The following is a 60,948-nucleotide window of genomic DNA, read 5'->3' on the forward strand; positions in this document are numbered from 1 at the left end:
CTCTTTCTCTCTCCCTCTGTCACTGTCTCTTTCCTCTCTCTATCACTGTACCTTTCAAATAAAGATTACAAAATATTTTTAAAGGAGGCTTGGGCAATGACATATTCGGAGTGCTATCCAATTTGGGTGTGTTAACATGTCACCAACAGACATGTATAAGAATGCTTTGTTGCAACCCTGTTTGTCCCAGTCGCCAACATTGGAAAACTGCAAACACACGTCAGGGCTATGTGGACCCAGACAGACCCTGCATGAAGACACAGAGGGCCCCAGAGTCACTCTCTTCCTGCCAGCCTCTGCCCACTCTCCTTCTTTCTCACTGCTTATCAGCAGTTCCCTGGAGCATCTGAGTCATTTCTGGGCACAACACCTTCTCAGGGACCCAGTGTGTCTTTACCATCTTAGGGGTGACGTGGAAACAAGGGAAATCACTCAACCAGCCAAATGCTATGAGGAATGCACAACCCTCAACGTGATAAAGACTTCTAGGAAAATCCCAGTGCTGACTCCTGCTACTGGCAGAAGACAAGACCAAGACAATGAGTCCTTTCTTGCTGCTTCTCCTCAGCTCTGACCAGAGCACTTACGTCACTGCATGACAGGCATCCAGGCTAGACAAGGGGAGACTGCATTTCCAGGTGACATAGTCGCATATCTGGGCAATGCCAACCAGAAACCTGTTGGAACGAATCAACAAGTTGAACAAGACAGTGGACAGAAAATCAACACACAATCAAGTGCAGCATAGCTGCATTCCAGGCCTTAAGGGATCACAGGTACAATGGTGGTCCCATAAGATTATAACGAAACCAGCAGATTCCTATCTCCTGTGACGTGGTAGTCAGCACCCCATCCTAGTGCACCATGTTATCCAAGTGTGCATGGCGCTGCTGGTGGAAATGCCAGCTGTACACAGTGGAGCACCTGCCATCATGTACAATACTCACCACTTGGTCATGAAAATAGGGATTATGTTCCGGCTTGTGTTTACCACACTATACATTTTAAATTTATTTTTATTTTTAATTTATTTAATATATTAATTTATGTTTAGTTTATTTAATATATTTAGTTTATTTTTATTGAAAAGGCAGATCAGATTATGGTGAAAAGGAGATACAGAGAGAAAGATCTTCCATCTGTTGGTTCATTCCCCAAATGGCTGCAATGGTCAGAGCTGAGCTGAGTCAAAACCAGGAGCTAGAAGCTTCTTCCAGGTCTCCCTCATGGATGCAGGGTCCCAAGGCTTTGAGTTGTCATTGACTGCTTCCCCAGACCACAAGCAGGGAGCTGGAAGGGAAGTGAAGCATCCAGGACATGACCTGTAAGTGATCCTGGCACTTGCAAGGTGAGGATTTAGCCATTGAGCCATCATGCCAGGCCCCATACTACACTTTTTGTCATTACTTTGGTCTATTCCTTCTGTTTACAGGGCAAAAGGTTCCCTGAAGAACAGTAGGTCATACGCCCCAGGGCCACCTCCCATAGCTCAAGATCAGTGCGTCACCGACACGTGCTCTCTGGATTTGCGTCAGAGCATGCTGTGCTTTTGTATGAAGACAAGATCACTAACCCTGCACAATCTCAGAAAGTGTCTTCATCATTATGCATGACTGAGTATCTATCCACCAGCAATGGATAATCTGAAACAGAAGTAAGAATTCAGTTTGTAAGAGCATAAAACAATTGAGAATAAATTTAACAGAAGATGGGCAAGCTTGGAAAAATGTAACAAAATATACTTGAAAGAAATGAAAAATCTAAATAAGTGGAGAGATTTTTTTTAAAGAATTATTTATTTATATTGGAAAGACAGATCAGATTTATGGACAGAGAGAGAGATCCTCCAGCTATTGGTTCACTCCCCAAAAGGCCAAAAGGGGTGGAGCTGAGCCGATCTGAAGCCAGCACCTTCTTCTGGGTCTCTCACCGGAGTGCAGGGTCCCAAGGCTTTAGGCCATTCTCTACTGCTTTCCCAGGCCACAAGCAGGGAGCTGGATGGGAAGCAGGACTGTTGGGATTAGAACTGGCACCCATATGGGATCCTGGCACGTTCAAGGTGAGGACTTTAGCTGCTAGGCCACTGCGCCAGGCCCAGAAAGTCACCAATCTTAGCCAGGGATTTGTATCAGGACACATAAGGGACCTTACAGCTCACATAAATAATGAGAAGTCAAACCTAAAAATGGACCAAGGGCTTAAGTAGAAGCTTTTTCCAAGGGAAGTATTCAAATGGGCAATAAACAAGAAAAATGTTCATTAATCCATGGAAATGCAAAATTATAAAATTACAAGATGCCTCTCCACACCCATGAGACTGGCTGGAAAAGCGAAAAAGATAATATTAGGTGCTGGAGAGGAAGTGGAACGTCAGAGAGCCCCACATTATGACTGGGAGTGTAAAATGATGCAAGAATTCTGGGAAATGGTTTGGTGGCCGGTCAAAAACTTAGATAGAATTACCACACAATCCAGCAATTGCACTTCAAGACAATTACCTAAGAGACAGTAATATGTACATTCACACAAAAACGTGTACCAAATGTTGACCGTATTATCCACAAGAGCCTGGAGGTAGAAACAAGATACATATTTATTAACTGATGAGTGAGTAAATGAAGCACAGTATACCCATCTAACGGAACAGTATTCACCAGGAAAAGGGAATGTCATTCTAACACAGGCCACAACACAAATGAGTGTTGAAAGCATTACACTAAGCGGAGAAAGCCAACCTTAGAGAATACACACTATGTAACTTTCTGTGACGTGCCCAGATTAGGCAAATGTGTAGACTTAAGGTAGGGTGGTGATTGTCTGGGGTGGCAGAGGGAGGTCATTATTTCTCAATGAATGTTTGCTGATAGCAGACAGTGAATCTTTGACTCATAAATGTCATGGTTAGAAATCTATTCTGAGGAAGTCACTGCCTGCAGACTCAAAGATGTAGCCTGTGTCGGGTGCAGGAACCAGAAACCACATTGATGGTTATGAATAGTCCTTGAGTTACTACAGGAACCCAAGACCTTGCCAAATCACTGAAAGATGTGGAGAAACGCCCTGTGACTCCTGGAGTGATTGTGGTGATGTCATCATCCAACAGGCCATTCCTGGGAAGCTGCTGACACTGTGCCAACCAGAAACCTTGGAGCTGCTATCCCCCTGGACTGATGCCAGATGCCAGAGCTTACTGATGCCCCACTAGCAGCTCTCAACACCCAGGAGCTGGCATCTGGGCACTGAGACCCAGTGCCAGAAAATCTCAGAGCCCTTGCAACCCTTACGAAGAAGGTGTCTGCCATCTTACTTTTGTCTTCAAGATCCTGTACAATGCGTGCTGTGGTTTGGGTGTCTGGTTTGAACTTGGCCTTTATGGATTTCTGTGTTGGGAATTTGACCTTAAGGGTGATGTTATTAAAGGGTGATAGACCTCTAAACGAGTTCTCAGAGATATCTCTTTAGATCTTACAAGAGAGAAGTTCCAGAAGAACCACCTGGCCACTCTAGCCTCGTGTCTGGCCACATGTTCTCTCCCTCTTGCTCCTGCCATTGTGCTCCCACCTCCCATGAGGTCCACACAAAGCTGTACAGATGCTGGTGCCATGCCCTGAACCCCCAAACACCAATCCAAAGAAGTCTCTTGCTTTGATAAAACAGTCCAGCTTCATGTTTGGATGTAGTCATGGAAACTGGATTAATCCAATTCATATTCTGTTCACAACCCAATCGATCTCCAAACCCTAGCTGCAAGAGAGCCTTGGAAATGTGCTTTCACCATTTCAGCCAATGTGATCCTGGAGAGCACAAAGAAAGGGGCCGAAATGAATGGCAAGTGAGTCAACCTGCCAGAGCAGCAATGGCTATGGGCAGATCACTGTTTGCAGCAGGAAAAGTAGGAGACAGCCTAGGACACAATGCAAGGGGATTGAGTGCAGTACATCTATTTAAGAAGATTCTAGATGACCAATACATACAAGGGTATTTCAAAAAGTGCTTGGGAAATGGAATTAAAAGATAAGCTTCTTATAGTGAAATCCATGCATAATTTTTGCATAATTTCCATTTCCCTACTGGTGAGCAATAGAAATACACCTGACTTGAAAAATGCTAGGTTCTGAAAGAAGGCAGACAGTAAAATGGTACTTATAGTTACCATAGCTGAATAATCTTTCACCTTCAAGTGCTGGCATCCCACATGGGAGCCGGTTTGTATCCTGGCTGCTCCACTTCTGATACAGCTCCCTGCTTATGGAGTGGAAAGGCAGCAGAGGATGACTCAAGTCCTTAAGATTCTGTACATGGGAGAGCTGGAGGAAGCTCCTGGCTCCTGGCTTTGGATCAGCTCAGCTCCAGCTATTGAGGAGTTGCAACCATTTGGGGAGTGAACCAGCAGATGAAAGATCTCTGTCTCCACTTCTCTCTTCGTAAGTCTGCCTTTCCAACAAAAATAATAAATTTTTATATGATATTTACAGGGCTTGGCATTGTGAATTAAGTTGCAGCTTGGGATACTGGAATCCCATATGAGAGCAGTGGTCAGAGTTCCCTGGTGCTCTGCTTCCAATCCAGCTCCCTTTTGATGTACCTGAAAGGGTAGTGGAAGATGGCCTAAACGCTTAGGCCCTGCCACTCACATGGGAGACCTGGATGGAGTGTCAGGCTCCTGGCTTCAGCCTGGTCCAATCTCTGACTGTTGCAACCATTTGGGGAACAAATCGGTGAGGGGAAGACCTTTTTCTTTCTTGGTTTCTCCTTCTCTGTCTGTCCGACGCTGCCTTTTAATTAGGTACATAAATTTAGAAAAAAAATCAGTGCTTCCAGGTAAGATGCAGAAGTGACAGCTGTCTTGTTTGCTGCCTGACACAGGATGGGCGAATGGTGAACATTTCTGGCTGATCAAGGGGTTCCATGTTTGAGCAATTAAGTCCACATGTACATGAGCTTCTATAGTCATGGATGCTGAAATGTGACATAGCAACTCTAGAATGCAAACACCGTGACATTAGCACTTGGTCTCACAGTTGCTGTGCTTCTGAGTGACTTTAACTTTGCTCCTTGGGCTCCTCTGTGTTTCACAAGCACTGAGCAATGAGCACGCATCAGTATTAATTAAGCAGCAGTCACAGATGTTTGCTTAGTTTCCCTCCTCCCTCAGGGCCTGGCGTGCAGTGGGGCCTGGAGTGGTCGCCAAGCACACTTGGTCATGGTGTGGGTGGGTGAGTCTGCCACCCCTAGCTGCCGAGGCCTTCCTGGGTCTTCCTCCAACAGCCCCAGTGGTCAGCTTGAGCTTCTGGAATCAGCCCAACCCTGACTTCTCTCATCTAAAACAGGCTAGGTGCCAGCCCAGAGAACCAGAGGGAAGCCCATGCTCAAATGTCTGCAAGACCAAATGCGGGATGTGGTCCAGCCCCTCCGGTCCCTCATCAGTCCCCAGGGCCATGATCACTTTAGAGGAGGGCAGGCTGGGCCCTGACATCAATGCTGCCAGCAGCACTCTGCCAGGCAGAGGTCACCTGAGGATGGTGGGGAGAATGGCTTGTCTTCCAGGGCCTCACTTGGAGTCTCTCAGAAGGGCAGCTGATATCGCATGCATATCCATAGCTGTTAAGATGGGTACAGGGACTAGCCTACGTATGGGTTTGGTCCCACAAATGCCCTGCCACTAGCAGTCTTGCTTGCCCTCATGTCAAGTACTCCAAAGCTCAACCACATTGCTTACCACCCCTTCCCTGTGTTCTCCAGGCTCTTTTCTCTCTGCCCTTCAATATGAAACACACCTCTTTGCCACATCTGCCCAACTCCTATTCCTACTGCAAAACCCAGACTGCCACTGCCTCCAGGCAGCCTGCCCTAATCTATTACTCGTAGAGTCCTTCTCCCGGCTGGGTTCCCTCAGGCACCAAATCGGGCAGTATGACAATCCCAAACGTGGGTTAGGACAGTTGGCATACAGAGCACCTTTGAACTTCATTGCCTCTTCCACAAGCTGAGAGTTCCTAGACAGCAAGAACTATCCTGGCCCTCAGTGCACACTTGTTCAATGAATTGTTCAACAGGTAGATCCATCTCTAAAGGACTCCGCTGCTGTCACTGACTCTGCATGGATCTCTGGGTCATTGTGCCATCACCGGGTCTCAGTATTCTCAGCTGTAAAACAGAAAGGCTGAATCAAACAATTTCTCTTGCCACAAGCCTTGACATGTCCTGGACCTTGATGACGCAGTCAGTTAACTTTGCTAAGGATGAAGTTGGGACACAGAAATTGGGCAGCCATAAGGTAATCCGGCATCTGACTGAGCGAGTCAGATCTTCATGTCATCATCACCAAGTTTCCTGAGAACTTGGCACAGCTGGCTGTTCTGACACAGCACCATCTCAGGAAGGAGCACCCGTGGCTCCGGAAATGGCCAGCGCCAAGGCCCTGAGCTGTAGAAAAGGCAGGCAGGCCAGCATGGCTGCAGCTGGGTAAGCAGGGCACAACTGGGCAGCAGGTGGCCATGCACGAGGCTGGTCACCATCACGGATGCACCTATCAGCTCTCTCCACCTGCCTCTCACTCCTCCGCCACTGCCGCTGCCACTCCTTAGGAAGCCACAGGGTTAATGCAATCTGAGACTACAGATTGCACAAGGGGCAATTTACATAATTTGAAAAAAAAAACTTAGGATAAAAAAAAAAAAGACCCAGCCTGTCAGGTCTTGTTTAGAAAGCGGAACACTTTGAAAATATTGGCACAGCAAAGGGTTGCATCCCTAAGACGGTTCTTGGCAGGAAGCATGATGCTGATGCAAGGTGACAGCAGTCGGGTTTCTAGGACAGAAAGGCAAGGAGTGCAAATTGCTCTTCTGGCACAGGGCAGGGTGGGATCAACCAGCCCAGAGTGAAGGTCAAGGGACTGCCTGGAGGGGGTGCTGATGGGTCCCCCATCGGTTAATTTCTCTGGAATTCATTAACAGAAGAGAGACCCTTGGTGACTCCACTGTCAGACACAACTGTCGAGACAGCAGATCCTGGAAGCATGTGCAGTTCTTTTTGGTCCAACCTTGTGGACCCAACACATGAGAAACTGAGGCCCAGAGATGAAACATGAAGCACCATTTGATAAACATCTTGAGTCAAAAACATCGCTGATCCCACCCAGATGGCTGGGGACTGAGAGAGCAGGCTGTGGCACCTCTGCGCCTTTACTGTGGATTTGTGTCCCCAAGGTGTGGTCTGGGACTGCCCGCTCAAGCTCTCTGAGCCTCTTCTTCCTCAGTAAGATGACCACTGCAATTCTGATAGCCCCCCATGGCTGCCCCGCAGGTCTGACCATTCGGTCTGCTGGTGGTACAAATGTGCATGCGCAGGGCAGCTGACCCACCCAAACTTCCAAACCCATCTCTCCCTTCTGCAAGGGAAAAGCATGACTGAGCAGTAAAACTGATAGCTGAGAGCCATGCTGGCAGTTGAGATCAACAGACAGCCTGTGAGTCTTCAGCCGCCTTACAGTCACCAAGCACTGGGCTGTTCCCTGACCAAAGAACAGGTGCTGCTGCTACCTTAGCAGAGAGCATGAAGCTCAGACATGAAGACAGCCAGGCACAAAAATCTACCTGCGGCTGTCTCCATCTCTATGACATCTGGAATGGCCAAGACACAGCAGAACAGAGACCAGATCAGTGGTTGCCAGGGCCAAAGAGCAGAGGGAGAGGCTTGCCAGCCAAGGGGCACAGAGCCCTTGGAGGTGCTGCATTCTGACTTGGGGCCAACACAAGTCTGTGTTCGTCCACTCACGCATTGTAGGACATGGATGAGTTGCACTGAACGTAGTATTGGATGAGCAAATTGCATGCAGGTGTAACTTCGTAAATCTTTAAAAAAAAAAACAACTTAACAGAAAGCCACAAAGCTTCCCTTCAGATCAGACAAGGAGAACTGCCTTGATCAAGAACTTGTGTCTCATAGGTGAGATGCCAAGCCTCAGGAAAGAGCCTGATTGGCTACGTTTGGGTCCTGGCCTCCTCCACTCTTTACTAGGATTGGGTAGAGCTGCTTGACTGACAATTGCACCAAGCCTGGAGGAAAGAACAGTTACCCAGAGGCTTTACTATGGGCTAGCTGGGCCTGCAGAGCTGCATCCATGGTGGCCACCCGCAGAGGGATGAGTCTGTTGTCCCTCAGGCTGAGCCCCGCCCCTCCTGGAGTGAGGCCAGACCTGGGACAAGGGGTGTGGTGAGGGCAGCCCCTGCTCCTCGAAGTGAAGCTCAACCTTCCGAGTAAGAGGGCCCAGCCGTGTTGCTCCAGGCGTGGGTTCAGACCGCCGCCAGTCATCCAGCAGGCAGAGAAACTGTGGTCTGTTTGGCCAAACACACGTTCACTTCAGTGGGATCCGCCGGGCCACTGCCCTAGAGCATCATCTCTTCCCTGCAAAAAGGGGTTTGCCTCTCATTGACTGAGCTGGGTGTGTCAGACAGACACAGCTGTGACTCAGCCTGTAAGGAGAGGCTGCAGGGAGCGTGGAGGAGTGGGACGCTCCGTCCCCTGTTGCCTGCAGCCCCATGTGGCCGCAGAAGCCAGGACAGGCTCCCAGGCCCAGCTTTAACTCCCCTAGCATGAATAGTCTAGCCCCCTACCTTTGCTGCACAGCTCATGTGCTATGTGACTTTTGGATCACTTCTCTGAACCTTGTGTTTCCCAGAGAAAAGATTCTTCTAGCACTTTCTCTGACCTTTGGATAGCTGGGTAGTGAATGTTCCAGTGTTCCATGAACAGGGTTGAGAGGCAAATAGGAATTAGCTGGATGGTGTCACAATTACTGCTTTTGGCAGGGTGGTGGGGTGTTTGACTGGGCCCACTCTGCATGGGGGTCTACACGCTTAGGACTAGCATGTGGTTCTCATTCACATGGCTCTGTTTGCAATATTACTTTATCTTTTATCTCTCTCTTTTCTACTTTGCCAGAATTTATTTTGGAGCATTCCCATTTGCATGTAAGCACAATTCTAAGTATAAAATAAGTTATTCTTTGCTTTTCAAAAGCATTCATCTTCAGTTCCATAAGTGATGCATGAAAGCATTTCTCCACTTAAAAGATTCTCATGGGGCAGGAGTTGAAATCTCACATGGGCTCCAGTTCCAGCTCTTGCTGCTCCACTTCCCTTCCAGCTCCCTGCTTGTGGCCTGGGAAAGCAGTCGAGGACAGTTCAAAGCCTTGGGAACCTGCACCTGTGTGGGAGACCTGGAAGAAGCTCCTGGCTCCTGGCTGCAGCTCAGCTTAGATCTGGCCGTTGCGGCCAGCTATAGAGTGAACCAGTGAATGGAACTCTCTGTCTTCCCGTCTCTTTTTGTAATTCTGCTTTTCAAATAAATAAATAAATCTTTGAAAAAAAGTAATTTAAAAAGTAATAAAAAATAAGTAATAAAAAAAAAAAAGTTCTCACCTTCCAGGCAACCCTGAGGGCCCATTTGCACATGTGCAAATGTTTCATTTAGAAGTTTCTGGGTTTTTGTATTTGCATCAGAGAATGCATTTGCTCAGTTTCCAAATGGTCTCAATGGTTGGACTAGGTCAGGTCAGCAGTCAAACACTTCATCTAGCTCTCCTGTGTGGGTGGCAATACTGCAATTTCTTGAACCATCACTACTGCATCCCAGGGTTTGTACAAACAGGAAGCAGAAGTCAGCGGAAGTCTCATGTGGATGTTGGTTCGAGTCCCGGCTACTCACTCCACTTCTGAACCAGGTCCCTGCTAATGCGCCTGGAAAAGCAGCTGAAGGTGGCCCACACGCTTGGGTCCCTGAACCCGTGGGAGACTCAGAGGTTGCTCCTGGATCTTGGCTTCCACCTGGCTATGGCCTGGCCATCACAGCCATTTGGGGAGTGAATCAGCGATGGAAGACCTCTCTCTCTCATCGTCACTCTTTTAAATCAATAAAAATAAATCTTTAGAAAAAATAAAAAGCTTTGGAGTAGGCACTGTTGTTACTACCCCCATGTTACAGAGCAGAAAACTGAGGTTTGCGGACCTGCTAGGACTCAAGAGCTTAGAAGAGAGTCACTGTCGAGCTGAACTTGAACCCTGGTCGACGACTGAGTGCCAAACCCACAAGCTTATAGCTCAGCCACTTACTGTTAGGAAAGAAGGAAGGAACAGGGCTTCCTGGGCCCTCCTTGCAGGCACAAAGTCCCTCTTCTCACGGGACAGCTCGGGATCACCTGTCATTACCAATGCCGGTTGCCCTGGGAGGTTGTACAGAGTGGGCAGGGCTTTCCACCATCATTCTCTCTCCAACTCTGGGCACTCCTCAACCTTAGCATCTCTCTCCTGGGTCTTTGGGAGTTATTAGATAGACAACAATTTTCTGAGCACAAGGTGTCAAGTAAACGGCAATCTGTTCTGCCCAAACCCTAAAATTCCCCATTCTTTACCCAGGGTGGCAGGGAGGAGTGTGCCATTGCCAGAGGGGAGAACAGAGACCAGAGGCCGGAAGAGGGAATGGAGAGTGGGCAGCTGCGACCACAAGGGTGGAGGCATTGAGAGGAGCAACTGGAAGGTTCCACAGCCCAGCAGAGCAACCGTGGCTGACCACAGCTTAAGTAAATTGTCCTGCAAATAGTTCACAGGGAGGGTTTTGAATGTGTCTTACACAAGCGAATACGAATATTGGACACTTGGTGACGGATGCTGGAGCTATTACTCTGCTCTGATCCTCCCACGCCGCGTGTGCACATGGAAATGTCAGACCCGGCCCTAAAGATGGGCGAGCACTTCCTGGAAAAAGGAATGAAGCCATTCACTGTGGAGGACCGCAGCAGAATTGACTCCCTGGGCGTGGCTAGGGCCAACCCCTCTCTCCCTGGCTCCTCCTCTGAGCCCACCAGACAGAAGTGGGTTGAAGGCAATGTTGAGTTCCCTTCCGCAGAGGAGCTGACTGAGGTTGGAGGCCACTGTGGCCAGCACAAGGGGCCAGGGTCAGAGCCTGTAGTACTCCCCTCTTGAAAGGCAAGGGATGGTATTTGCAGGTGGTGGGGGTTGCAGCAGAGTCCAGTCTTGGGTCCTGAAGTGAATGCTCAGGCTTGGCTGTGAGGATGGTCTGGCGGCAGCAGCCTGCCCATGGCACTCAGCTATGCACACTTGCTCGTTGCACACCTGCTCCTCCGCTGGCCACGAGGCCACCCATGCAAGTCACCTGCTCCCAGGAGGCTCCTGCAAGTCCCGGGCAAATCTCTCTCCACTTGTCACTGGCACTCCCAGTGCCAGCAGCTGACCCTTGGCAGCCAAAAAGTGAAGAGGAAGGGAAGATGGTGTTACTGTGGTCATAGCTGGTGTGAATACGGGGTGTGGGGGTGGGGCTGCAGGGTGAGCCAGGCAGGACCTCCTGCGCCCCCAGAAGTAGGTACTGTGACACCTACTCTTACAGAGCCAGGTACAGGTGCATTGGGTAGGGGGACCAATGACCATGACCCCTGTACCACATGGGAGACCAGGGCCACCCCTGGGGCTCACAGAGTGGAGGAGCATGGGCTGCTTTCAGTAGGGGCTGCTGAGGAGGACATGAAGATCAGCTCAGTCTGTCTGTAAAACGGACACATGGAGAGAGGTCGTCTGTCCTTTGTGCCCACAACCTGGGACGTCCTATCTTGGACAGTCCCCCTCATATTCCACCCTTCCATAAAAGGCCTGGAGCTCCGGCTTGTCCAGCTGCTGCCCCCAATCCCTGTCGCCTCAGCCACACCTCCAGGGAGGCCTCCTCATCCAGACACTGCTCATTCCTTAGTCACCAGGCAGTAGTAGGACTGAAGCCTCTAAATGTCTGACCAGGGCCAGCCCACTACTCCCCACCCTCCTGCTCCTGCTGTGGCCTGGGGCTCCTTGGACCTGACCCAGAGCCCAGCAGGCTGTGTGGCTCCAGGAAGCATCTGCAACCTCTCTGATCCTCACTCCTCCTTCTTCTCCCTTCCTTCCTTCCCTTTTCCTTCACTTCTCTTGAGCCACAGTTGCTGAGCCTGCCCCATGCACCATACACAGCAGGCTGGGCTGTGGACACAGCCCTCTTGAGCCACTGCTTGCAGGGAACTGTGGGACTGAACATGACCCAGTACCCTGAGGACCCTTGGGGATGGGTAGAGTAGAATGTCCTTTGACTCATGGAGGAGTCAGCGCAGCCATTGGGGTCACCAGGGGCTGAAACCCAGGCCCCTGGGCTTGGCAGGGCTCTGGCCTCTGGCTGCTACCTTCTCAGATGTCAGTTTCAAAATGATTGGAGGAGAAAGTGGGGCTCAGAGGCGGGGGGACTGACCCTAACCCTGCTACGACATGGGGTTGTTCAAGCACCTGTGTCACCCATGTGGTCCGGATTCGATAGAACATGGGACAGGAAGGAAGTGGAGCTGCTTGAGGGACAATCTTATGGGCATTCTTCTCACTGCCTGAACATATTGAGCACCAACTGTTGTCAGGCATGACCTGGCTGGGTCCTTACCACATCCTGGGCTATGGGCACTGTGATCATCTATCCTGCCAGTGTGGAAGCCAGAATGGAAGCCCCGGGGCAGTGTGGGAGGTGACCAGGCTCAGCCTGCGGGAGGTAGAAGTCGCCATGACGACGCTGACCTGGCCCATCCTGCAGACGCTCCTTGTGCGACAGGCAGCGAGCCAGTGCTGGGACCTCGCTCTCCTAATTGTGGACCTGCCCTTCCTTCCCTTGGAGCTTTTGTCCACTGCGAGGAATGGGTGGTGCAACATCTATGCCACAGGTGACTTCGGGGCCCATAGTGCTCAAGGGTTTGTGTGCTAAGACTCTAGGTGAAGCCCTGCTGACCGGGGCAAACAAATATTCATTATGACCATGTAGAGGCATTCCCTGGATGTGCATTGCAGAGGGGACCAAGGCCAGTTTGAGAGTCCCAATCCATCATTGCAGGTGGAACTGGGGTCACCCACAGGCCTGCATTTCCCCAGGGATGCCTTCCTTGCCACTCAAGGTGGGAAAGCTTAGGGGGCTGGGCACCAGGGTGGTGACCCAGGAGCCAGGTTCAAGGGGTCAGAGGCCGAGCCCCTGAAAGATTGGCTTTGCTCCTTTGTGGCACACGGTGGCCCTTCAGGTGGCTGGCTGGAGGGAGTCAGGTATGGGTCAGTAGACAGATGACAAATGTGACCAGGGGTTATCTGAGAGTTGCTGCGTGGTGGGGGGAGCTGTGAGTGTGTCTGCATGCATGTTCATCCTGGCATTCCTGTGTGTGTCCATCTGAGTTCCTAATCTCCCCGGAAGGTGGCTAGTGATGTTTGTGAGCTGGGTATGTCGGGATGCTTGCTCACTGTGGGTGTGAGACTCTACGTAGCTCTCCGTGGGTTTTTGAACATTGGGCATCTCTGACTCCAACCTGTGCCCACTGGGTCTACGTGCCCAGGTGTGTCCTCTGTTTGCCAGAGGGAGCTGTGTCCTCAGGACCGTGCTTCCAGTTGTGTCTGTGATTCTGAGATTGAGAGAGAGAGAGAGAGAGAGAGAGAGAGAGAGAGAGAGAGAGAGAGAGAGAGAGAGAGAGAGAGAGAGAGAGAGAGAGAGAGACTTCTTTCTCACCTGACTGTGGATCCAGGTGTCCACGCGGGTTTCAGTCTAGAAGCTCTCCACGTGTTTGCGGTTCAGTGCGCCCTCGTCCACACTCTCCTGGCCCTGCGCTCCGGCTGGTCCGCCAGGGGGCGCCCCGCTCCCTCCCTCGGGCTCCTGTCCCGCCTGCCCTCATGGGCCAAAACCTCGGCCACCGGAGGCCCTGCCCTGCCCGCCTCCTCCCCCGCGTGGCCCGCCCCCGACCCGCCCCAGAGCAGACTATAAAATTAGCGCCCCGCGCAGCCTCCGCACAGCCAGCGGGTCGCACTTGGAGGGTTCCCTTACCTGTCTGAGGAGCTGCGGACACCGCTGCCCTTGACCATGGCTGAGGGTGAGTTCAGGGTCCACGCTGTCTCTGGGATCCCGGGCAAGAAGCAGGTCAGGATCCAGCCAGGACCCTAACAGGTGGGCTGGGCTGGGCTGGGAGGTGCCTAGTGGGGCTCTCAGTTTTTCCATTTGCCAGAGGTAAAAAGGAACCCGCCTCTGTGGCAAATGGAATGTGGTGGCCAGTTGTAAATTGTAAGGCCCTGTCCCGATGGGTGCTGTCGCTGGTCCCCAGCCCCTGTGACTAGGCAGGGCCATGTTGTGTGCCAAGTGCTAGCCCAGGGCCTCACGGCTTTTAGCTTCAGTTAATTCCTGCCAGCCAAAAGGGGTGTGCCCGCTGGGCCTGCTGGTGAGGGAGCCACGCCAGGCTCATACCATGGCCCCTGGGGGCAAGAGAAAGGCTGAGGTCCCTCTGTTACCGGAAACTTGGCCTCAAACAGAACTTCGACCTTCCAAAGTTTTCATTTTTTCCTGCTGTAAAATATGACCACGTGCATGCCAGTCCTGGTGCTTCCAGGAGGGCCCAGGACTGGAGAGGGAACTCAGCTTCCTACCTGCCCCCCAAAACACATACACAGGTGCACACCATGGCCACCCTGTCCTAGGTCCAAGGGGGCGATTCTACAGCAAAAGATGTGGCTGCATGGGGCTGCTGGACCTGGATTCCCACCTGGCTGTCGTCTGAGGGCAGCCTCAGAGCGCTGCAACCTCTAGGATAGGGTGTGTGTGGGGGGGGGGGGACCCTGCTCGTAGCCACACCCCCCTCTGGGACCCTGCTTTCCCCAGCAACCCACCCATCACAACCTCTCACCTAGGTGGGTCTTCTCATTCCTAGCCCCCAGGTGAGAATCTGTGGAGCTGGGGGTACCCTAGGGATGCAGAGTTCCCCCCCGCCAGGGCTCCATTGTCACGGGGTGGTGGGGGGTGGGCACCTTCAGCGGGGATCTCACTGGCCTGGTGAAATCTGAGGAGTGCTTGACTCTAGACCCCTGTCTTACGCACCTGCGGGGCTGGCATGTCTTCAGCAGACAGAGAAGGTATCTTTGGTGGATCTCCAGGCCAGCAGCGCCAGCCACCACCTCAGTCTCCCCAGGGACAGAGATGACCTCCTCCCTGCTTGGGCTTCCTGACTGTCAAGTTTACAGAAACTGTAGCCCCTGGCAGGAAGTTTAGCCCTGGTGGCCAGCTGAGGCCTTTCCTGCTGTGCCTAAACAGGGTGGACTTTCCTCAGACCCCATACTGCTGGCGTGACTGCCCTCAGGCTTCAGGGGGGTGGGGCTGGGACAGCAGGACCAGTCCTGAGCTGCCACCTGGTTTAGAGTGGCCACATGCGGGGGGCGTTACGCCCATGGTGCCTCCGCACAGGACTGAGGGTCACAGCGGCACCCATGGACCCTGAGTTCCAGTCAGGATCAGTGGCTTATACGCCCTTGGCCATCACTGGGCCATTCTGCAGTAGGAGATCTGGCACACTATTTCCCTGGCAGGACCAGTCCTCCACTGTGGAGCCACGTGCTCTCCTATGTATGTCCCCCACCCCCAAGGTCTTGCCAATCTTGATCTTGAGCTTGGGAAGGTTCATGAGGTTTGTGCTTTCCTCAGACACACCCTCACCATCACCAAGCCCCCCTGCCCTGATCCAAGCCCTGGTCACTGTCCTGGTCCCAGCCCCACTCCAAGCCCTGACCCTAGCCCGTCCCGGCCCCAGCCCCTGCCCTGGTCCCTGTCCTGGCCCCGGCCCCAACCCCTATCCCAGCCCCTGCCCCAGTCTCTGCCCCACCCCAGTCCCAGACCCAATCCCTGTCCTGGCCCTGCCCCCTGCCCTAGTCCTTGTCCTGGCCTCAATTCTCAGCTCCCTCTCAGAAGGTAGCTAGTACTTGTCAAATTCCACTGAGGGCTGTGCTGGCCTGTGGGGCGGTATCCTACAGATTGCCCACCACACCTCACGACAGCCCTTTGAGGCTTTGGAGAAGGTGGTACAGAGAGGGAGGGGCACTTGTTCAGGGTCACATGGCAGAATTTGAGCTGTTGGCATTTCAAACTTTTACTAAAGAGAATGTTAAACCTACATGAAGTCTGGTTGAGTGAGAACGGGGCTGGAGGCGGGAAGTGTGGGGAGGGCAAGGGACTGGCTCCCAGGAGGGCAAAGCCCCCATGCCTAGGGAGCCCCAAGGGGTGCATTGCACTGAGAGACGCCAGCATGGTTCATGCCTCTCTGCAGAGCTGATCCTGCAAAGATGCGACTTGGAGCTGGAGACCAATGGCCATGACCACCACACAGCTGACCTGTGCCAGGACAAACTGGTGATACGGCGGGGCCAGCCCTTCCGGCTGACGCTGCACTTCGAGGGCCGTGGCTACGAGGCCAGCGTGGACAACCTCACCTTCAGCGCTGTGACTGGTGGGTACCAGTGTTGCCCCTCGACCCTGCCATCGTTTCACGGTCCCCTGGTAAAGAACAGGAAAGATGAACTTCCCCTGGGGGAGTCCCTGCTGTGCTTGGTTCCATTCTACTGATGAATAAACAGAGGCCCAGAACGTGGGATGATACCACCACAAGCTGTGTGGTCTTACAAACAGGACTGAACTCCTCCTGGTCCCGAGGGTGGAGTCAGCCTGTGTCCCATCCCAAGCCCAGTTCAGATTCTGCCCGTTCTTAGCCACATCAGAATAACTCTGCAGCCAATGGCTTCCCCAAATTCATGCCACCCAGCCAGTGCTCCAGGGTTGGGCCCAGGTCAGGACTGCCGGGCCGTAGAGAAAGCTGAAACCCCTGGCTGCATGGGTAACTCTGGATCCCAGCAGTTCCTTCTCCCTCAGGCTCAGAGGCTGTGCAGACAGGCCTGGGCTCCACGGCAGGCTGCTTGCTGTGTATCGCTAGGCAAGTCACGCAGCTTTTCTGAGCCTGAGCTCCAGAACAGCACTCACGTGTGAAGAGCCTGGCCTGTGAGCAGCAGGAGCCTGTCTCCTGGTGTTCCAGGGGCTGCAGGCCCCGGTGAAGGGACAGTGGGAGGCAGCCAGCCCCTGCCCAGGTGCCTCGTCCCCATTGTCCTGTCATTAGATGCTTGTGGGGAAGTGACCTGGCATGCCCAATGGGCTGATCTGGCCACTGGTGGGGCCCAGTCCCTGGAGGTCGGTGGGCAGCCACCAGGACTGCATTTTCCTGAGGCTCTGGGGGCAGAGAGCATAGTTGGCAGCAGTTGCACCCCCTAGCTGTTCCTATCACCAGGCCAATCCCCTTCCTATCCGCCCCACCTCTCCTGGCAGAGACACCCCTCACCCACCCAGGGCCCCCACAAGTACCCTGGCACCCTTAGGGTCTCTGTGGTGGTTAAGGGCTGATGGTGGGGTACACTGAGAGAAGTCTGGCTGGAAATGGTGAAAACCACAACTATGAAGTACCTAATGTATACATCCTGCATCCTTCCAGCCTGGAAGCACAAGGGTTCCCCTCCCTCCATTTTGCAGGCAGGGAAACAGGCTCTGAAGTGTCGAGTCTGACTCCCAGGCGAGTGAGTTAGGGACACAGCAGGGTGCAGACCCCAACCCCAGAACGGAGGCTTCTCATCACTCTGACCCTACCTCACGTGCATTTACCTGCCAGGCCTCAGTTTGTTGCTCTGCAAAATGGAGTTCGGATGAACCCCAGCTGGAGTGGTCCCTGCCTTCTGTTCTTATCCCAGAATGTCCCTTCTTTTTGTTTCGTTTCTCTGTGTCTCTGGGCAGCTTAGTCTGAGGTCACCAGGGTTTCCCCTAATCTCTGTTCTCTTGTCTCTGTAATCTTATCTCAAACTACAGCCAACCCAGTCCAGTCACTTCCACAGGCTTCCTTGTATGAGCAACCCAGACCACCTCCCAGGGAAGCCTGTGGGACAATGCCAGGAAGCCAGCACCCCCCCCCATCCCCGCCCCCAGGCCTGGCTTGGGTCTCTGCTCTTGCAACATTCCTGCTTGAGATCGTCCTGTCCTGCTTCTTCAGGGAAACAGACTTAGGACACAGAAAATTGGTCAAGGTCACCAGGCCAATGGAGCGTGTAGCCTGACCCCAGACTTCCCCAGATACCCCCTGTCCTCAAGGCGACAGGCTCAGCTACAGAGGGTGGACCTCACAAACAGACACCAGCTTTGTTCTGGCTCTGCCCCCTCCAAGAGGGCTCTGGGAGTGAAGGGGGGCCCCTATGAGGCCCACAGGAAGGCCTTGCTTGCCCCAGGCCTCCCACTAAGGCATGGGATAACGGCCAGGATTCCCTGGGTCCTTGCTTGGCTTGTGTAGGCCCAGTAGTGGTCCCTAGGGTGCCCCACCTAACCCTCCCCCAACCAACAGTCTGCACGGACTCAGAGCAGGAGAATTTGCACGGCCAGCTTACGTGAGCAGTGGTGGGGCCAGGGGACTGCCTGTCCGCATCCTGCCCAAGGGAAGAAAGGGGTGTGTGTGTGTGTATGCATGGCCACCACAGGTACACAGACCAGGAAGTGCCAACCCTGGCCTGTCTCGAGGGTGCTGTGTCCACAGAGACAGCGGCCAGCCATGGGAAGCAGCCCAAGCCCGTTACCATGGCAACCAGAGTATTGATGGGCCAAACAGGAACATTTTCTGAAAATGAAAGGAGTGCCATTCAGGATCATGGGGGGACCGTGGGTGTAAACAGAGCCAATGCCCGCCTCTATCCTCTAGCCTCAGTTTACATGTCTGTATCCCACGGCCCCGAGCAAGCCCTTAGCTCCATTCCTGGCTCCAGATCTGTAACTTGGCCCAGAAACACACGTTCCTGGCCGTGTGTCTTCCTGCGCTGGGGAGAGTGCACATCGATGGCCCAACCCTGCTGAGAGCTTTGTACAGACAACAGCAGCGATCACTTGTGGAGCACCTACGTATGCCAGGTACCTGGGGAGGCTTCCCAGGAGGCCCGTGAGGAGGTCTCGCCCAAGGACACAGAGCCTGTTTCAAATTCAGGCATGTGAGCTAAGCCCATTTTCGTTTTCAGTGACTAAAGTGTAGACCAGAGAGTCCTGGTGACTTGGTCCAGGTCACATAGCACTCACGGTAGGCAGAGGCAAGAAACCAGGCTCGGGCTGGCTGCCTCCCCAAACACGGAGCCCCAGCAGACAGGCAGCATTTAAAGACATCCAGTTAGCTGCTGGCTGCTGGGCACAGCCCCAGGCGCCTATGTCATGCTTGTTAGTTCATGGTTAAATTTGGGACGGGGTGTGGTGGGGCTGGCAGGCAGGAAGGTTAGGGTGGAAAGCAGGAGGGATCAGGGGTGAGCAGGCCCCAATACTGTCAGCAGCAGTACATGGCAGGGAGGGAGGAGAAATAAAAATAAACCCCGCCGGCCAGCAGGGACATTCTCCATGTCTCCTCCCCACAGGTCAGGACGGCCCCTTCCTGCCCTGCCTGTGACTCAGAGCTGCCTGCATGGGAAAAGTGACCGTGTCAGAGACAGGGTCTGGGTCCAGACGCCCACCCTGCCTCCAGTTCCCGGGCTCTCCTGGGGAGATCCACTAACCCTGACGCCTCTGTTTTCTCGGCTATAGAAGGGGTCTCTCTGAAGAGGCAGGGAGTGTCAAAGGCTGCCAGGAGATGGGGTGGGGTTTGTGAGCCACATCTCAGAGCTGCCAGTGGACACACAAGGGGCCAACAGGTGCAGGTCGTGGGGAAACAGCACCAAGAGGCCAGGGGCCAGGCTCTCTGCTAGCTGGACTCTCGGACGGACCCCTGTAAGGCAATCGAGAACCCAAAACATGCTGCTCAGAGTCCGGGTTTCTTTGAAAGAGAAACCAGGATGTGGCAGGGAAAGGATGTTGGGGAACATCTTGCCTACTCCTGCCCATGCCCCAAATGGACAAGCTGAGGTCCAGAGAAAGGAGTGGCCTTGGCTGCCATCACTGCCTGGTGGAGCAGTGTGCATAAGACTCTGTGTCCCAACTGATTCTGGTGGTAGACCTACTGTGTGCTTGTGGCTTTATCTGGTTGCAGACCAACTGTGTTGATGAGGAAACTGAAACTCAGGGAGATGAAGCCCCTTGTCAGAGTTTTCTCCGTGGTTAGTGGCAGAACTAGGCCTTGAACCTGGGGCTGTGGGACCCTGACTGTGGGCCTGGCCTGGACCAGCCTCATCTGCCAGGGCTCACCACTGCACTTTCTCCATCCGCAGGCCCAGCCCCCAGTGAGGAGGCGGGGACCAAAGCTCGCTTCCCGCTGTCTGATGCCGTGGAGGAGGGCGCCTGGACAGCCACGGTGGTAGACCAGCAGGACTGTGTCTTGTCGCTGCAGTTCAGCACCCCAGCCAGCGCCCCCATCGGCCTGTACCGCCTCAGCCTCGAGGCCTCTACTGGCTACCAGGGCTCCAGCTTCGTGCTCGCCCACTTCACCTTGCTCTTCAATGCCTGGTGCCCAGGTAAGCCATGCTGCTGCCACAGGCAGGAACGAGGGTGGGTAGGGTAGGGCAGGGCTCAGCACTGAAGGCCACTGGGATGGGTGTGGGGACAACCAGCTGGGGGGGCTCCACAGTGGATAGAAGGGCTGGCTGTGCGAACTCCTGGAGGCAGCACAGGCGAGGACCCAGGAGGCATTACATCTGCTGTAGCCACCAAGGAAGCCCGGCCATGTGTGAGGCCTTGACGCCCATGGCGCTGTGGCCTGTTTCCTGCTGCTCACATGGAGCAGTGCTGAGTGGGGGATCTATAAACATCTGGGACTGGTTTGGCTCTCGGGTCTGCGGGCTGGGAGAGGACCTGCCCACTGTCCCCCGGGTCACGCTGTAGCCCCAGAGCGCAGCAGTGACTTGGCATGAGGCAGAGCCCGATCACTGCAGGCCTGGGCCCTGTGTCCTGCAGGCCCCTGGGCAAACGTCTGCCAGCATAATTGAGGAAGGGAAGCAGAGGGGGCTGGGCAGGAGGAGGAACAGTGTGGGGTCCTCATAGCCTCCCTATGTCATGGCGGCTCCCTGTGGCACAGGGGGCAAGGGCCCCTGGGGTAGGTCAGCCAGGAGGACCTGGGTTTTCCACCCTCGCAGGACAGCTTGAGGCTCTGTCCCCACAGGTCTGCATGTACCTGTTCACTCTAAAAGAGTCTCAGAGCCTGGCACTGCTGTTGGATGGCCCATTCGTCCAGCCCCCACAGGCGGCGGACACGAGGCCCCTGTAGCCACATGGAGTGACTTCCTGAAGGCAGAAGTGGTCCATGTGCTGGGTTTGAATTTGAGGCAGTCAGTTGGGAGGGGGGATGTGCAAACTAGTACCAAGGCCTCAGAGAGCTTTGGGACCGGCACATGGGTCTGGATCAGAGGGGCAGGAGGAGGGTCCCATTCTACCTGCTCAGCTGTGCCTGAGGGTGGGGCAAAGCTCAGCCAAGCACGGCAGTGACTCAAGGGACCTGCATCCCAGGACAAGAGCCAGGAACTGGAGGAGGCAGGAAGTTCAGGCTGCAAGAGGAAGTGGCCCAGGTGGGAGGGAAAAGAGGGAGCCTGCCTGTGTGAGGGAGACCCCACCGCCTCCCGTCCCTGACCCCGCCTCTCTCCACCTCCCTCTCTCCCTTCACTGCCCTCAGGGAGCTGGGTTCCCTGCATCTCCCAGAGGCCACACCTCTGCTCTCTGCAGTCTTCTGCTCAGAGGCCACCTGCCAGGCTCCTAGTGCCTCCCCTTAAGTCATTTCTCAAGGCAACACTCAGATGCCACCTCCTCCAGAGAGTCCTCCTTGACTGCTCATGCTGGACAGGATCCTGCCTCCTCTGAGCTGGAGTGCTGCTTTTCTTTGACGTTCCCCTTCTGGCACTCAACTTGGTCCTACTCCTCCTTCCTCATGCTGGATTGAGGACTTAGTTTCCAAAGCGCCTTTCTCACCTACAGGCGCATCTCATGCTTAGGCTATTGCAGGGAGGTGTGGTGGTGGCTGAAGGCCAAGTGGGCCACCTAGGGTTGTGTACCAGGTGGGGAACCAGGATGGGGGTTTCTTGGCCCCAGGTCCGGGCACTTGGGTGCTATTCTCCTGGCTTGGCATCCGTTTCCCCTGCCGTAAACTATGCTTGAGTTAGTTTCCCCATCTCTGAAATGGAGCTTCCAAAGGCCCTGTTGTTCATCGGTAAGTCTCAGTGGCGATTGGATGGGTGAACATGCACCGTGTGCTTGTCCTGGACCCTGGCCTGGGCTTGCATGTCGGGTTAGTGCCAGCCTTTGGGTCACCGACCTCTCACCTCCTTGATGGGGGACTGCTGGAGACTGATTCAGCAATAGAGGTGCCTCTGGGAGGCCGGCCTGACCCAGGGAAGTGGGCACCCCACAGGGCATGGCCAGGCCCGGCACTGAGGACCCCTCCTTCCTGCCCACAGCCGACGCCGTGTACCTGGACTCGGAGGAGGAGAGGCGCGAGTATGTGCTCACCCAGCAGGGCTTCATCTACCAGGGCTCAGCCAAGTTCATCAACAGGATCCCTTGGAACTTCGGGCAGGTAGGGCCATACACTGCCCCTTCCGACCATGGGAGCCAGAGATGTGAGCGTGCCAGTGGGGCAGCAGGCTGTTGGGGTGAGGGGGCAGGGTTGGGGAGACAAGGTTAAAGGGCTTTGAAATGACTTGAAGGCTCAGAGAGGGCCCAGACTGGCCTGAGGTCACACAGGAGAGATAGTGTTGGCCGAGACCTTGGGAGCTGGGAGGCTGGTTAGTGTTCTGGGCTGGGTGGGACAGGGCAAGGAGGCGCAGACAGAGCTTTGGGGCCGCACATCTGTGCTGTCCGTGAAAAACCCAGGACAGTGACAGCTGTCCGCCACTCCCCACCACCTGAATGCTGGGTTGGGAGGTAAGGCAAAGGCCTGAGGACCTGTATTTCTTTACTTTCTTTTCTTTTGGATTTATGTGTTTAACTGAAAGAGTTACAGAGAAAGAAAGAGACAGAGAGCTCTTCCAACCACATGTTCGCTTCTTAAATGGCTGGGCCTTCCTCTGCTGCTTTCCCGGGCACATGAGCCGGGAGCTGGCTTCGGAGTGGAGCGGTGGGACTGGAAGGGGTGCTGTGGTGGGCACACATTGGTCACAAGGCTCATATTTATAGAAACCGCATGGGCTGTTCCTTCCAGGGCTTTGTACTCCCTCCCAAGAGCCAGGACTAAGCCAGGGCTTCTGCTTCTCACTGCCCGTGGCGTTGCTCTGTGTCCTGGCCTGGGCTGCGTGCCCTTCCCCCAAGGGTTCTGGATCACGGTCCACGATGATAAGCCCCTAGTGTGTGTGTGTGGGGGGGGGGGGTGGCAGGCATCATGTGACTGGCTCTGTGAATGAGGCTCCTGAGGACTTTTGAAGGAGGGGAAATTTGAACTGGGCTTGGGAGGACAGGTAGGAGTCTGCCTGACAAGGAAGTAGGAACAGAGAGGACCAGATGGAGGCTCTGTCTGAGCAGCTGCTCTAGCTTGGGGAGCACCTTGTATGGGCAGGAACCCCAGGGAATGAGCTAGAAGCAAGGAGCTCGTGGTACTGGCTTCATCCTTCCAGCAGTCAGCCTGTGGCCATCCAAGGGTTCAAGGCCAGAGGGGGCTATTCTGCAGTGAGGAGGGAGACCTGTGTCAAGCCCCAGGAGTGGACAGGGGAATCTCTGAAGGTGTCAGATGGGGGTCCCCAGGGAAGAGGGTAGGTACATGATTGGAAGAGAAGTCCCAGCACCAAACCGAAGCAATGCAGATGGCCAAGGCGGGGCTGTGCAGAGCAGGCAGGACCTGGAAGTCTGGCACGACTCAGGGCACAGAGCGGGTCCTGGAAGGCAGGGCTTCACGGTCTGCCGGCTTCCCGCAAGGTGGTGGCGGTGACATTGCTTGTCACCCTTCTAGAAGGTGAGTCAGGCCTTTGGGAAAGTCACAGCAAGCCCAGAAGGGGCAGGAGCAGGGCCTGCGGTGACTCCAGGGAAGGAAAGTCCCAGCAATGTGGACTCTACTCCAAGTTTCAGGTCCCCTGCCAGCCACTTAGAGGCTGGTAGGTGCCCCGTCCGTTTCCGTGCACCCATGTCCTGTCGGTCTTGTCCTGCATCACATAGAGGCAGCAGGCCCAGTCGCAGCCTGGTGGGTAGAGGTGTGAAACAGCTAGGGGACATCGGCAGCTGTGGGAGGCTTCAAGGAAGGCTTCCTGGAAGAGGCGGCTTCTCTGCCCTCTCATCCTCCTTTTGTTTGACAGTTTGAAGATGAGATCTTGGATATCTGTCTGACCCTCCTGGACGTGAACCCCAAGTTCCTGAAGAACTCCAGCCGCGACTGCTCTCGCCGCAGTAGCCCAGTCTATGTGGGCCGGGTGGTGAGCGTCATGGTGAGTGAGTGAGTAGCAGGCGGCAACCCCAAGGTCAAGGCTGTGCCCAGCAGGCTCTGAGCTGGGCTGAGCGGGGAGGGGGTAGTGGGGGGACACCCAGGAGATGGCTGAGACTTAAGTGAGAGAAAGGAAGAGATTTGAACAAAGGACCGTGCATAAGATCCCCTGCAGTTCATTTATTCAGGGAATGTTTGTCACCTGCCTGCCTCTCGCAGGGGCTAACGGGAGGGTCTCTAACTTCATTGTACTTGCCTGCTAGTGGATAGGGGGGGGAGACTCTTATTATGTGAGAAGCTACCTGAGTGAGTGCCCAGCAGTGAACTAGGCTGCACATCACATACACGTACGAGGGAATGCCCGGTGTGTCAGAGCGACTGCAGGGCCTGCCTCCTTAAGCTGGGCACGCTGAGTCCATGTACCAACCAGCAGGAATACACTGAGGGGCAGCAGGTGCAAAGGTGGGCGGGACCTCGTAGGCGTGGCCAGGAACCTGGAGTTTATTCTCACAATTATAGTGGCCTAGAGGGGATGACCACGTCTTTGTGGGCCTGGGCACCCTGTGCTCACATCCCCCGCCACACGGCTGTGGTCCTGAATGCTTCTCACCTCCCCCTTGCCCCCGGGGCTCTCCTGCCTCCACCCTGTCTGCCCAGCACCTGACCAACTGGGACACCTTCCCTGCCTTTGACCACATGCTCTGCTCGAGTTGGAGGGAGTCACCCTGTTCCCGTGTAACCCCTTGCTGGTTGCAGGTCAACTGCAATGACGACAACGGGGTGCTGCAGGGCCGCTGGGACAACAACTACGCGGATGGCATCAGCCCCATGTACTGGATCGGCAGTGTGGACATCCTGCGGCGCTGGAAGAAATACAGCTGCCAGCAGGTCAAATACGGCCAGTGCTGGGTCTTCGCTGCCGTGGCCTGCACGGGTGAGCTGGGCTCTGGGGAGTATCAGAGTGGATCTCAGGGGACTCGGGCTCTGCTCCTGCCTCTGCCACTGATACTGCTGACATAACCGAGAGGCCTCAAGTCTGCAGCCACTTCTCTCTGGTCTGCTGTGTAAAAGCTACCTGTCAAGTGGTTGTTAGGACCAAGGAGAATCACAAGGGAGGCAGCATGGGCTCAGGGCTGAGAATGGGGAGGCCTCTGGAGTCAGGTACACCTGAGCTAGCAATGTCCACTTTCCCATTCTCTTGTCTCAAGATTTGGTATTATAGCCTTGGTTTTCTGTTCTGCAAAATGGGCACAACCACGGTCCCTACCTCCTAGGGTGGTCCTCAGGGAACACTGTATTAGCCGTTCACAAGGTGATCACTGCAGCACTATTAGAAATCAAGAGAGAGCATGTTTTACGATGCAAAGGAGGAAGAGAACAAATTTGAAACTAAAAGAGAGAAGGAAAAAGAAATTAAACCTTAAAAATGCAATACTGATTATCTAAACCTCCCAAAAGTGGGCAGCTGTGCCAAGGCTGATGGCAAGGATGGTTTAGGACCCCAGGCCTAAGTTAAAATCCCAGCCCTGCCTCCAACCACCTGCAGGTGCCATCTGGGTGAGGATGGGTAAGTCCTTGCTCCTCTGAGCTGCAGCCCTGGGGTCCTAGATGGGGCCCTGAGACCGACATGACTGTGGACTCAGTGAACATGTGTGTGGCAGCCTTAGAACAGCCAGCACTGAAGCCGTGCTGCCCAGTGCTGCCCAGTGCTGCCCAGTGCTGCCTGTGTCAGCATCCGGCTCAGCAAGGTGCAGCCACTCATCTGGGGCTCCCAGATGCCATGGCCAGTGCTGGAACCCAGAGCAAGGCCCTGGGTACCCTCGACCCCAAAGCACGTCCTCTACGCTGGCAGGCCACATGGAGGTGGTCAGCTTGGGCAAAGGCTCCCAGCTGGGCTTGCCTCTGTCCTTCCCCTGCCCCTCCCGACCCCCGTGACTACCAGCCCCTTGCGACCAGTGAATTTCCCTTCCTTGCGGGAGTTCCCTGTTCCTATCCCCTCCCCATGATGTTCTTACAGAAGGCCTTGGTGTTTGCCTTTGTCACCTTGGGTGGGGGCTGCCTGAAGCTCCCACAGTAGTGAGATTTTTGGGGTTTTGGGGTTTTCCTGGGAAGTCTGGGATACCCAAGTCCTCCTCTGGACCCTGGGCATTGCTATGATTCAGCCGAGTCTGTCTGGACAGACACTTGCCTCGATGAGCATGTGACCTGCTTTGCTGTTCTTGTGTGCCTCCTCTGCGCTCATCTCGGGCACTGGGAGAACAGACAACCCCGCCCAGCACCATCGCCCCAGGCTGCTATAATTAGCACTCTCACTATGGAGGAAAGTGGGGGCTCTGAGACGGGAAGTAGTCTGCCCAAGGCCATACAGCTGGCCAGCTCAGAGCAGTCAGCTCTGAGCCGGCCCAGTCCTGGGTCCACCTTTTCGCTAAACTTCCAGCTGTTGAGGCTTCCTGGGGTGTCATCCCTGGGAGGAACAGGAGTGGTGCGGGCTCTTGGGGGCAGCAGGGACAGGCTTCCCCATTTTACTCTGAAACTGTCACAAGCAGGACAAGCCGGGGTTAGAGACGCCAGCCTTGGCTGAGCGCCGGGTCCGGCCGCTGCCCAGGGCATGGGAAGCAGGGAGAGGCAGGAGAGGAGGTGGGAGGCAGTCAAGGCCATTCCTGCCTCTCCCTTGCCCACGTGTCTCCGGTGGCAAACCCAAGGCCATCTGGGAAGTTCTCACCCTGGCTGAGGACGGGGGTAGAACAAAGGTCAGGTCCCCACCCTTCCCTCAGAGTCAACGTCAGTCAAAAGGAAAAAGAGTACAGGCCCCTCAGATTGGAATCTCTTAGACCTTCTGTTTCATTTCACCTTTTTGATACTTCTTACTGGGCTCTGCGAACAGGCAACTTCTTTAACAGACAGCAAAAGCCAAAAAGCACATCTAAGAGTAAGGGAGTTAGGCCCAGCAAGCCCCTTGCTAGGAGATCCCCAGCGCCCTTAGGGCCAGATCTCAGAGGCCCCCTCCATCGTGAACACCCCTTCTGTCACGTGCTCTTGCCTAGGGAACTGAGCAGAGCATGTGGGTGCCCCCTACTAACCCAGCTCACACCCACCTCGCTCAGCCCCGGATTACAGCATCAGCCCATTTCCCAGCAAATGGGGCTCTGGTGTGAACTCAGGGCACTTCCCGCCAGGCCAGGGACCTTGATCTGTGCCCTGACTGTGTTTTTTGGGGTCATGGACACTTGGATTCTCATAGATTGGTTGGGAACAAGAGAAGTGGTCAGCTATGCTAAGTGCACATGGAGAAGGGAACAAGACCCAAAGAGGCCGGGGGACTGGGACCAGGCACGAGCCCCGGAACAGCCAGGTCTCTCAGCCTCTGGCCCCTCTTCTGCATGCTCTGCTGAGTTTCCATCATTCATTCATCCATCCTTCCCCTCCTTCATCACCGTCTGTGTGTGGCATGTGTGCAGGGTTGGGCTCATGACTGCAGCCCAGGACTGATCCTACTGTTCCTGGAGCACTCACTCAAGAGCCCTGTGTCTGCCCCTGCATTGGGAGCATGGAAACATCCCCAGCAAAGCGGCAGTTAAGCCTGGCACAGCAGCCTCCCAGGCCCAGGCAACAGCATGTGCCAGTGCCCTGAGGTCAACAGGATCATGGGGTGCTGAGGCCAGTAAGTAAGGAGGTGGTTCAACAATCTCATGGCCTGAGATCTGATCTTGACCTCAGGGATCACTGAGAGTCCTTGAAGAGTTTCTCAGAGGTGTTGATGTGTTTCTCAGCAGCATTTTAGAATCTTCTTCTGATGGCTGGGTGTAAGGGGTACAGAGTGGACCTGGGGTGCCCTTGGCTGACTGAGAGGGAACAGTGCACACCTTAGCACCCACACAGGGGGTAGTGTTCCCTAGGGACAGGTGGCCATGTAGAAACACTAACCCTTTCTCCTCAACAGTGCTGCGTTGTCTGGGTGTACCCACTCGCGTGGTGACCAACTTCAACTCGGCTCATGATCAGAACAGCAACCTGCTCATTGAGTACTTCCACGATAAGGATGGGGTCCTCCAGAGGGACAAGAGTGAGATGATCTGGTAAGGTGGGATCTGGGCCCCCTGTGGAGAGGAAACCTAGAAAGGCTGCCTGGAAGAGGTCGCACTTGAATGGGGCTTTAGGAATTGAGGGCAGAGGGAGGGAGCTGGCCTTGGGCCCACTCAAGACTGTGAAGTGGAAAGAGCTGTGCTAATGACCTTAACAGCAGGGGGAGAGGGGAAGATTCAGAACAGGATGCCGGGCTGTGGTCCAGGCTGCTGGGGGTGAGGCCTAGACTAGGGGCCCCCATGGGCTAGAAAGAAAGGGAGGGAGCCCAGAAGAGAAGGGGTCAAATCAGCCAGGCAGGAGGAGCCACCAGGTGGGCAGGGACAGAGAAGGACTGAGAAGACAGGACTGGGGGAGGGGAAGTAGGGGAATGGAATTTGGGAACTTACTGGGCTCAGTAGTCTGCCTGGAGGAGGTGGCAGTGAGCATTGTTGACTTTCTGCGTTTCCCCTCCAGGAACTTCCACTGCTGGGTGGAGTCATGGATGAGCAGGCCTGACCTGCAGCCCGGCTATGAGGGCTGGCAGGCCCTGGACCCAACACCCCAGGAGAAGAGTGAAGGTGGGTAGGCACAGAGCAGCCAGCAACTAGAGATCACACATCTGTACATGTGTGAGTGAAGGTACAGGGGAGCAAGGGTGTGCTGGGACTCCTGCGCAAGATGTGGCAACACATCTGGACCCCCTCCCAGAGTATTTCAAAATGCATTGACTGGAAAGCGTGGGATTCAAAGGAAAACCAGAAAGGTATCACAAGACACCCCGGAAAAAGTCGTGTCTCATTTGTCTTCATATAGCAAGGTCTAGCGGTGGGTTAGGAAGCCCCTAACGCGGATGAGAAAGGCGTGCAAGTGACAATCCCTGCTACTGTGAGAATTGTGAGGTGGCAAATGTGATTCCTTTTCCTTTTTTGAAAGATGTACTTTATTTAGTTGAAAGGCAGAGTTACCGAGAGAGAGAGATCTTGTATCCTAGGATTCACCCCCCAAATGGCTACAATGGTCAGGGTGGGGTCAGGTCAAAGCCAAGATCCTAGAACTCCATCCAGGTCTCCCAGGTACTTGGGTCATCTTGGGATGTTCTCCCAGATGCTTCCCAGGGAGCTGGATGGGAAGCACAGCAACCAAGACATGAAGAGGTGCTTCGATGTGGTGGCTTAACTGTGCCGCAATGCCAGTCCCCGACTCTGATTAATCACACACACTCCTAAGGCTAGTTAGGTTTAACACCTGCTTTTTCAATAGAAGCATGTGTCGTCAAGCTGTGCTGGAAGTAAAAACTGCATGGTTTCTCCCATTCAAGTTCATGACCCCTAGCATTCCGCTAGCAGTGGCTTTGCGGTCTGTGGACCCCGCCTAAGGAGCCTACTTCCTGTTACCCTGTTCCCTGGTACAGCTCATTCTCAATGCGGCATTAGCATTTCTCTACCGGGTGGCTTTCTGCCATCTGAGTTTTAGTTTGTATTGCTGTATGCCACCTTGTGAGCTGTTAGGACATGCCTACCTAGCTCAAGTCCAGGGCATTTAAGACTATGTGCCACATGAGGTGATTGCAAACTACCCTGAGATAAACATCCATTGTCACATTCCTTTGGTGACACACTCTACCTGGGGCTAGGCACTGCCTTCAGCTCCCAGCATGAGCAGTACCTGGCACAGGCGCACGCCCTCCTAATGGGCTACCTGCTGCTCCGTAAGTTCCTTAGGGGATAAACTTCAGTTTCACTCAAGAAATCTGTGCATGGCATTTTGCATGTGCTGAGAGCTTTTGGGTGTTTTTTGAATTTATTTGAAAGACAAAGTTACAAAGAGGACCAAGAGATACAGCGAGATCTTCCACCCTCTGGTTTAATCACCAAATGGCCACAATAGCCATGGCTGGGCCAGGCTGAAGCCAGGAGCTGGGAGCTTCTTCCAGGTGTCACGTGTCGGTGCAGGTCCATCCTCCGCTGCTTTCCTGGGCACGTTAATGGAGAGCTGGAGCTCAGACTGGGGCACATATAGGATGTCATCACTGCCGATGGGAGCCTGTGCTGAGACTTTTTGTCTGTAACTCATGGCCCAAATTCCACCTCCCACAAAGGGAATGGCCTTAGTCACACAGCTAATAAGAGGTCAAGTTGGCACTTGAGAGCTCATTCTCTGTTCTAAGCCCTCCTTGCATAGTGCCCGTTCCCGCCCCCCCCCCCCCCCCCCCCGAGTCAAAGGGTCGCAGGGCCGTGAGTCAGCTTTCCTGCCGAGTTGTGTAGCATTTGGAGGAGGATATTTCCCTCCCCTCAACCCCAGCCCACCTCCTCCTTTTCTCCCCTCAGGGACCTACTGCTGCGGCCCCGTGCCAGTTCGCGCCATCAAGGAGGGTGACCTGAGCACCAAATACGATGCGCCTTTTGTCTTCGCTGAGGTCAACGCTGATGTGGTGGATTGGATCCAGCACGAGGATGGATCTGTGCACAAATCCATCAACCGCTCCCAGGTGGTGGGACTGAATATCAGTACCAAGAGCGTGGGCCGGGACGAGCGCCAGGACATCACCCACAACTACAAGTACCCAGAGGGTAGGTGCTCACGACCACAGACTATGCTGGAAGTGCTTGAGAGTCTGAGGAGAGTTTCCTAGAAGGGGACAGCAGTTAGTCTGCAGATAGACATGCAGCCAGGGAGGGGAACGTGCATGGTTGAAAAGGAGCAGTGGATATGTCATGAGAAGCTTCAGGGCAGGGTAATTTCTGCTACTCACATTACGTTTAGTAGCGGGGAGGACTGATTTGGTTTATTCAAGAAAAAGGATTTGGGCACAGGCAACACCCAACTTCACATGATAGTTATTTCTAAGCATCCATGATTGCCACACACAGGGGTGGCTGAGGAACCACGGTCCCTCCATCCTCTGACCTGAGTGAGGGTTGAGTGCTGTGTGGCCATGATTAGCTGGTGGCAGTGGGACAGGGGAAAAGCAGAAGGAAATGCTATGTTTTCCCCAGCCTAGGAGAAGTCTCAAGCTGAGGCTTGCCAGAAAAAAATAAAAAAAGACAATAGGCACCCACTAACACGGGGAGAAACACAAGGTGCCCAGGAGAGAGGTGAACAAGACATGAAATAGGGAGGACTCAGACCGCCTGGAGAGATGGGCAGCAGAGAAGGGGAGGAAAGGTGTTTGGGGTGGAATAGATCTCATGTGTAAATGCTCGTGCTGAGCAAGTCTGTGGCATGTTCATGCTAAGGATGCACCAGCATCGCCGTAGACACTGCTAATGGGGCATAAATAAGAAAAACTCAGGTTTAGCCCTGGAGGCTAAAGACAGATTCCCCAGATGGCCTAGGGAATCCTGGAGGAGTCCTTTGGGGCTGGGTCCTGAGGGATCCATACCAGTTGACTTATGTGTAGGGAGGGATCCTCTGTCCTCTTCTTGGAGAAGGAAGGAGGGGACGGGGACTTGGGGTCACAGGACTCTGAGAAGCCAGTGCCTGGTTCCTTCCCCTGCACCCCCTATGCCGCTGCAAGTGGGGCTCTCTGCTCTCCCCACCAGGGTCCCAAGAAGAGAGGGATGCCTTCACCAGAGCCAACCATCTGAACAAACTGGCCACGAAAGAGGAGACAGGGGTGGCTATGCGGATCCGCGTGGCCCAGAGCATGAGCATGGGCAGCGACTTCGAAGTCTTTGCCTACATCAACAATGACACGGCTGAGGAGCGCACCTGCCGCCTTGTGCTGTGTGCCCGCACCGTCAGCTACAATGGGGTGCTGGGCCCTGAGTGTGGCACCAAGGACCTGCTCAACCTCATCCTGGAGCCCTTCTCTGGTAAGGCCCTGTGCCCCTGATACCCTGCAGGGGTACACAGAGTAGGGGAAGCTCAGGTGTGCATATGTGCATGTATGTGTGTGTGTGTGGCTCATCTGGGTGGCACTGTGCAGCCTTAACTCTGGATGGGGTCCTGTCTCAAGCCCTGTGCAGATAACAGCCCATTTGGTTCTTATCATGAACACAGCAGGTGGATTCCATCACTGCCCTATTTGCCAGCTGAGGAAATGGGGGCATGGAGAAGTTCAGCCATTTTCCCCGAGGTCACAGGGTCAGGAAGTGACAGGATTGGGATCTGAATGTGACCTCTCAGGAAAAGGTTCATGGAAAATGAAAGTTAATTATGGCAAACATTTTTCAAATCATCCCTTCTTAATGCAAGTTTTTCCAGGAGTTCTCTCAAGAGTCCTCCTACTTTTGATTTTTACCTCGTTTCATTCCCATGACCCCACCTGCTTTCTTGGTCCTTTTCCTGGCCTCCTGGCTGGCTCCTTGCCCCTGTCCCCAGCTCTTGGCTCTGCAGGAGCCCCTGCATGCCACCCCCTGCCCTGTTGCGGGGATGCTTTGGGCTGAGAAGGCTGTAACTGCCCAGAGCTCCCTGTGGTGGCAGGGAAAGCCTCTTCACCAGGCTGTCCGGTGCAGGTCCCCACCCCTGCCTCTTTGTGGTTGGCAGCTACGTGCTCTTCCAGCTCCAAGTCCCCATTACCTGCTGGTGCCACCACAGTATGACAGTTCTGATAACATGAAGTGAGGTTGCCATTTTGTGGCTGAAAGCTGTCGCATTGGACAAAAGAGCTTAGACGGTGACAGAAATGGGGTGTCCAGGCCTGTTGGGGTGGAGGGTGTCTTCTCCCCTGGTCTGGTCTCTCCAATGGTTCCAGTGCTGGCTTGACTGCCGGGCTGGGCAGATGCCATCCCAGGGACACAGTATCACTAGCTGGCACAGCCCTCAATCCCACAAGAGCCTCATCGTGCAAGCTTCTGGGTCCCCTTGGTCCCTTTGGCTGCCCGGCTTTGTCACAATGCCTGGTTATCCTCCTATAGTTGTCTACAGATCTGTAGGTCCCACAGTGAATGTTCATGTCTCCCTACCACCAGAAGCGCAATTCTACCTCCTCCCCGCTGGGGCTGGGCAGGTGCCACCTGGCATGAGGCCTTGGGGTCTGGAGCTGTTGTCTTTGAGGCACATAACCAAGCATGACATTGCTCTGGGAACTCTGTCCACCAGGGCAGATGACCACCTCTGTGAGCCTCAGGTCCCTATCACACATACTGGGGCTGAAACCTGACAATGTGGAACTTCTTGGGCGTAAGGTAGCAATACAGCAGGCACTCAATGCCCAGGACCCAAGGGGGAGCGCAGGTGGGAATCCAGACGGGCTAAGTTCTGCAATCATGGCCTCCATTGTCCGCTCTTTTCCCTCTCTTTCCTGCCAAGCCAGTACTAGTTTCCCTCATTGCTATGGTCACGTCTGCCTCCACCCTTGACCACTGTGGGCTGGTGCACCTGGCATAGCCTCGAGTCCCTGAGAAAGCCTCTCTGTTTTAGCTTGGAGCCCTGTAACACTGCCAGTGCCACCTCCTGCCTTTTCCCTCATGGGCAGACTGTGGGCACTCCTGCAGCTGCCCTCAGGCCCCAGGCAGAGCCCCTTGTTGGGTACCACTTGGCTTGGTACCCTGGGCCAAGGCACCAATAATCACCCTACTGAAAGATGCTTTGAGAAGTTTTCCATCTTGCCTGTGCCTTCTCATAAAGACACAGCCTTGGGGAAGACAAATGCACTGTGTGAACCTCAATTCTGCCCATCTGTGAAATGGGACAACAGCATATTCGCCTGTGAGGATTGAGAAAAGAGGGGTTCTCGGGGAATGTCTGGAAAGTGCAAAGTGGTGCTAGCCAGGGGATGGTATTCAGGTGCTTGGCAGGAATGAGAAGAGCCATGGGGAGCATATATTCCTCCTCAGCGGTGGTCCCAGGTAGTGCTGGCAGCTCTGGGCTCCATGGTTCCTGAGTCCCCTACCCCCTTCACATCTGCCTGCAGGCCCCAGAGCCAGGCTGTGTGTGTGTGCATGCACACGTAGTCAGCACGCTGATGTCCTAGCTCCCACGCTGTCCCTCTGGCCGGCTGTCGCCTCTGGGTTTTTCTCTGTCCCTTCCAGGCCCCAGCTGCCCTAGGTGTGCCCAGGCAGGTCCCCTTTGCAGGCCCTCCCAGTACCTCTGAGCACCCGCCTGCCCGCAGCCTCTGTTCCCCTGTAAGCTCCTGTGTGTAGCCAGCCTTTTTCCTGGAATGTGTGGTATGCGCTGAACCCAGGCCTGGGCCTCAGTTGCCAAATGACTCCCTCCCAGATACCATCAACCTTCAGCCAGCGCCAGGAGCATTGTTCTACTCTGGCTTTGGCCATGCCTCCCTGTTGTCAGGTTTACTCATTATCCTGGGGATGTGCCTGCAGCACAGGGGCCCAGCCTGGGCAGAGTTCTGTGTGCCACCTTTTGGCTCTTGGTGGGCTCTGCAAAGCCGAGCTGGCCCTGAGGGCAACTCCTTTACTCCTGCACCCCCACACAGCATCTGCATTGCTTAATGTTCTTTGGCAGTAAGACCTGGGGGCTTTCCATGTGCTCATGCACAGGAAGCCAGGCCCGGGACCACTGACCGGAATCCAGATGTCCCCTGGTCCTGTCTCCTCCCCCTCTACGGCTGCCTCCTTTCCTGCCCTCGCCCTTTCTCCTCCCATACTTCCCTAGGTGGCAGTGGAAGTACAGCCCAAGTGGCCCCAGCCAGTGTCCACAGGGAACCTCCTATAGCAGGGCACATCATCTCACGAATCAATAGAGACTGAACAAGCACACACCTTTCATCCTGCTAGCCCTCATCCGGCCCAAGGCCAAGGCTACCATCACAGGCCATGGGCGGCGGCTCTCAGGAGTCAGGTTCTGCCTGGGCTCCCGCCTCTGGAAAAGTCAACAGCGGGAGGCTCTTGGTGGCCAATGTTTACCTCTTTGCCTGTGGAGCTGTTCAGAATTTCCACTTGGCTCCCCTGGGCCCTACTTGGCTCCCCTGGGCCCTACTTGGCTCCCCTGGGTCCCACTTGGCTCCCCAGGGCCCCACGCAGTCATTCCCACTTCTTTCTTCTGCCCTTGGTGGCACCAAGGTTTCGATTTCTCCACCCCCTTCTCCCAGCTCATGTCATCTGGTCAGAGGTTGGAACTGGTCTGTGCTCCAGAGAGGCCTTCACCACACTCTCGCAGGAAGGGGAGGTGACCACCCATGTGCGTGTGAGAAACACGCTTGTGAGAAAGTTTCCACAACTGCTGACCAGTTCCTGGTATCCCGACCCTTGCTTGTCACCCTCGAGCTGCACACACAGGTCCTTACCTTAGGGGCCCCCACAGATCACAGTATAGCATAGCATGTCCTTGAAGGTTGGTCAACTGTTATTCATGGGAAATGGGACTGGCTTGTGCCGGTAAGAGTTTCCGTGAGCACAGTGGGGCCAAAGAAGATCAGTCCATTTACAGAAAGATCAGGAGCCCACGATGAGGATGCATGCAGATGTGTGGACAGGTCACAAGCAGCTGGAATTTGGGAAGCGCTGATTTGGTGAGGGGAGTGAGGGGACAGAAGGCTGAGAAGAGAGGCAGCAGCGTCCCTGCTGTCCATATGGCACTGGTTCCTGCCTGCAGGACCACGCCGCTGACCATGACTATGACAAAAAAGTTGAGAAGTTGATCCTCACTTGGGAGCCTCACAGAGCGCCTCCCACCCCCACCCTGCCCAGGACCTCTACTTGCCATGGAAGCCCAAGGAGCCGAGGGTCTTGCCCAGGGGTCTCTATGCTGGGAGAGAAGGGGAGCCCTTGGGCCTCAGTGTTCTTGTAAAAAAAAAAATGAGGCTCAAAACTATACTTTGCTAGTCTGGAGTGGGAGGGATTGGCCCTACCATCTTTGTCTCCCACCCAACCCTGTCTCCGATAGCCAGGCAGTGGCCAAACAGGGTCAACGGCCAAGTCTCCCTGGAGCATCTGGGGTGGAAGTGTGTTTTCATAAAATAGATTCAGTCTTTTCAAGGGGAGCTTCACATGAGGGCAGATTATGCTGCTGGGTTCTGGATTGTTCCCCAGACAGGCACAACCCAGGCAATGTCACTGCACCTGCCTGGGCCTCAGCTTCCTCTGTAAGCTATGTGATAATACAGGTGCAGGCTCCCAGGAGCATGGTGAGCGAGGGGAAGGAGAAGGCGGTGGGAGGCAGTGTGTAGCCACAGATTGGCTCCAAAGCCCTCCTCCTACCCCCACAATGTGGCACCAGACTAGGTGTGGGCAATTAAGCCTCTCCACAGCTTTGTGGATACCTTTCCTGTACCAAGGTGCAAACTCAGGAGCTGGGCGTGGAGAGACTTGGTCAAGGTCACCTGTCAGTGACACCAGAAGCAAGATTAGAACCCAAGCCTGTTGGAGCCTCCCTGGAGCCAGGGCAGGTCTGGGGGGGGCTGGCAGGTGCCCATCTGCCATCACTGCGTGGCCTCCTGCAGCCTCGCGGAGTTGTGTGGGAATGTGGCTGCCATCACATGCACCCTCCCCCCTCCTCCTCCTTGCAGAGAATAGCATCCCTCTTCGCATCCTGTATGAGAAGTATGGGGACTACCTGACCGAGTCCAACCTCATCAAGGTGCAGGGCCTCCTCATCGAGCCGGCTGCCAACAGCTACGTGCTGGCCCACAGGGACATCTACCTGGAGAATCCTGAGATCAAGATCCGGGTGAGGACCAGGCTGGGCAAGGCGGGGGTGGGGAGGGCAGGCAAAGATGGGACATACCTGCACCTTCACGAGGCCCACTGGTGCCCCAGGAGTGCCCACCTCCCAGCATCATCTAGGACAAGCACCACAAAACCCAAAAGAGTTGGGGTTCTGTAGCATCATTCATTGAAGCTAGGTCCTGAGGCTCTGAGGCCTTCAAAGCATTCTAAGGCTGCAACACTGCCCAAGGACCTCGGTGACCCTACAGGGACAGGGACAGGCTGGAAGTGAAGGGTACCAACTCCAGTGTCTGACTACTTGTGTTTGCCCTGGGCATGTTACTTTTCCTCTATGCCTTGACTTATTCATCTGCCAAATGGGGTTCATGCTAGCTCCTAGGGATTAGCAGTGCATACATGGGGAGCATCTAGAGTTCTATGTAGCTCAAGAGAAAAGCTTAATAAATGCTGGCTGCTCTTCCCACCATCACCATTGTCATCATGGTGATTTACCTGGAGGAGTCATGCCCCCACCCCCATAGGCAGCAGTCACAGTAAGTAGTCAGTCACCTGCTGAGGGAAGGGCAGTGAGCACCTGTCACTCACTCCAGACCCTGGACAAAAGCAGTACTTTGTATGTCCCAGGGGTCACACGGAACCCCACTGCAGCTCCACAAAGGAAACCTGAGCAGATGAGGAAACAGAGTAGGGAGTAACAGAGACAGGGCTGGGTATGGTTTTTTTTCAGCCAGCATTGGAACCAAGTGCAGCAACTATGGAAGTGGACCAGGCTGCCTCCACCTGCCCCGACCCCTGTCCACTGTGCCTCCATCCACCTGCCCTGACCCCTCCCTCCTTCATGCCTCCTTTCAGGTCCTGGGAGAGCCCAAGCAGAACCGTAAGCTGGTGGCCGAGGTGTCCATGCAGAACCCGCTCTCCGTGCCCCTGATAGGCTGCTGCTTCACAGTGGAGGGAGCTGGCCTGACCAAGGAGCAGCTGAGAGTGGAGATGTGAGTGTGGGGGCCTGTAGCTGTTGCGGGGGCCTGGAGGAGCCCAAGGGGGCTGGGCTACCTCCAGGCGCTGAACCCGGTCCCATGACCTCACCCACACTGTGCCCACTCCCAGATCGCTTTGGGGTGGAATGTCCACTTCCCCTCTTAACAGTCATATCATGTGAGCTGTGTTCTATGTGTATGTCTTCACAAATAAGAGTCTCCAACCAATTTGTAGAAAATGTATATAATGTAAAAACTATGCATGGATTTCAAAATTTTTTTGTACCCAAATAAGCTTATTTTAAGTCCATCTTCCATAAACTTTTTGAGGGAAGATAAAGGGACAGAGTTTCCATCTCCCTAAATGCCGACCATGGCCAGGACTGGGCCAGCTTGATGCTGGGAGTCATAAACGGGGTGACAGGGGCTCAAATACTCAAGCCATGCCCTGTTGCCTCCCACGGTGTGCCCCAGCAGGGAGCTAGAATGGGGGTTGTAGCTGGGACTTGAACCCAGCACTTCAGCGTGGGATGCAGGCTGCTCCTGTTTCTTATTTTTCACTTTTCTACTGCAATGTAACTTCCCCTACCTGTGCAGTAAAGGGCACAGCGTGTTTGTGTACAGCAATGCACTTGCCCTCGTGGGACCACCCGCACATCCCTGTCCTCACCCCGAGGGTACTGACCACATGGCACACACTATGCTCAGTAAGAGGTCAGGCTGTCCAGCGTCCCCAAGAGCCTTGAGTGGGACCCTGCATTCCTGCTGGTGTCAGCTGTGTGCCAAGTCCTTATGGTAGCTCTGTGCCAAGTCCTCGGTGTCACCCAGGCCGGAGCCCACCGTGAGGCAGTTGGGCCTGGGCCCCCTCCTAATCCTTTTGCTGTCTCTCTCTGCAGCTCGGACCCCGTGGAGGCGGGGGAGGTGGTCAAGGTGAGGGTGGACCTGCTGCCGCTGCATGTGGGTCTGAACAAGCTGGTGGTGAACTTTGAGAGCGACAAACTCAAGTCTGTGAAGGGCTTCCGGAACATCATCATCGGACCCCCCTAAGGGACCTGCGCGCCCCACCCTGCAGCCTGCAGAGAGCCCCAGTTTGACCCTAATCTTTATCCCAAGCTCATGAGTGACTCTGCCCCGTTTTTGGGCCCAAAGCCCAGGATAGGGGTGGGCTGCCTGGGGGACCCTTTGGGGTGGGATGTACTCAGCTTGTGCTTTTCATGCCCTACTGGCCTAATTTCCCACACATGCCCCTTAACTGTGAGGAATGTACTCTGTCATCGCAGTGGGAATCCTGACCTTGGCTGACTGCACAGGGGCTGGGGAGCAGGGAGTGCACTGGGGAAGCCCTTGATGGCCACCAGATCATTTCATCTATTCTTAGCCCGCTGGCTGGCTGAAGGAACTCCATACCCTGGAGTGTGTCCTGTCTGCCTCTCCAGAACGCACCCAGACCGGAGGGGCCCTTGGGAGAGCCAGAGCCAGATGGAGCTGGGGGAGAGGTCTGGACCAAGCTCCCCTCTGCATTCCAGCAGCCCTGACCCACCTGCTCCGCACAAGATGCTGTGTGTCAAGTGCACCTTAATGGTGCTCACAGGGCTGCCAACCCATTTACTCACTGCAGAAAGCTATGGAAGTGGGAGGGGGCTGCCTCCTGTGGAAGGTGCTGCAGCTCCAAGAGGGGAGACAAGCACAGCCCATGCCTGTGGGTGGTATGAGGGCCCGGAAGCTGAGCCGGAGAGCTCTGTCTCAGAGTCTGGTGCACGCAGCTAACAACAGCCCTGGCCTGAGAATGTCATAGAAAGCACATCTGGGACCTGGTCAGAAGGGGCCGAGGAGGAATGAGACAGCGGTGGGAGGACTGGAGAGAATCAGGAGGGGGTGAGGGGTGGGAACAGGGCTGTAGCTCAGCCCCAAGTCTGGCCTGGCACTGCCATCCCCCCTGTGGTCCTGTTCCATGCCCCCGCACCCCCAGGCCAGCAACATCATGGAAGCGCTCGACTCTGGTGCTCTGTGACCCAGCCTCTCATATGACCCCAGGGTCCACTTCGTGCTTCACCAAGCCTTGGACGCCTGGCCCACAGTGTTTCTGAACGTGAACCCTGTCACCCTGCTGACCCAGGTGACCCCCTTCCTGAGCCAGGTGCCTCTTGTCAGGTCCAGGCCTAGGGATAAGAGCCCCTAGTGCCCTGTCCTCCCCATGAGCCTGCCCACCATGAATGTCCGGCCTTCTGAGCACCTCAGCCACGCATGTTGGCCCCTCCCCAGTGGGTCAGCGCCCCGGGCCCCACCAATCACAATTGTCCTATCTGGTTTTATCTCCGCTCCATAGAACTGGGCCTCCCTCAGGCTAGACGGGGGGTGTGGGAGGGATGAAGTCACAGTCACTGGGGTCCCCCAAATCCTAGAGAGGAACTTGGACAAAACCACACAGGTGCACTTGGAATTTTCTCTGCTTCGCACGGGGACGAATCGCAACATGAGCCGACATGTGTCTGTTCCCTGTTTACCTAGCTCTGTCTCTATGGTTTCGTAAGCTTTGGGGTTCTCCCAGCAGGCAGTAGCTGTGCTTTTGAACCGCAAGGAGTAAGCACTGAAATAAAAGAACTTGTTTGTCACACTCAAGCAAGGTCTGCTTGTTCCTGAGCTTTGGAGGGAAGAGGGTGGGTTCGCTCACACCTGGGCCAGGCATATTCCCAGCTAAAGGCCTCCGTCTCTACCCTGGGATTCAACTTCATGGCCATGCAAGGCTGTTCCCGCTCTGGCCTTCTCCAGCCCCTTCCACCAAGGAACCATGTTTGGACAACAGTGGGCTCCCATACTCCTTGAACACCCTGTGCAGGTGATTATCTTCTATCTTTCAAATGTGACGTTCCCCAAGCCACAAGTGCTCTTCCTCATCCTTACTGAACTGCCAACTCCTACTCATCCTACCATGCTTAACAGCAAGGTCACCTCTTCCGTGAAGGCCTCCTTGACTACTTCTCAAGCCCCTCAAATGCTAAAATATGGACCCATTTATCCCAGTGAATTTTTAGGTCCATATCTGCCTCCTTCCTCATCCTATCTGAAATATCTCTTAAATAAACATGAATAAATGCTGATTTGGTGAATCAATGTGTTTCAAGAGCAGCATAACCCACTACAAGGGTGATGTGAGCCACAACATGCAAGCCACATACCCATGTGGAATTGAGAATTTTCCAGCAGTCCCCATATTGAAGAGAGTATAAAGGAACAGAGGACTTGGTTTTATTTTTCAATGATTTATTTATTTGAAAGGCAGAGTTACAGAGCGAGAGTGTGTGTGATTTTCCACCCACTGGTTCACCCCTGAACTGGTCACCAAGGTCAAAGCTGAGCCGATCTGAAACCAGGAGCCAGGTGCAGGGTCCCAAGTGGCACCTGGGTCATCTGTTGCTTTCCCAGGCACATTAGCAGGGAACTGGACCATAAGTGGAACAGCTAGGACTTGAACCAGCGCCCATATGATATTCTGGTATCACAGATGGTGGTTTTATATCACAGTGCTAGTCTAGAAATTAGCTTTAATAATGTATTTTTTTGTTGCTATTTATTTATTTTTATTTTTGATGTTTACATGGTTGATCAGGATGGGAAGGGTTGAGGATTAGGGGAAAGTGGGTGAAACCATTGTCCAAATCCCGGCACATGCAAGATGAGGACTTTATCCACTAGGTTACTGCCCCAGGTCCCCAACTTTCCTTTTTAAAAAGATTTATTTATTTATTTATTTTATTTGAGAAGTAGATTTTTTTTAGATTTATTTTTATTTTTATTACAAAGTCAGATATACAGAGAGGAGGAGAGACAGAGAGGAAGTGGAGCTGCCGGGATTAGAACCGGCGACATATGGGATCCTGGCACGTTCAAGGCGAGGACTTTAGCCACTAGGCCACGCTGCCAGGCCCCGAGAAGTAGATTTTTACAGAGAGGAGAATCAGAAACAGAGATCGATCTTCCATCTGCCCTTATAGGATACTGGCGCATGCAAGGTGAGGACTGTAGCCACAAGACTACCACACCGGGCCCTCCAACCCCAACTCTTACACAAACCAATGGATGCTGCAGCCCAGCCCAACCCAATCCAACCCACCACACACTTGGCCCTCATATTCTCCAGTGGAAACTGTAGCCTAGTCACAACGACCCCCAATAATCCTCATTAGGCCCGCCCCCAGCCCTGGTTCTTGTGCTTGCAGCAGACTGGTCCAGTCTGTCCCACATCCCATCCAGTTCTCATATGCAACAACAGGCATTGGAGTTTAGTTCAGCCCAACTGACCTCACTATCCAGCCCACACTCATGCTGGCAGGTGCTACCGCCTATCTAGCCAAGCCTATCCCCAGCCCTGGTTCTCATGTTCACCAGTGGGAGTTGCAGCCCATCAGAGAGGGCCCACTCCCAGATCTTGCACTCTCCAGGTGGTTCTGCCAGGCATGGCCTGGGTTGTTTAATAGTGCATTTTATTTAACCCAAGATATGCAAAATATTGTTTCTACTTGTAATCAATATAAACATTATCAACAGAACTTTTTGCATCCTTTCTTTCGTGCTAACTCAGTGTGTGTCTTAGCTGGCAGCCAACCCGGCTGTGCCCTGTCAGGCTGCTGCTATATGGGATGTCACAGGGAGTCGAGGGGTTTAGGCACTTGCTCACTCCTCTCATCATCCCCCATGACTACCACCCCACCACCATACCCAACTCTTCTGCCTCCCTCCCCCCAGCTGCGGAGGCCCTAAGGAGCATCTGTTGAGTCAACAGGTGTGGTGATAGCCCCTGCCCTCAGGGCACCCGCATCCAACAAGAATCACAGTGGGGCAAGCGCTCTACTCAGCAGTCTAGATGGAGCATGTGTTGACACATCCCACATCAGAGTGCCTGCTTGGAGTCCCGCAGCTCAGTTTCCAATTCTGGCTTCTTGCTAATGAGCACCATGGGAGGCACCAGATGGTGGCTCAAGTACTTGGGTCTTTGCCACCCATGTGGGAGGCCTGGATGGAGTTTCCAGCCCCTGGCTCTGGCTGACCCACTTACCAGCTGCCATCAGCATTTGGGAAGTAAGCCAGTGGACAGATTCTTTATGTGTGTATGTGTCTTTCATACGAAAACAAATACATTTTAAATGGAGATGAAACCATAGTATCGAACCCGACGCAGTAGCCTAATGGCTAAAGTCCTCGCATTGCACGCACCGGGATCCCATATGGGTGTCAGTTCTAATCCTGGCAGCTCCGCTTTCCATCCAGTTCCCTGCTTATGGCCTGGGAAAGCAGTAGAGAATGGCCCAAGGCCTTGAGAACCTGCATCCGTGTGGAAGACTTGGAAGAGGCTCCTGGCTCCTGGCTTCGGGTCAGTGCAGCTTTGGCCTTTGTGGCCACTTAGGGAGTGAATTAGCAGATTGGAGATCTTCCTCTCTGTCTCTCCTCCTCTCTGTATATCTGACTTTCTGATAAAAATAAAACGAATCTTAAAGAAGAAAAAAAACACAGTACCACATTTTCTGGATGCTGAGCCCTCTGTCCCTTGGGTCTACATTTTGGAACTGGCCTGGGTGACTGGAGTATGGTACCTATTAATGACCAACCAGCTGGGAAAACCCAGAAACCACCTGCTGTTTCAGCCTTGGGGGAGCAGATGGGAGAAAAGATGAGACCCAGAAATGGGGACGTAACTGGAAACCCCCACGTTCCGACACCACCTCACACAGGGCCGCTGCCCTGGCCAGCCCGGGAATGAGTAGAGGCAATACAAACTCAACAATACACAGCAGATGGCTTAGCCATGGCCAGAGGTGCTCCTCCTGCCTTCTAGCTCCTCCCCACCAGCAGCTCCCACCCAGAACCCAGTCATCTTCCACTTTCAGGTCCCTGGATACCAGAGAAGGGCAAGCCAGGAAGGGATGGTGTGGCTGGTACCTATTGCCATTTCCTCTGCTTAGCACACCCTCACTATCTTCTCTACCCAAGAAACTCCTGTTCAGCCCTCAAAACCTGCTCTAAGGAGTCCTCTTTGGTAAAGTATTCCTAGGCTGCAGCCTGTGCCCTGACCTCCGGGTCCTCTTGGTGTACCTTTCCCATCAGGAATAGCTCCATGGGGGCCTGCCCCATATTCTGGAGCAGCCAAGGGCAGAAGCAGGGTTAGGGTGCATCCCTGGGAAGGGGGCCACTGAGCAGACTCAAGGCTGCCTGCTCTGGTTCCAGGACCTGACTGATTCCCAGTGAGAGTGGGCAGGGCTGCCGCAGCCAGGTCACCCAAGGCAGGGCCCATACAAAGACCTCTGCTGGGCAGTTCCACACCTTCCTTGTTTGTATGTGAAAGACAAACATTCTTATTTCTGTTTGTTCCTTGTGGCTCAAAAGCACATTTACTGCCTCTTGGAATAGGAAAGCTTTCTTAAAAACAGAGAAACAAGAGCTGTATTTATGTAGAACACATGTCAGTTCATGTCGGCTCTTACCTGTGCAGAGCAGAAAGTTCCAAGGGCTGCAGCGTAGGTTTTGCCAAGCTCTTCCAGCTTTTGGAGGTTTCTGGAAGCTAGGTTGTATGCCCGGTTTTATAGATAAGCAACCTGAGATACAGAAAGCTTAAGCGATTTGCCCAAAGGCACACAGCTGCAGACACGCAGGACCTCTCCGGGGTGGCCTGCCCTCCCCAGCACAGGATCTAAGCCAGAGAAACATAGTTTTGGCCTGAACCCTTGCCTCCCTGCCTACCCATCACGGAACAAGGGGCTTGGATCGGGGGCCTTCACATGAGCCCTGCAGCCTTCCTGCAGGAGTTAAGGGTCTGATAGCACTGTCCTCCCACTCCTAATGTCCTGTCCAGCTGCTCTTGTTTACCTAGGATGCCCGCCAGCTCACCCCTCAGCGTCAAGCCAAATCCAAAATAACAGAATGCTGATAAGTTCCAAGGAAGGGCTGAGGGTGGAGGGCTGAGCTGGGCCCCCTGGAAGCAGTTGTGCCTTGCAGCTGAGATTCTTCCCAGCATCCCTGCCTCCCTCCCCTGCAGGCCCGGACAGGAGACATGATGATGCACCGAGCCTTGAGGACATAGGCTCATAATGATATGCAGCTGCATAATGGATCCCCTGAACCGGACGTGGGGCAAGAGGACAGCACAAAAAATGGTGTGCTACGTGCTTCTGCTCATGTGCCGTCTGCACAGGCCACACGCCATGCCGGTCGGTGGCATTAAGATTTGGAGTCATGTTACCCTTGTGGAAAAAGGCCAGGATGTTACAGCACCCATTGGTAGCATCCCATACCCCACTACCCCAAGCCGGTTGATGGCAGATTAAGCATTGGAAAGGACTCAAGTCGACTTCCTGTGGCAGGTGCTGGCAGGCCAGTATGGAGGGACGTAGGTGTGCAGAGAAGCTGTTTCCCCAGGTCCTGGGTTCTGAAGCTGTGAGTCTCTTTGCTGCCTGTAGTCCTGGTTGCTCCACCAAGGCCTGAGACAGGCAGTGACAGCTTTGGCCCATCAATACTGAGCTGCCATGGCAGCCCAGCAATTCTACTCCTAAGTCCGAACCCAGGAGAGATGGGAGCACATGTCCTCCTAAGGGTCAGCAGGAATGTCACGGCAGCATCAATCAGGCAAGCCAAAATGTGGAAGCTATCAGCTTGAGGGATTGATAAAAATGTGGTATACGCACATGCTGTTCTACTTGGTTCTGTGTCCTGCCCTGGCTAACTACTCAGCAGTTAAGTAGCAGGAAGTTGGGCCCGGCAGCGTGGCCTAGCAGCTAAAGTCCTTGCCTTGAAAGCCCCGGGATCCCATATGGGCGCCAGTTCTAATCCCGGCAGCTCCACTTCCCATCCAGCTCCCTGCTTGTGGCCTGGGAAAGCAGTTGAGTACGGCCCAATGCATTGGGACACTGCACCCGCGTGGGAGACCCGGAAGAGGTTCCAGGTTCCCGGCTTCGGATCGGCGCGCACCGGCCCATTGCGGCTCACTTGGCGAGTGAATCATTGGACGGAAGATCTTCCTATCTGTCTCTCCTACTCTCTGTATATCTGACTTTGTAATAAAATAAATAAATCTTTTTAAAAAAAAAGTAGCAGGAAGTCCTGATGTAGCTACCACACACACCCCTGGCAAACAGTGGTTTGTATGTGAAACCAGGCACACACAAGATCACCTGCTTCCATTTATAGAAAATGTCTGGAATCGGTAAATCCATGGATGAGAACAAGACTAGTGGTTGGCCAGGATTTGGGGAATGGAAGGTTGGGGTTAAGCAAGAATGGTGTCAACTAAAGGACTTCTTTTTAAGGTTATGTAATGGCCTAAAATTGACTGTGCTTTTCTTTCTTTCAAGATTTATTTATTTTTATTGGAAAGGTAGATTTACAGAGCAAAGGAAAGAAGAAACATCTTCCATCTGCTGGTTCACTCTCCAGGTGGCCACAATGGCCCCAGCTGAACTGATCCAAAGCCAGGAGCCTCCTCTGGGTCTCTCACACAGGTACAGGGGCCTAAGACTTTGCGCCATCTTTTACTGCTTTCCCAGGTCACAAGCAGGGAGCTGGATGACAAGTGCAGCAGCTGGGACATGAACTGGCACCCATATAAGATCCTGGTTCTTGCAAGGTGAGGATTTAGACACTGAGCCATCGCGCTGGGCCCAACTATAGTTTTCAATGTACAACTCAATAAAGAGTCACACACCTTGTGAGGCATGTGAACTGTATCTCAGTAAAGTTGTTTTTTTGTTTTGGTTTGGTTTTTAATAGTTGATAAGAAGCAGGGAGGAGAAAGGCAGAAGTCTGAGCTATGTAGTTTCAGACCAAATTCTCAGGAGGGCTCCTGAATGCCTGACATCTCCATGTCTTCCCTTGTACCTCATTGCTGAATGGCTGTGGAGATGTGGGAGCAGAGGAGCTGGTTGGTGTCACTGCCCTGCGCACAGGCCCTACACTGCACGACAGTTGCCCACAATGGGGTCTGCTCCTTGCTAGAGGCACATGTACAAACTTCAGGTTCCCTCCCTGTCCTTGGTTCCAACTGCACAGCCCCAACCACATGGCAGCTCCTTCTGAAGTCACCCTGCAGTAGACAGACACAGAGAACAAGGAGACATGCCAACCTGGTGAGTTGAAACTATGAATGTTAATTGAATTTACAGATGGGGAAACTCAGGAATGGGGAGTCAGGGGTACACTCACAGTTCTAGAGCCAAGAGCTGAGCCCAGCCTGCCTCCTCACTCATCTCAAGCAGACTTACATGCCCACTCCATGGTCCCCAGTAGCGCTCCCTAAGATCAGGGAGAAAACCTGGACCAAGGCTATCTGTGTGACTTTGAGAAAACCACTCACCCTCTCCAGCACCACCTGCGGCTGTTACCCAACCCAGGGTTATGATGATAGAAGTCAACAGGCCTTGGAAACCACAAAGGGCTGTGGACACAAAGCAAACACAGACTGCAGTTCCCAGTCAGAGAAAGGTGAGGTCAAGCTGTTTTATTTCCTCAGAGCCTATGGCAAGATGAGTTGGTAGGAGGCAGCTGCTGATGTCAGGTGAGAGGTAGGGTGGCCTGGAGCAGTATGGAGGTGGTGGCCTTGGAGACACCTGGACAGAGCGCTGATTTAGGCCCTGGAGTACAGAAGTCACTATGCAGGCTTGTCTCACACATAGAGTACTCATGCAGATCCCTAGAGGAAAGTGAGACATACCAGAAAGGAACAACTTGAGCCAAGAATTACGGGGCCAACACAACAGCTGTCCAAGCTAAGCACTCTTGCGAGCTCATCACATGCATGAATGCCTTAGCTCTACACGACAGACAGCCCATGAGGCTGAGCTAGAACCACCACTCCCATGCTGCAGATGAGGAAACTGAGTTCCTGAGAATTGATATGACAGGCCACACAGGTCACACAGCTAGGAAAGGACAGAGCCAGGACTCGAACCAGGATGAATGAGTCCATAGCAATTGTTTTCAACCTTCTGCTCTGCTGTGTTCTATCACCTGATGTGGAATTACGGAATGAAAAGGGAAGGTCTTGATCGAAGATGCCTCTTAGAGAACCAACTATGGAAGCTGAGAGCCTAAAGAGGAAGAGTCACAGGTCAATGCCATAGTGTGGTAGGCCGTGCCTCTGTCTATGGTTCCACATCCCATATGGGTGCTGGCTGGAGACCCAGCAGCTCCACTGCTGATCCAGCTCCCAAGTAATGATTTGGGAAAGCAGCAGAGGATGGTCGAAGCTGGCAGGCCTCTGCATCTATATGAGAGTTCTGGAAGAAGGCTCTGGCTCGCAGCTTCAGATCAGCCTAGTTCCAGCCACGGTGGCCACTGGGGGATTAAGCCAGACTCAGAAGAAAGGACTCCAGAGCTCAGAAGTCCTGCTTGTTGAGATTCCTTTTCATATTCTTAATATTTACTTTAATTTTAAAAATTAAATTAAAAAAAGTTTATGAGACCAGTGCAATAGCTCAACTGGTTAAATCCTCACCTTGCAGGTACTGGGATCCTGTATGAGTACCAGTTCGTGCCCCAGCCACTCCACTTCCCATCCAGCTCCCTGGCTCATGGCCTGGGAAGGCAGTGGAGGATGGTCCAAAGCCTTGGGACCCTGCATCCACACGGGAGAACCAGAGGAGGTGGCTCTTCACTCTTGGCTTCTGATCGGCTCAGCTCTGGTAATTGCGGCCACTTGGGGAATGAATCAGCGGATGGGGGATGTTTCTCTGTCTCTCCTTCACTCCATAAATCTGATCTACCTTTCCAAAATAAATAAATAAATATTTTTTAAAGTGCTGCTTGAGACCCTCCTCCCACCCTGGAGTGCCAGGCTTTGAGTCTTAACTCTGCTACTGAGTCCAGCTTCCTGCTACGCACACCTGGGAGGCATCAGGGGACAGTTTAAGTACGCAAGTCCCTGCTACCAAAGGAAAAGATCTCGATTGAGTACCAAGCCCCCCTAGCTTCAGCTCTCTTTATCTCCTTTTTAAATAAAATGAAAATAAAACATTAAAAAACATAAAACATTAAAAAATTATTATAGGATAAAAGCTCATGGTAAATGAAACTTAAAGGTAAATTTATTTTGATACAAAACATCACAGATACATGCACAGTTGGTTCACAGTCCACAATTTCCACAAACCCTCTAAAGCCCCCTCATGTGTTCCTGGAGCAGAAACACCAGGCAGGGTGTGCCTTGGATCATTCACAAGGAGAACAAGGGGAGAATGGTTCTCCATCCCTCTCACCCAACCTCATCGGGCAGCAGACACGTGCAGGAACACTCCCAGCAGCCTTTCCCGCAGATACTTGGAAGCCAAAAACAACCCAGGAGGGCAACAAGACTCAGCAGAGAGTTATCTAAACAACTGTAGGCTTGAGAAAGAACAAACTCCAGCTGCCTGCCACAGTGGAACGGATGTTCCAAACATGGCAAGTAAAGGCTGCCAGAAGCCAGGCGGGCACTGGGGGACATGACTCGCAGGGAGTTCATAACCAGTAGAAACTAATCTACGAGGTTGGCAGTCAGGATAGCAGCAACCTTCAGGGGCTGGGTAATGGGAAACGGGGCAGGAAGGCTTCTGGGGTGCTGGTCATGTTCCAGTTCCTGAGTTGGATGATGGCTTATGTGGGCGTGTTCAGTTTGTGAGAGATCCAAGGAGCTTTAAGCTGATCGGTGTCACTTCTGCACATGGGTCTCACTTCCAAGAACATCTCCCAGAGCCTGCATTTGGCATGGTAAGTTAAGCTGGCAACTGCCTCCCCTACAAGGCACTGGTTCAAGCCCTGGCTGCTTCACTTCTGATCCAGTTCAAAGCTAGTGAATCTAGAAAAGCAGTGGAGGATAGTCTGACTGCTTGGGCTCCTGCCACTTACATGGGAGACTCCAGTGGGTTTCCAACCTCCTGGCTTTGGCCTGCTGCAGTCATTTGGGGATCAAGACAACAGATGGAAGACCTCTCTGTCTCTCAGTATCTCTGCTTTTCAAATAATAAACCTTTCTTTGAAGATTTATTTTTATTGGGAAGACAGATTTATAGAGAAAAGGAGAGACAGAGAAGAAAGATCTTCCATCCACTGGATCACTACCCAAGTGGCCACAACAGCCAGAGTTGAGTTGATCCGAAGCCAGGAGCCAGGAGCTTCCTCCAGGTCTCCCACATGGATGCAGGGCCCCAAGCCTTTGGATCATCCTCTACTGCTTTCCCAGGCCTCAGGCAAGGGTCTGCATAGGAAGTGGAATAGCCAGGACACAAACCAGCACCTATATGGGATACTGGTGCTCATGAGGGGAGGATTAGTCAATTCAACCATTGCATCAGGTCCCAAATAAACATACCTTTAAATAAAAAAGAAAGGAAACCTCCCTCCCACAGTGGTATCAGCCTAGGGGCACTTAAAGCTTTGACCTGCTCCTGAGACCAGAGCAGGGCTTGGTTCCTACTGTTGCCCCAGGGTGCAAGTGGGGAGACTCAAGAAAACTCTGTGTCAGGGGAAGGGCAGAAAGGCATAAAGGAGGTGGACAGGAGAGAGGATTGCTTGAAAAAGAGGGAGGACTGGGGCAGGGGCAGCCAAGAGGGTGAGGGTACAAAGAGATATGGCCATTCTCCTCTCTGTGGGCTTTCTGCCCAGTAAGGCCCCAACTGGGGACTACACACTAGGCCTGCTTGAACCCAGCACCTGGCACCACCAGGCCCTGAGCCCCCTGGAAGCTGACACTTGGCCAACACCCCCTCCAGTTCACTCTGGGCCTAGTGAAACCTCCTCCCGGAAACTCTGAGGGTGCCCCACACCCAGTTCTTGGCAACCACCCAAATTCTCCTGGCGTGCAGTTTGGCTGTCTTGCATCGTGACCCAGGCTTCTCTTTCTCCATTTTTCTATGTCACTAACCTGTGTTTTAGTTAAGAGGGAGACTTGAAACTTGAGAATGTTACATCTTTTCTATTATTATTTATTCATTTATTTGAAAGTCATGGTTACAGAGAGAGTTGGCTGGGCCTGGGCAAAGCCAAGAGCCAGGAGATTCATCCAGATCTCCCACATGGGTGCAGGGGCCCAAGTACTTGGAGCATCATCTGCTGCTTTTCCCAGGCCATTAGGAGGGAGCTAGAATGGAAGTGAAGCAGCCGGAACAAAAACTGATGCCCATATGAGATGCTGGTGTCATGGGCCATGGCTTTATCACCACAAGCCCCCTCAATCCTTTTCTTTTCTCTTCCTTCCTTCCTTCCTTCCTTCCTTCCTTCCTTCCTTCCTTCCATTCATCCTTCTTTTTTCTTCTTAATACATATTTTTTGAAGATTCACTTATTTTTATTAGAAAGTCAGAGCTACACAGAGAAGGAGAAACAGAAAGATCTTCCATCCACTGTTTCACTCCCCAAGTGGCTATAATCACTGGTACTGCGCCGATCCGAAGCCAGGAGCCAGGAACTTCCTCCAGGTCTCCCATGTGGGTACAGGGTCCCAAGGCTTTGGGCCATCCTCAATTGTCTTCCCGGGCCACAAGCAGGGAGCTGGATGAGAAGTGGAGCAGCCAGGATTAGAACCAGTGTGAATATGGGATCCCAGCAGATGCAAGGCGAGGATTTAGCCACTAGGCTACCATGCCAGAGGTCCTCCCCTCACCTCACCCCGCCAATAAATGTTTTCTTTAAAATATTTATTTGAAAGTGATTGTTCCAGAGACAGAGAAAGAAAGATACACACACACACACACACACACACACACACACACAATGCTACCTTTTGTCTCACTGGGGCTCTCCTGGCCTGTGAAGTGGATGGTACTACTTCATTTTACAGATAAGGAAAATGAAGCCCAACAAAGTGGCCTAGGACCAAGAGTAACATGTACTATGGCTCCCAAATTCACACAGCTATTTAATTTTTAAACCCCAAAGTCATAAGCTAATGCTACTGAGTGTGGAAGCAGAATGCAATGATTGCGTTTAGGAGGTGGGCGTGGCCACAGCTTCTTATGTCACTAGCTATGTGTTCTTGAGAGATCATTCTCATAAGATGCTATTTATTTATTTATTTTAATTTATTTGGAAAGTAGAATGACTCTGGGTGTGGGAAGAGACAGAGAAATATCTTCTATCCACCAGTTCACTGCCCAAATGATCACAATAACTGGGGCTGGGCCAGAATGAAGGCAGGAGCCAGGAATTCCATCTTGATTTCCTACGTTAATATCTTGATTTCCCACATGGGTATCAGGGCCCGAATACTTGGGCCATCTTCTGCTTCCTCCCTAGGAACATTAGCAGTCAGATGGATGGGGAATGGAGCACCTGGGACTTGCAGCACTGCAGCTGGCAGCTCAACCCACCGTACCAGAATGTCTGAGAGTTGGGCCCAGTTGTCCTCTCTGCTCCCTGGCTCACAAGTGTGCTTGTTTTTGCCATGTGATGCTTGCTACAACCTTGGGACTCAGCCAATAAGAATGCCATACCCAGATACCAAACCAAAGAGGCTGCCCCGTCTGGGACTATTCGCCCTGGAGACTTGGAGCCAAAAGAAAACTTCCTCTTTATAAACTCAGTTTTCCCAGCTACTTCATAATAGTAACAAAAAGCTGACAGCACACCACCCAGAAAGGAATAGAGTCAGGTGTTAACAACAACCACAACCTCTAGCACCGTGTATTAGTACCAAGTGGTGGCAGACTCAGGGACAAGCAGCATGCATACATTAGCCCCTTCAACCCTTACCATAGCTCAGTAGAGCGGGGTTAGGGAATGCCTAACCCGTGCAAGGCCCACAACATCATTTGGTCTGGTTCTGCCAAGGCAACTGCAGATGGGACTTAAAATTCAATAAATCTATAGCAGGCTAGTTTTGAAGACACTAATTTTGTATGGTCTGTGAAGTGAGTGATGTTATACATATATAAACGGTCCTCAACAGTAGTTCTCCAACTCTTCTGTAGAAGAATCTACTATTGGTATCAGCTCCTTAAAAAATGTTTATTGGAGTCTTACATGTGCAGAGAAATAAGTAACTCATAAAAATCCAGGAAATTTCCACAAACTGAACCCACTCAGGTTAAGAAAAATAACATTAAAAAAAAAAAAAGAATATAGGGCCCAGTGTGGTAGCCTAGCGGCTAAAGTCCTCACCTTGCATGCACTGGGATCCCATATGGGCACTGGTTCATGTCCTGGCCACTCCCTTCCCATATTGCTCCCTGCTTGTAGTCTGGGAAAGCAGTCAAGGACAGGCCAAAGCCTTGGAACTCTGCACCTACGTAGGAGACCTAAAAGAAGCTCCGGGCTCCTGGCTTCGGATCGGTACAGCTCCGGCTGTTGTACCCGTTTGGGGAATGAATTAGCAGATGGAAGATCTTCCTCTCTGTCTCTCCTCCTCTCTGTATATCTAAATTTGCAATAATAATAAATAAATCTTTAAAAAGAACATAAGATATAATACGGAAAGCATAGACAACAAAGAGAAGATGTGTAAATTGGATTGGAAAAAAATTTAAACCTTCTGTGTTCCTAAGCATGCTAAGAAGAAAGTGAAAAGATTGGATGGCGAAAACATTAGCAAACCATGTATTTGATAATCCAGCACTTAGAAATATGTATAAAGTACTGTTATAATTCAACAATAAGAAGGTAAATACTCCAATAAAAAAATGAGCAAGGGATAGATAATTTCTGCAGATAAACACATACAAACGCCTACTAAGCCCACGAAAGATGCCCAACATCGCTAGACATTGGGAAATGAAAATCAACACCACAGAGAGATGGCACTTTACAGCCACGAGATGGCTATGATCAGTAGGACAGATAATTACAAGTGTGGGCAAGGATGCGGAAACAATGGAACCTCTACACACTGCTGCCGGAAACATCGCATGGTGCAGCTGCTCTGGAAAAATTTTGGCAGCTCTGCAAAAGGTGAAACACGGAACTGCCACTTGACCCAGTGACTCCTCTCCTAGTGCAATCAGACGATAAAACACACGTCCACCCAAAAGCCGCAGCATCAGTTACAGTAGCCAGAAACCACGGAAGCTGCAAAACTTCTACCAACTGCTCCACACAGCAGAATATTACTTGGCAATAAAAAGGACATAAGCACTGGTACATGATACAGCCTGGATGAAACTTCAAAGATGCTATTCTAAGGGAAAGAAGCCAGAAACAAATAGTCATGTACTGTAAGATTCCATTTATATAAAATATCCAGGACCAACATGTGGAAAGCAGAGAAGTGGCGGCCTACCGGGGGGTGCGGGAAGAAGAAAGGGAGTGACTGTGCTTGACAACTCTCATTGGGGAATGATGAAAATGTTCCAAAACTAGACCATGGCGATGGCTTCACAAGGTTAAACATGCTTAACACAGTTGAACTGTGCACATTATGTGAACTATCTGAAAGTTATGTCAACTATGACTCCATGATGCATGCTAAATGAAAGGGTGCCCACGCCTTCATTCATGCAGCTTCCTCATCTGGCTGCCCGCTCTTCCATTTCTCTGAATATCCAGAAAAACTGATTTCCGAGGGCTTGCTCAAATGCCATGACAAAGGTTTCTTCGATCCATTCCAATCAGAAGATCCAAAGCAACTCTTCTCTCCTCGGGGCTCCCGTGACAATTTTCACTCTCCGCTCCAAGGTTACCAAAAGGCACTCTTCACGTGCCTGGCGTTTGCCACAGTTCACTGATTAGCTAAGCATCCTTCTCATCTTTGCTGCCATGTTATAAACATTTGGAGAGAGAAGAGCACATCTCTCCTTCATTTTTGTGGAAAAAAAATTTTTTTAATTGGAAAGACACATTTTACTAGAATAGGAGAGACAGAGAGGGAGGGCTCTTCATCCACTGGTTTACTCCCCAGACAGCCATGATGGCCACAGCTGAACTGATCCAAAACCTGGAGTCATGAGCTTCCATCTGGGTCTCTTGCCCATCTAGAATTGATAAGTAGAATTGCTTTCCCTGCTAGCCTCCTCCTTCCTATGTCTACCCAGTCCTGGTAAATGGCACTACTGACCACTCAGTTGCTCCAGAAAAAAGTCTATGATGGACCTCAGGCAAGCTCCTGTTGGCTTTGTCTCCGAGCATACTCTGAAACTGTGAACTTCTCACCACCAAACTGATCACCCTACTGCAACTTGCAGACTCTCTCCTGAGCCAGTGCACCAGCCTCCTCACTGGTCTCCTTGCTGCCCCTTGCCAGTTACAGTACCCTCTCAGCAATGACAAGGGCCTTTTAAAAACATAATCACATAACCCTTGCTTGAATCATTCAATGCCCCCACTTGTCCTTGCCAAAATCTATAAGATTTGACACAGGTATATCTCTCATTCACTCTCTGAGTTACCCATTATATTCCTGCTAAGTTTTACTGTTACGATTTTTAAAAAATATATCCTAAGCTCTTTCTCAAGGACCCATACACAAGGCTGCTCTGTCTAGGATACTGGTGTTCCATTTATTTATCACCAAATAACAAACCTTCCAACAAGCTAGTGACTTAACACAGTAATTCATTGTAGTTCTGAGGCTTGACTGGGCTCAGCTGGGAAGTTCTCCCTGAGGCTGCAGTCAGATGGAGGGCAGGGCTAGACTGTAGTCATCTGAAGACTGAAGCTGATGTTTGCTGTCAGCTGGGAGCCCAGCAAGAGCTGTGACTGGAATGGCCACGTATGGCCTCTCTAGGCGGCTTGGATTTTTCATGCATAGTGTGGCAGCTGGGTTCCAAGAGGAAGTGGTCTAAGAAACAGAGTTCTAAGAGACAAGAAGCAGCAGCAACCACGGTGATTCAAGTTGATAATCAGAAAAGACACATGTCACTTCAACTATATGCTAGTGGTCAAAGCCATTTCAGATCCTGTGCAGGAAAACAGGGTGGAAAAGCAGATTCTGTCTCTTTAACAGAAAGTGCACATCATGCTGCAGAAGAGTACCTGGGATGAGGGCATTGCTGCAGCCAGCCCAGGAAATACAGTCAGTCTTCTGTGGCACCTTTCTCTCATCATTTGTGCCTGCCCTTGGATGCTTCAGAGAGACGTACCCTGCTCACTCTACCAAAAAAAAAGGCACCCTATGTCACACCATCCTATTCTAATTTTGATCACAGCACTTACACCTTGCTTTCCCTTTACATTACATCGCAGTTGTGTAATCTCTGTCTTCCCCCCAGCTGATCCTAAGCTCTTGAAGGGTAGAGACTCCATCTTGCTCACTGCTGTGCTCCCTCCATCCTCATGAGAGGCCTGACGCACTGCAGGTGCTCCACTGGCTTGCTGAGTGAGCAAAATGCCTCTGCTGGGGGAAGAACCTGGACCTGGAGGACCGGAGAGCATGCGAACAACTAGAACAGCCCCTTGTGGGAATGGCTAGTCCAGGTGAATTAGCTCTGGGGCATTGGAAGGGTTCAAGCAGGGACAGGATGGGCTGCCTCCAGGGGTGCTAAGAAGGAATTTGGGTGAGAGGTTGGTTCTTCCCCGGCAGCTCTGCTCTTCTTACAGTCAGCCCTGGGACAGACCTCTCATCTTGTCTTTTAGCTTCTCTCAAAGTCAACTTAATCCCTCTGTTATGATGGGTAAATGAGCCAGGGATTTATGGCTCCAGGAAATGTTTGCAACAATTCTTAGTCTTACCACCCTCCACTCAACTTCTCCTTCAACGGTTATTTCCCCTCCTGTGCTCCATCCCCAGCCCACCAGACTTATCTCCCTAGTTCAAGTTCTCTGGCAGACCATATAGCCCCTGAGTGTGGTGGGTGTTGGGCTGGAAGCATCTGCACCAACACAGACTTGAAGAAGTCCCTGTCACAAGCCCCCCAAAGCCTCCCTACTGTCCACAGCACTGCCTTTCCCAACATCGTGTTTGCTGTTGTAAAAGAAATCCTTGAAAGCAGGCACACACCCTAAAGCTTAAGAATACACCACTGCATATTGCTCCAAATTAAAAAAACAAAACAGTAACACGCTGTGCATGTGCTTTTGTGCCAGAGGCTTTACATGTTTGACTCCAGTGCATTCCTACCCCGTAAGTCCCCATGGGGTGGGGACTACTGTAGTTCCCACGTCACAGTGTATGTGGACTTGGGACTGGAACACTCTCAGTTCAGGCCACACATTCTCAAACTATGCTACCTGGTTTGCTTTTGCTTTTGTCGCTTTTTCCCAGTGTAATTTTCCATGGGCACTGGTGACACAATGCTGAACAGCACAGCAGCCTTCACTGGAGCTCCATGGGTATCTGGGTGCCTGACCCTCTCAACCCTCCTATCATGTGCTCTGGAGCAGCTTCCCAGATTCCCAAATCACCAAGCCCCAGATCCACACCACGGAGGGGGTCACGGAGGCAGAGCATACAAGCATGCAGACTTCGGAATCACACAGCTTTGACTACCCAGCGGTATGACCTGGGGTTTGGTTTCCTCCCTTCCAAAATGTGGACAATGGACATTCTACTTTTCATTGAGAAACTTATGATGAAGATTAAATGAAATGGTAGACACAGGGGCTCACCACCCTTCCCTGTTGGCTCAGTCACTGGGATTTGGGGGCCCTTCACACTGTAGACCCAGGGCCAGGAGCTGGGAAGCCAAGGAAAGGAAGTCCTACCTTCTGCCTGTGACATGAGCTGCTCAGCTCTGCTGGCTCTGCTGGCATCTGGCACATCCTGGGCAGATGCAGGGAAGATGAGGCCTTAACAAATCTATCAGTGTATTGGTCCCCCTGCCAAGGGCCCTGCTCCAGGGAGCAGGGCTGAGGCCCAGCTGGCGACAGCCCCACATGTTGGCAGAGTCTCTAAATAACTCTGAAATGCACTGTCCCCTCAAGCTGGGGATTTGCACCTCGCTGCACACCTGTTAGCTTGGGCTTCAGTGAAGTAACTTGTCCTTTCCCAGCCCCAGGGAAGCTGAGAGCCTAGTTCGTGGAGGAAGGCTCCACTGATGACTTCTCCCATGCAAATGACGTCCAAGCTTAGTAGCTGGGAACCACCATGAGCACTGGGGTTCTGAGGGTCTGGAAGTGAATAGGAGGATTGGGTTGATTCCACCTAAGGTTTTCGCCAGGTTGTGATTCAGGTGTGTCTTGGTGAGAGTCATCGCAAGGCTTGACCCATGGCAGGTTTGGTTTCAAGCTTGCTCACGAAGCTGCTGGCAGGCCTCAGAAGGTTATGTTCACATTCATTTACAAGTCCCTCTTCATGAGACTACCTCACCTGGTGGGGACTGGCTCCCGCAACATGTGTCATCAAGAGAGCGCAAAAGAAGTGACGTGAGATGGCAGCCACAGTCCCCTCGTCACCCAACCTCTTCATCCATCACCTGTGACCTATTCCCTTTGTTAAGACTGTAAGGCAGAAAAGCCCACATTCAAGAGGAGGACATTATCTCAGGGATGGAAACTAGCAATGGGGGAAGCACTAGGTCTCTCAGAAGCTGCCTATCCTCAGGGTTACTGCTGGGAGCCAGGAGCCTAGAACACTCTTAACTGGGAGGCTGACACACCTTCAGCTGGCCTGAGCTTTGTTCCTTCAAGGAACTGCACACTGTCTTCCTTTCAACATTAAGTACCGTGAGGGTGGGGAGCTAACTACATCCCTGCTGCCTGCTGCCAGTAGGTGCTTCAGAAATGTCTGCCAAGCTAAAGAACATTAAACTCCTCACGCAGGTAATTAAACAATAGCTTTGCAGATTTGTCAGTCACGGAACCCCAGGGCTCAGAGGGGATTGGGAGACCAGCCGGCCGACCTGGGCTGCAGGCTCCTGTGTGACCTTCTTTCACCTTCCGTTTTCCTGCCTCCTGTCTCCCTCCAACCTTTCCCACTGGCACTGAACAATTGCTAAATGATCACTTCCACCGATCCACGACTTGGGCACAAACACTCTGGAAGCCACTTGACAAAGGTTTTTTTTCTAGTCAATTCTTTTCTTGGTTCTGGAACTATCTAAAGATGTAGAATCTATTCAGAAAACAGCTATTTCATCTCAAATCATAGAATTAGCACTGGTTTTTGAGACCTCTTCACTTTGGACTCTTCCTAAGTGGAGTCCAGGGCCATTTGAGCTGCCTGGATTCTGGGTTGCCACAGGGCCAATTCCAGAAAGGGTAACGGATGCCAGAGGGGAACAGAGATGTTCTAAGGTCAGCCAGGGAAAAGAGACAGGGCTGGGACCAGCGTCTGGGCCTCCAGACCCTAAGACCAGAGCTGCTATATCTAATCCGGGTAGCAAGATGTGCCAGAAAAATTAGCCAAGATGTACTTTCACGCTGTGAGCCAAAGTCAGAGCATTCTTAGAAGAAGGACTTCTTACCCAACCTCAGGTCAGTTCTTCAGGTTCCTGTCACAGAGACGCAACTGAAAGATTTTCAAAAGGAACAAATCGACGTTTTAAAAATATTCAAATCATTAGCCTTGGAGAATCAAGATGGCGGAATAGGGTAAGGACACGTTTAAACGGACACAAATCATAAGCCAACATTTAAAACCCGAGACACTTTCACATATTAACCAGATTCCCGACTTTTCCTAGAAAAATTGCAGTTTTGCACCTTGAACTTGCTTGTTGACTCTTGGTTGAACTTAGCATGTCTGCTGGGGCAGCCACACGCTCTCCTACCCAAAACTTTCCACTGTTGTCCCAGGCCTCATAGACATTTGAGTTTGCTGTCCCCTCATCCGCTAAATTTGAGGGTCCCTTTTGCAAGCTACTTTGTAATGTCTGCACTGATGCCTCCACAGGCAGGGGGTTCAGTCCCAGTATGGGCCGCGGCTGGTTGGGCAGATGGTGGCACCTAGTTGGGAGAGCTTGGAAGGAACATGGCTTCTCTGCACTACGTCTATCAGGTCATGTTATAACGCCATTCCAGAGCCTAATAAACTTTCATTGCCCTCATAAACAGAACTCTACGTGCTTGTTTTGGCCAAGGCAGATAAGAAAGCCACCCCTGGCAATGACTTCACAGACTTTGAGACCACTGAAATGAAGTCCAGATGCTACTGCATTCCGAGTGAAGTACAGGCCATGTTTGGATGGTCCTTGTGAAGTTTCTGAGGCAGGCACGGAAAATAACAGCAGATAATCTGGGGGTCCTACTTCAAATTCCTGAGCAATGACAGCTGCTGGATAAATGACCTTTCCATGAAATGCCAGGCTGGGCTGGCTCCTGACCTTGCCAGGAGCTGTCACCACCGTTCGTGTTTCACAACCCGTGGGAGAAGGGGCTGGTCTTAGAGCAACGGCAGGCTGCTGAGCACTTTATCAAGAGGCAGCCCGGGAAATCTGGGCAGATGTTTTTTTTATAATGTCCTTGGCAGGCTTCTCAAACTTTGGAACTCCAGAACAGTAATGGATCTGTTCCTGCCACACTTATCAGTAGTGTAATCTCAAGGCCAACAGAAATATTAGATTCTGGGATATTGGATCTGGGAGGGATCCTTTATTTTTCATTTCATCCAGTTTTCTACTTTCATTGAGAAGGGTCTACCAGCCTTGTTGGGGGCAATGAAACTTCCACCTCTTGCTTTCAATTTTCTCCTCTAGGTAAGAATCACTTTTTTTTTTTTTTTTTTTAAAAAGAGAGATTTATTTATTTTTATTGGAAAGGCAGATCAGATTTATGCAGAGAAGGAGAGACAAAGACAGAGATCTTCCATCCATTGTATTACTTCCCAAGTAGTCACAAAGGATGCTCTGAGCCAATCCAGAGTAAGGAGCTTCTTCCCTATCTCCCACGTGGGTGCAAGGTGCCAAGGCTTTGGGCCATCCTCAACTGCTTTCCCAGGCCACAAGCAGGGAGCTGGAAGGGAAGTGGAGCAGCTGGGATATGAACCAGTGCCCATATGGGATCCCAGTGCATGCAAGATGAGGACTTTAGCCACTAGGTTACTACCCCAGGTCCCCCACTTTTTTTTAAAGATTTATTTATTTATTTATTTATTTAATTTGAAACGTAGATTTTTACAGAGAGGAGAATCAGAAACAGAGATTGATCTTCCATCTGCTAGTTCATTACCTGAATGATTACAACACTGATTTCAAGGCTAGGAACCAGGGACTTCTTCCCAGTCTCTCACAGAGGTGCAAGGGCTCAAGGAGTTGAGCCATCCTCTGCTGCTTTTCCAGGCCGTAGGCAAGCAGACAGATTGAAGTGAAGCAGCCAGGACTTGAACTGGCACC

General features: G+C 52.6%; 1 protein-coding gene across 1 annotated transcript; it reads left to right on the forward strand.

The window, feature by feature from the left end:
- The first annotated feature begins 13,804 nt into the window (after positions 1 to 13,804).
- TGM2 (transglutaminase 2) lies at positions 13,805 to 39,088 on the forward strand. The gene is made up of 13 exons (XM_004585801.2): positions 13,805 to 13,921; positions 16,136 to 16,315; positions 20,070 to 20,312; positions 22,242 to 22,360; positions 24,066 to 24,194; positions 24,947 to 25,124; positions 28,131 to 28,266; positions 28,727 to 28,830; positions 30,580 to 30,822; positions 31,795 to 32,067; positions 36,663 to 36,823; positions 37,675 to 37,811; positions 38,693 to 39,088. Exons 1-13 carry the CDS (start codon positions 13,912 to 13,914, stop codon positions 38,841 to 38,843), a joined length of 2,064 nt encoding a protein of 687 aa, XP_004585858.1. The 5' UTR covers positions 13,805 to 13,911; the 3' UTR covers positions 38,844 to 39,088.
- Positions 39,089 to 60,948: the final 21,860 nt, after the last annotated feature.

This window comes from Ochotona princeps, chromosome 22 (genome assembly GCF_030435755.1).
Source record: "Ochotona princeps isolate mOchPri1 chromosome 22, mOchPri1.hap1, whole genome shotgun sequence".
Classification (NCBI taxonomy): Eukaryota; Metazoa; Chordata; class Mammalia; order Lagomorpha; family Ochotonidae; genus Ochotona; species Ochotona princeps.

Excerpts from the sequence above, each read along its gene's own strand:
- TGM2 (XM_004585801.2), top strand. Across the intron at positions 24,195-24,946 it reads GCCGGGTGGTGAGCGTCATG|GTCAACTGCAATGACGACAA; the intron begins GTGAGTGAGTGA and ends TGCTGGTTGCAG. Across the intron at positions 30,823-31,794 it reads CAACTACAAGTACCCAGAGG|GGTCCCAAGAAGAGAGGGAT; the intron begins GTAGGTGCTCAC and ends TCTCCCCACCAG.